The 72,089-nt window shown below is 43.5% G+C and overlaps 1 long non-coding RNA gene across 3 annotated transcripts; it reads right to left on the bottom strand.

The window, feature by feature from the left end:
* Window positions 1–12,123: 12,123 nt before the first annotated feature.
* On the bottom strand, window positions 12,124–64,906 carry LOC111538143. 3 transcript variants are annotated; one of them, XR_002730233.1, is made up of 4 exons: window positions 64,759–64,906; window positions 56,260–56,535; window positions 46,867–47,021; window positions 44,538–46,424 (listed from the first exon to the last, which is right to left on the bottom strand). It is a non-coding gene; the product is annotated as an uncharacterized LOC111538143 (long non-coding RNA). The 3 variants fall into 3 exon arrangements; XR_002730232.1 differs by lacking the exons at window positions 44,538–46,424; window positions 46,867–47,021 and adding an exon at window positions 12,124–13,143; XR_002730234.1 differs by lacking the exon at window positions 46,867–47,021 and having other exon boundaries at window positions 44,666–46,424.
* Window positions 64,907–72,089: the final 7,183 nt, after the last annotated feature.

Raw genomic sequence — 72,089 nt, 5'->3', positions numbered from 1 at the left:
TAAGCAAGTTATGAGCAATCGCTTCGCAGGGGACTTAACATATTTATCATTGCTGGTGGTTCTTTCCTTCTGACCTTATCTCTTTAGTATTAGAAAATCAGCTGAACAGAAGTGGGTAAAGAAATATAAAGTGCATAGTTTAGGAGATAAAAAGTAAGTGGCTTCTGGTTCTGGCAGTGAAAGTGTCAAAGCCACAGCACCCCCGGACTCTCCAGAGGAGCAGTGTTGTTTACAGTATGTGTTTAAAATAGTATTCCTGCTTAGCTGGGCCTCCTCTTGGGACAGTGTAATCTCAACAGTAACAGAAGATTAATTAAAACTGGTCTCACTGGTGAGGCTGGTGATTCGGGATGGAGCAGAGGGGTACACCCCTCATGGCCCCCACTCCACACAGGGAAGGGGCTAGGTCTGCTGAAAATAATTAGTGTGGCTCAAGGGCAGGCTGACACTTTTGCCTCATTTGTATGATTTTGATTAATACTTTAATTTCACTTCCTTTGAATGCAGGAGAGGTAAGAAATGAATAAGGAAGATAGAGCCTCCCAAAGCCAAAATCAATAAAGAATGAATCTCTTCCCAGTCCAATCGGGCAGGGCTACCATTTTTCACACCTGGTAGGGACCTCTGGATTTATGCCTGTGCTGTGGAAGATGGGGTATAGCAAGGGAAGACACAAAGACATGCCCTAGGGACAGAGAGGGAGCCGGCTTAGAGACAGCGGCTGCAGGAGGGACAGGAATTGGCTCCTTTATGCTGCAGAAAACATCATGAGCTCCCCTCTGACTCTCTGTCCTTTGGTCAAGCTCAACCCTCAACCTCTGTGGCACCTTCGGTGTTTAAAATTGCAATGTCTTGGGCATCAGCCTTTTCCCCTTTAGCCATCCTATACTGGCTCAAGGAGGAACTATACTGGCTTAAGGAGTGAGTGTGATCACCTCACTCTCCAGGTTCTAATACTACAAGAATGGACTTCCTGGGGCCCACGACCCTGTTTGGAAATTGTAGGCAAAAGTGTGGAGAGTCAGTTCAGAGTTCCCTTGTCCTGAAGAGTTTCCACTGCTCTAGTTGGTCCCTATCCCTTTTATAAAAAAGCCCAAGTTCCTCAGCATAACGTGCGAGGCTTTCCATGATCACACCTCCCTCTGCCTCAGTGGTCCTCTTCTATCCTCCCTTACTGATAATATGTGGGATTGTCATAAGTTGCACAACAGCCTGCTTCCAGAGTGCTCTGCTAGAGCCCAGGGCTGTCCCTCTGTGCGTGGAAGCCCCTGCTTGGACCCAGATCCAGCTTTCCCTAATAGCCCCCAGTCCTGCTAAGTCTTCCCCAGCCTGTGCCATCCTCTAGATACCCCACAGCACATGAAAGTGAGCTTCTTGGAGGCAAGTACATTGCCTTGCCTAAGTCTGTATTTTCACTCAGGACTAGGGTCTGGCAAGGTATTGGACTGAACTCAAGAATGAGCAGTGTGACCTTGGGCAAGATCTTTAGTCCATGGCTCTGAGCTTCGACATGGTAAGAATCAAATAAAGTATGTTAAAAAAAAAAAAAAAAAAAAAAAAGGAGAAATGCTCTAGAGCTGCACTGTTTACTAAGGTAGCCTCTAGCTACATAAGGCCATTTAAATTTAAATGAATTAAAAGTAAATAAACGTAAACATTAACTTTCTCAACCACAGTAGCCTCTGCCTCTCAGGTGCTGGGTACCACATGTGGCTGGTGGTTAATACACCCTGCAGTCTACGGTGTATTGTCTAGCTAATGTACTTGCATTGCATAGAACATTGCATTGGGCTTTTCCATTCTGGCAGAGACCTTGGTGGACAGCCCTGCTCTAGGAAGTCTCCAGATGGCTCCACTGCTAACATTCTGGAGTTATGGAAATCTGTAATTCTAGGGCTGTTTGTTCTCTATCCTGCTGATCCCAGGCCTTACTTCCAAAGTCACTGGGATTATAGGAACACCAGCTCTCCATTTGCAAGTGTGCTTCTGCCATGCACGATTTGTTGGCTCATTGGCAGTTTCACCAGGGCAGAAGGAAGAAAATGGACAAGATCTTAACCCCTTCCTTTGGGAAATTCAAGCACCTCCCCATGCTGTGCTAGGGGTCATTGGATGGGCGAACTGGGGACTCCCAAGTTCCATGTGGTGTAGGCACATCCAAGCGTGGGTACCCCAATGAATTAAACATACCTCCTAGACAAAGGTCCCAGCCTTAAAAGTGAGGGCTTGGAAATATTCAGGGACAGAACATTTCAGGGAAAGAGGGTAATCCTGAAAGAAAAGTTAGAGAATTTTTGAAACCAAATCAAGGTCGGGCTTTGGCAAGCCGAAAGAGCGTTTTCCAAGCACAAGTCAGTGGGGGAGGTTCTCGTCAAGGAGCTGAAGAGCCTTCTGTCAATGCCAGGCCGCCCCCAACTCACCCAAGACTTTAGGCATGCCACATTCTAGTGCTCTGGGCTGAAATGTCTCCCTTCTTTCACTAGAAGAATCAGCAAAATATCTGGGATCACTGGTTTCCAAGTGGTGAGCCTAAGGTTGTCGGCCTGTTTCCTTGCAGCAGCTCTTAGGATGGTGCAGTCAGGAAATTCACAGATGCAAGTGCAGTCAGGAAGTTCATAGTTCAGCGGATGCAGTCAGCTCCTTAAAGCACCTCATGAAGCAATAACTCAACATCGGACCCACACCAACCACTCAAGCCCTTTCTGGGTGACATAAGGGAATAGAGATCTTTGCGATCCAAAACCCATGGAGAAAAGGAGCCAGACATTTGGAAATATCCTGAACTCATTCCAGTGCTTGTTGCTGGTCTCTTTCCCATCTATCCACAGTGCTTGGGTGATGGAGGCCCAGCCAATTAGAAACGGATGAATAATAGCCCACAGCATTGTGGTTTGCATAGGTGTCATGCTGACACATCTCTTCCCAGACATCATCTCATTTTGATATTCTCATCAACATCTCCAGGTAGGCAAGGTGGAAATTGTTAGTGTGGCTGCATCACAGATGCAGAAGCTAGCACCATGCCAACTTTGCTCCACAAAAGAGGCAAAGCTGGGTCTCCACTCAGGGCCTGTAGCACATGCTAGTCTCACTGGGCAGCTTTGCCTTGGAATGGCCACCTTTGGGGGCTGGGAGAAAGATGAGTGCAGAAATCAAGAATTACTTCTGTAAAGCTGCATGTCATTCCAGAGAATGCCTGGGCTGGAGCATCTGTTTACCTTTGTCAACATATAGAAATGGACAACACAGAGGTGTTGAAAGAATTGGAAGATAAAACCAGTGTCTTTCCATTTTTATGTGAAGGAAGAACTTGGTCAAATTCACTTCCTGTGGACTCAAATTCCTCCTTTGCAGTTGGAGGAGAAGAATCCTCTCCCCAAAGACTTTTTTGAGAACAAAAGCAATGTACTGAAGCACATAGCAAACAGTAGATGCTCAATCAACATCCTTTTTTCTCTTGTTACTTTTTCCTTTTCTTACGCAGGCTTGCAGGGAGAGGCTAGAAAGAGGCAGATGGATGAACAAAGCTACTTGTTCTTGGTCATGGAGTAAGGATTGGAACACCAATGCTTTCAAGAGGTGCAAGACTAGCTCTTCCCAGACTGTGCCGGCCAATACAATGTTCTGCAGGCAGGAGGGAGGCACATGGGCTTTGCCTGTGAAAACCTACTCGTGTCAATGCTCAGGGCCTCAACAGAGGTCCCAGAAACTTTACCTTTTAGCTTTCTCACAGGCCTCACTCTTGTCTCTAGGAAAACTGCCTAATTCATCTTATGTTCTCCAACTGCCTCTTCAACCTATGCCTTCCTTTCCTGCACAGCCCTTCTACCAGGTTGGGGTGGAGGGTGGTGGGTGTCTCCTTGCATCCCAGAGGAGAGAAGATAGGGCCTTGTCCCCCATTGTTGTGTAGTGGGTGAGGCAGGACTTTTGCATAATTTAGCAAGAACTACGTGAACTCACTCTTCTTCTTTGCTGGCAGCCCCGCTCACCTCTCTACCTGTGTTTCTAAAGAGCGGTGATTAATCTCAGAGCTGGGATGAGCACAGAGCGCCAAGTGCCCCAGGATAGGGCAAGGCCTACAGTGAGCCATGCCCAGCCTCTCCTACTAAAGGAAAAACAAGAGCAGCTGCCAAGAAAATCTACCCTCAGATGAACAACTGACTTCCTGTTATGTAGCTCTTTTATCTTCTAGAAAGAAGCCCAGTGGAAGCTGGGAGGCATGGGTTCTAGCCCCAGCTCCTCTTAACATTGTGTGACCTCAGGCAAGGTGTCCCCCATCTCTGAGGCTCAGATAACTCAATGGCAAATGAGGCATAATCAGATTCTTGAATTTGCACCTGACCTATGGAAACTATTGGTGGTTTCTCAAAATCTAAAGCAAGCTTGACACATGCTCTTAAATTTTAAAGACATTGCCATCCTTTTTCAGAGCTACTTTTGTGGGACCAAATCCATACAACCATATGTGAACAAAGCCTGTGGTTTCAATGTTGAAATAGGCAACGTCCACATTATGGCTCATGCATTTCTGTTTTCCCATTGTTCTTCATCGTCATCTCTTCCCTGCCAATAAGAGTCATAGTAATTTCTATGTGTTGGGTTCTTCCAATGAGTCAAGTCCTGGTCAAGCACTGTACCTGCCATCTTACTTCATCCTCAGCAAATCCAAGAAGAGGATGAGAGGGCTGTTGGCCATTTATCAATGAGGGAACTGCAGTTCTGAGGAGGAAAAAAGCTACCCAAGCACACTCTCAGTAAATTTGGAGCCCAGAACTACAAGGACTAAAAGACCATAGTTAGTTGCTGTGCCCTCTGGAGCTCTTTTCTCCCCAGAGTGTCTAAGTCTAGGTCATCCTGGGTTGTTCTCTGGTCAGCTGGGCTCAGTGCAAGATGTCCCCAGCTCATAGCTAGACGTCCCAGCTCAAGGCTGCACAACACCAGTCCTCTTCTCTGTGCCCATTTGGCATCTCATCCGGACTCCAGTTCCTTACCAAGCTTCACACCATGGTGGGGTCTCTTGATGTCTGAGGCCATGAGTCCAACAGCAGGAGTTGCTCCTGGGAGCTGCTTCAGATGGGGACCTGGGAAAATCTCCCCCAAAGCCCTGGAAGGCACAGGAAAGGCTGAAGAAAGGGAGTAGAGAGAAGGACAAGGAAATGAGAGGGAAGACATTTTACAATGTATCTAAATGCAAGCATGAGCAACTCCATTTTAAGGTGAGACTCAAATGCATCCCAGAAGACATATTCATCTTGAGTTTTGGGATATAATGCCAACACAGAAGCAAACTAAGAGCCAACACTTGAAGTTGATGTCCTTAGTCTAGACAATTGTTAGGTCAATGGGCTTTTTGCCTCAGCCTCCCAAGTAGCTGGTATTACAGGCAGACACTACCATACCCGGCTATTTTTTGTATTTTTTTAGTAGAGGTGGTGTTCTACCACGTTGGCCAGTCTCCAGCTCCTGACTCTGTGATCCACCTGCCTCGGCCTCCCAAAGTGTTGAGATTACAAGCATGAGCCACCGTGCCCAACCAATGAGCATATTAAAAACAATCCTTGTATCTGAGTGTATTATCCAAAAAATGATTTAGCTACTATATCCATCTCCTGGCAAATGCCAGGAGATTCATAGCATTCCTTAAAGGGCAGAGGGAGTGAATTGTCTACATGCAAATAAATAAGATTTTCAAGATTGTGCTCAGTATTACCTTATATTGTTAAAAATTGCAAAGGTTTTTCTGTACTATAAGAAAACAGGATGTATGCCAAAGACAGAGCATAAATTCAGACTCTTTGAGACTCCGGGGTGGATGGACAGATGCACTGGATGTAGACAGAACTGCCCTCAAAGTTTTACTTTCCTGCTTCTTCCTTCTGAGTCTCCTGAAAAGTCCCTTAAACTTGTCCAAGTTTCCCTATTTATAATACAAATCACTTTGAGGAATTCTTGAATTTTTATGAGGGTTCAATTGAATAATATATCTAAAGTGTCTGACTCAGAATCTGAAATGTAGAATCGCTTAATACAAGTCATCTTTTTTTTTTTTTTTTTTTGATACTGTGTCTTGCTCTGTCGCCAGGTCAGAGTGCAGTGGTGTGATCTTGGCTCACTACAACCTCTGCCTCCCCGGTTCAAGTGATTCTCCTCTCTCAGTCTCCTGAACTGGGACTACAGGCATGCGCCACCACGCCCAGCTAATTTTTGTATTTTCAGTAGAGACAGAGTTTCACCATGTTGGTGAGTATGGTTTCCATCTCTGACCTCGTGATTCGCCCGCCTCGGCCCCTACAAAGTACTGGGATTATAGGCATGAACCACTATGCCTGGCCAATACAAGTCATTTTCTATCCCCGCCTCTCCTTCCTCCACTCCTTCCTTCCTTCTGAGAGTCCAGCCTGCAAGGTCTAGAGAAGGCTTTAACCTCTGCTAGAATCCACAGGGGAGGGGACAAAAATGCAGTGGTGAGCAAACTCCATGCTGATTGGAAGGAGCAGTGCCACATGGAAGGAGTGCTGGGACCTCTAAGGGGAAGCTTAATTTCAGCTGGTGGGACTGCAGTCACCAGAAGCCACGCGTGTCTTCAGGATGTTCTGCGCAGTGTGACTAGGGCTGTGCCCCGGCTGCCTCTTCAAGCTCCAACTCCAAAGGCCTGGCTTGTGCCATCTTCCCTGAGCTGGAACAAAACTCCCATGGCCTTGGACTCCTCAGACTCCACATGCAGCCACCATCCAGCTGGCCTCCGCCCTGTCACTTGCTATTTCTGGCATTTCTATTTTATAAAAGCCTGTGAGCTGGCAGAGAGAGGACTGTCTCGTGTACCCTCTGTCCTAGCACCAGACACAACACTGGCTTGTTATTGCCATGTGGGTAGAAGCACAAACCACCTGGGCAACAGTGCCACATTTCAACCACTTTTCTCCTTCCAGGAGGTCCAAAGTCATATACTGTTGTCTTCACGGAGACAGACAAGTCATCACAGAGCTAACATCAGGCTCTGATATGGCCTAGGAGTTGCCGCAGCTCATTGGCTAAGTCGGCCACTAACAAGCCTGCAGCCACTGTCTCCATCACCCATGCACTGTTCAGCACTGGGTAACAGTCACTGAGTGAGACAATCACACAGAAATTAGGGTCTAGCTAGGAGGGCAGGGGTGCTAGACATTAAACAAACACACGCACACACTTACATTAAAGTCCAAAATCAGTGCGGCCATCTCTGTAAGTAGGACTAACAGGAGAGAGAAGATACATTTAGAAGGAGTTGTGAAGGGATGTGTTTCAGCCATATTGCAGCAATGGGCTTGGGGTAAGGATCTCTGGAAGGCTATTGCACCTGGAAGTCCATATCACTAGAATTCAGGGCTGGGTGCTGTGGCTCACTCTTGTAATCCAGCACTTTGGGAGGCCAAAGTGGCTGGATCACCTGAGGTCAGGAGTTTGAGACCAACCTGGCCAACACGGTGAAACCCCGTCTCTACTAAAAATAAAAAAGTTAGCCGAGTGTGTTGGCATGCACCAGTAATCCCAGCTACTCCAGAGGCTGAGGCAGAAGAATTGCTTGAACCCGGGAGACGGAGGTTGCAGTAAGCCAAGGTTGTGCCATCACACTCCAGCCTGGGCAAGAAGAGTGAAATTCTGTCTCAAAGGGGAAAAAAAAATTGAGCCACAGAATTTTCATAGAGGGAGCTTTTGGTTTTACATGAATTCATCCCTACATGGAAGGAGAGTAGGGAGGTCAGGAGAGGAGATTCTGCCCATCAGCCCACCAGAGGCCGTGCTGCTCAGCTCTGGCTTCTACTATTCTGAGTACAGGAAATGTTGAGTCAAAAATTTTAGCAGATATTTTTATTTTTCTCTCACACTGGATTCTGGGAGCTTGAACTGCCAGGACGTCAGTCAAGAGAAAGTGTCGGACACCCAAAATGACATGCAGACTTGCTAAAGCTCGTCTCACACACAGCTCTGCATCTATCCTTTTAGCCAGATTTCCTTATCTCAGGCTGAGTCAGAAATTAAAATATCGAGGCTGTGCTAAGAGAATGGGGTAGAGCAACCAAAGACTCTGGGACAAACCAGATAAGGACTCTGGGGAGTCGCTTGTGAAAAGTCACTTACCTTCCCTGAGCCTCAGTTTCTCATCTGGATTTGATGAGAAATTAAAATGGATTTGATAAAGCCAATCTCTTGGGTGATCGTGAGGACTAAATATGATGAAGTGCTTAAAAGCCCCTACTTAATTCAGGTATTGAAAGCATCCTGGCAATTTGTATGTATTTATAAATGGACCTAAACTTTGTACTTTTAATAGATTGGCTTCCAACATAAAGTCTGTGGGAATCAGCCTCTGAAATTAAACTCACTTTCTCATTGGAACTTTTAAGACCAGGATTTCGTCATTCATTCCCCCACCGTGCAGATGGAGAAGCAAGTCAGAGGTAAGCACGTGCCTCGGGCACATGTGGAATCACATTCAGAGTTGACGTGAACATTCTTGGCTCTCAGAGATGCCTCTAGAATCCCATATAAAAAAGCCTCTTGTTAACATAGAAAACTCATAAGCAAAGCTGTGAGTCAGCCAGGATATATCCTCAAGGTGGGCTCAAGTTCAACACACATGAAAGAGAAAGATATTTAGTTAGCTTTCTGAAATCCTTCTCATCTTAGGCCATTCCTCCACTGTAGAAGGCAACAAGATGCCTTGAAAAGAAAGTGATGTTAACCAGACTTACCTTCACATCCCCTGCTGAGACCTTTCAACCTCTATGGCCTCAGGCACAAGAATTTACTCTACTGCGCCTTCGTTTTCTCATCTCTGAAATGGGAATAATGGTAAGTCTTCTTTTAAGAGCCAAATTGGATAAGGTTTGTGGAGTGCTTAATTAATGTCATATCCATGTCCCAAGATGGCATTTATTTTCCCCCAGGCCATGTGATTTAAACCCAGAGCAGACCTCACTCTCTAGTGAAGCAGGACATCTAGAACTTTAATGTGCATAGAAGCCACATTGACGGCGGAGGTGGGGGCTTGTTTAAATGCAGATTCTGATTTAGCAGGTCTTGGGTAGATCCTCACATTCTACACATGTAGCAAGCTCTGAGGTAACATAGCTACTACCGGTCTAGGAATCTCACTTTGAGAAGCAAGACTGTGGTGGACTCCAGGAATGAAGAAAGATAGGACAAGTAAGTAAAGAGCTGTGGGTTTGGTTCATCTTCATCCTATACAAGCTCCATGCATGCACGGAAGCACAGACACATGTGCAGACTCATACATGCATGCTCACACGAACACACCCACATGCATGTCAAGGCACAGGCTTACACACATGCACACAGCAGGCCCTCACCTACAGATAAATACATATGCATATGTACACACCTCCCAAGTGCATACTCAACTACATGCAGGCTCACAGTCACATGTGTGCATGCAAGCACAAACATGCACCTGCAGACACATACATGTGTGTCCACACAAGCGTGCCTATGGGCACAGACTGCCGCCTACCCATCCTTCCTCTCAGTTCGGGGCTGTTTTTCAGCACAGAGTTTTCATGAATGGGCTCTACAGAGGAATTCCTACTTTCACCCTAGATGAGTCCTGCACTGATTCCATCCGCATCTCTCCGTCCCACCTCCTTATTTTACCTGAAGTGACAATGCTGAGCCTGTGACCCCAAAGGCCAATGTGTTTGCTCTGAGAGTGGAGCAGCCAAGAAAGGGACCTGCTGCTGGTTGAGAAGATCCACCCTTATTTCCACATTTCTCCTCTGGCTAAAAATGAGGACAGTGTTCCACAGTCTGCAGCTGGAGCTCTTCTTCTCTCTGTCACAGGGCATCCCTGCTCAGGGGCAGGGCTTCCCTTCTCTAGCCCTTCATTTTCACCTCTGTAGTAATAATAGGCGTTATTATAATAGAAGTTGTAGCTTATTGCTCATTTATCACCATGCTGAGTATTTTACATGTTAATATGAGTTCTTTTGATTCCTGACCCCATCCTTGTGAGAAGGCAATATTATTATTCCCATTTGCAAGTGAGGGAAGTGAGGCCCACAGACACTGGGGTAACCTTTCCAGGCTGCACAGCTTGGAGCAATGCTGGGAAGAGGGAGAGCTGATTCCGACCTTGCACGCTGACCTACCACACTCAGGCCTCAGACTAGATGATGAGTGGCACGATCACCTCTCGCTCTCCCTCCTCACCCTTTCCTCCATGTCTATTTCTGCAGTGTCATGTCTTTCTTTGTTTCTCCTTTTCTTTTCTTTGCCTTCATTTTATTCTCATCTTTTCCTTTCTTCTCCTTACTTCCTTCTTGCCTTTTCTTGCATGGTTCCTTGCTTGCTGCTATCCTCCTGTTTCTATCCACTTTGTCCTGGATGCCCTATGGCTGAGCAAAATGAACACCAACCTACTTAAAATGAATTTAGTGCTGAGAGCTCCATTGGCACAAGAAGGGGAATTCTGTAGAGTGGGGACATTTCTCAGTCTGTAAAATGACTGAGAACTTTCCAGGTGTCCACAGAGTTGACCCACTCAATCCTCAAATGCTCAGAGGACACAATTTCAGTGAACAGTACCTGCCACCATTGTGTGGGATTTCTACCTAGCACTGGCTGTATACTAAGGACCTTATGTGAACTTTATCCTCTGGGCCTCAAAACAGCCCTCATATGTGGATGTGACAGTGTTCATCCCCTAGATGATGACCCTGAGTCTCGGGGTGGGAGGAGATTGTACAAGGTGGTCCAGGGAAATATGAGCCAGAGGTGGAGCTGCCTGATTGACTCTGTTGCCTTACGTTGTTTTTCATCTTTTAAAGGAGACAAAAGGGAACAAAAATAAGAAATTACTTAGAAAATTTTGCTATGAGAAGCATAGATGGTCATAGTCAAGAAGGAGAACAAAAGCCTGTTTCAAAGATGAGGACCCTGAGCTCTGAGAGGGGAAAGAGTTTGATCAGTACTTGGAGGCCTCACCCAGGTTCCCACCACCACCAGGGACCCTCGTCATCACTACACAAACCTATGACATCTTCTCCAATGTAATGCCATCATGGGAAATGAGCTGCAAGTCAGTGTTCTTACCTATCTTTGACCATGTAACATGCGCACGTGCACGCGCACGCGCGCGCACACACACACACACATACACACACAATTTTCGATATTCTCATCAATATCTCCAGGTAAGCAAGGTGGAAATTGTTAGTGTGGCTGCATCACAGATGCAGAAGTTAGTACCATGCCAACCTTGCTCAGCAAAGGAGGCAAAGCTGGGTCTCCACTCAGGGCCTGCAGCACATGCTACTCTCACTGGGCAACACTACTTTGGAATGGCCACCTTTGGGGGCTGGGGGAAACATGAGTGCGTGAATCAAGAATTACTTCTGTAAAACTGCAGGCCATTTCAGAGAGTATCTTGACTGGAACACCCGTTTGCCATTGTCAACATATAGAAATGGACAACACAGAGGTGTTGAAAGAATAGTGCGACATGTTAGCTTGATCTTACTTCATTGCACCCTTCATGATGCTGCTATTTTAGTATGTCATCCTCTAGTTACCCAAAACTTCCCCCATTATCTTATTATTGCAGAACCCAGGGTCTGGTTTCATGCAGATCTCCCCATGTTACTCACTATAGAAAGATGATCAAACACAGAGTTTTTAGGGCACTGGTGTGACTTGGTTTCACGCCCCTGTCTTTTGTTATACCTTTATTAGCCAAGATAGATTTTTCAAGAACACAGTCAGGCATGTACACTGGGCCAAGGCATTGCTGCCAGAAGCTAGGCTCTTCCATGATGAAATGTTTATAAGGTGATAGCTCTGTACAGAGTTGTCTCCCTGAAATTCACATAAGTAGTGATAAAAACCACTGCAGTCTAGCCCTATTTATCTTTTGGCCTCATCTCTTCACTGCTCCTCACCATCTTTTCTCGAAAAAGTATGATTTTCCTTACAATTCCCTAATTGAGTCATGCTGGTTATAGACTTCCATGCCTTTACTCATCTGCTCATTCTGCCTAGAATGTCATCTTCTCATTTTCAAGACCAACCAACTCAAGGATCCCTCTGACAATGTCACATCCTTCATCACAGCCCACCTTTTTATTTTTCTTTTGAGACTCTGTCACCAGGCTAGAGTGGAGTGGCATGATCTCAGCTCACTGCAACCTTTGCCTCACAGGTTCAAACCATTCTCCTGCCTCAGTCTCCTGAGTACCTGGGACTACAGGCACATGCCAACACAGCCAGCTAATTTTTGTATTTTTAGCAGAGACGGGGTTTCACCATGCTGGCCAGGATGTTCTCGATCCCTTGACCTCGTGATCAGCCCACCTCAGTCTCCCAAAGTGCTGAGATTACAGACATGAGCCACTGTGCCAGGCCCATAGCCCACTTTTAACCCACAGGTGCTGATCTGCTGTCCTGTCCACTGCAGCACACGGACTTTTTTCTCAGCCCTTATCTCCCCCTATTACTGTGATTTTCTCCAACCTGTCTTCTGCATGTGCTCATGAATTCCTGGAGATGATGGAAAATCCCTGAATCCTGACACAAAGCCCAGGGCCTGACATGGAAAGGCGTCCTTGAAGTCTGGTTGAATAAAGGAGTGAATGAATGAATGAATGAATGAATGAATGAATGAATGAACAAAATTAGCTTGATGTAGTGAGGCCTGTTCCACAAAACCACAACGGAAGGGTTTTGGAGAAAGCCTCAGTCTGCAAGGATGTCTCGATCTTTATTAGTCCTGGCCATTGGTTGGACTTGAACCTCAGAGCCCACCACTCCTATCACCTCTTCCCCCTCTCTTCTGCTCTGCTTCAAATGGACCCAAAGATGAATTAACTCAGAGAAATTCCCAAGTCTCCTTTCTATCCACATCCAGGTTAACATTGCCAGAAAGTGTTTTGCCTACTGAGGACTTGCCCTTCCCAATATCATTCTTGATATGTGCTCACATTGACTCCGTATTGAGAGCACTACATTTTATTCAATGCAGCAGCATAGCACAGTGGGTACACACACAGGCTGCAGAGTCTGACTACAGTTGTTCAAATCCAGTTTGAACCACTTCTCAGCTGCGTGGCACCAAATGTGTTGTTCGACCTTGTGAAGGCTCAGCTTCTTTGTCTGGAAAATAAAAAACAAAAACGATGTAACCTCATAGGATTTTAGGAAAATCAGAGATAGTTCAGGGAATGTTCCATGCATAATGAATGTTCATTGTGGATGATTTGTTAGTTAGTTTGCTTGAATCATGATCATTACTGGGACTCCAGGCCTCATCAGGTCAACATCTAGCCCTGTGAGCCCTGAGCAGAGGACTCAGTCATGTTATGTGGGATTTCTGGCCTACAGAATACTGAGCTAATAAATGGTTGCTGTTTTGTGTTGCTACGTTTGTGGTGACTTGAGGGAGCTCTAGCAATCTGGAGTTGGAGATACTCTAGGCCTAGGCTGGAGGAGGCAGGGATGGGTTAAGGGAGGTGCACGCATTTGTTTGCTTTTGGTTACAATGACTGCAAAGACGGCCCCAGAGCTAGAGGTAAGGGTGGAGACCACTGAAGGAGGCCAGCTCTCAGGGAGAGAGGCATAAGGTTAGAGGTGTGGCAAACACTCCACAGGGAGATTCTCTACTCAAAACAAGCTCAGGGGGATCCCCGGAATGATTGTATTAATTAGGTTACCCTTCATGATCAGCAATTGAGTCTTGGAGAAGGAGCAGAACTAATATTTACTGTGTTCAGCCTGCTTGACAAAGGGATGTGTGTGTATTTATGTGCACATGTGCGTACACATGTTGGGGGAAGTGGTTGAAAGGGAGAGGGATGTATTAATGTTCTGTACTTACAGAATATAAATGAATAATAGAAATTTTAACCTCATGTCTGTATTGGTTTCTCATCCCACCTCTTAGAAATTATTTTTCTTTGGACCTAATATTTCCATCTGCAACGTGGAATACATGAATGCTAGTTTTAAGCTTAAGAGATAGATAAAACATCATTGGTCAAGAACACAATGTGAAGAAAACCTCCAGCAGACCCAAGACACAGAGCCACAGAGATTCAAAGGTTCCAATTGCATTGATTTCCACCTCCCCATTTTCCCCAGAGGTGGGGCTGTTACTGACTCCACTTCAGTTGTGTAAAATTCCCATTCAAGGCCCAATTATCCGAATGTACAGAATTCACAGAATCAAAATCCACTCACATCTGGCCAGCTGCATTCACTCATGTAGAATGATCATGGCTGTTAAAACATGACTCTGCAAGGGCACCTCTGTTTGCTGCATTACCTGTTTTCATCTCTAACTGAAGAATGGGAGGTGGGTTTGACCAAAGTTATTGGGATGGACAAAACGGACAGTGGGGAAGGGATACTAGAGCAAAGTCTGAAGATAAATATTTTTCCCAGGGTGATGAAGATGGGGAATAAAGAATGTTCAATGACAGGCTGGGTGCAGTGGCTCATGCCTGTAATCCCAGCACTTTGGGAGACCAAGGCAGGTGGATCACCAGAGGTCAGTAGTTCAAGACCAGCCTAGCCAACATGGTGAAACCCCATCTCTGCTAAAACTACAAAAATTAGTAGGGGGGTTGGCAAGCGCCTGTAATCCCAGCTACTTGGGAGGCTGAGGCAGGAGAATCACTCAAACCCAGGAGGCAGAGGTTGCAGTGAGCCAAGATTTTACCACTGCACTCCAGCCTGGGTGACAGAATGAGACTCTGTCTTAAAATAAAAAATAATAATAATAAAAAGAGTGTTCAATGAAAATGGGGACAGACAGTGAGTAGGACCATACTGCAGACATTTTAAAAACCTAAGAAAGGTACTTTGCTGGCTGGAATTAGCAGTGGGGTGCCACAAAAGTTATTGTTCAGAAAACAGATCAGAACAGAATGTTCAGTGGAGGAATTGGAATTGGTGTCCCTCCAGTGAGGCAGCCCTCCATGGAGGCTCCACCCCAGAAAATATCAGAGAGGAGCTCAGCCCTCTCACTCCTACTTCCAGAACAATGACAACACTTTCTGCATATGGCCCTAGGCCCAGCCCTGAGCCAGAAAAGAAGATGGAGAAGGGAACAGGGACAGGTTTCTGTCCTCACAATTGCCACACTTTAGTAGTTTTGGGAGCTGTGCCCATCTGCAGTTCCAGCTAAAGACTTGAACCTTGTAGTCCACAGTATCCTGGGTGCCCCTGACACCCATGCCTGTGAAGTTATGTGAGTTAATTCATGAAAACTTTTTGAATCAGGACCTGGTAAATAGTAACCTCTAAAACCTGGTATTAACATTGTTTTGTCCTTATCGTTACGATTTCCTGTCAACAAACTCTACCCCTATCTCTGAGATTTGTGTGAACCATCAACTGGCTCCCGAGGCCATCTAGCCAGCCAGTCCGGTGGTCTAATCACTCTGAAGAACGGGCTGCTGGAGATCACAATGCACTTCAGAGTATGTAAGTTTCTGATCAGCCCTGATACACAGAACACTGTCTCAGCCACTGTGGTCTACACCTGCTTGACTTTTATATATATATATATATAGAAATATGTATAAACACTATTATTATATATAATATATACGTAAAATCACTATTATATATAACATAATGACTATTATTTTATATAATATATATAATATATAATGACTTATATATAATTATTATATATTATATAAGTATATATAATGACTTTTGGTCTCGTACAGAAATAGAGGTTCACAAGTCTGAAATTTTTTTCTCCTTATTCAATGAGCCTTTTCCTGAACTCTGCATGGATTAGAAAAAAAAAACATCTCTCATCTGTCCTTTTATGCGGGACCAGGGAAACAAGATGCCTCATTTCATTAGCAAAAGCAACAATGATAGGGCCCCTCTGGACAACATTTTGGATCTTGTAAACTCTTCTGTACGTGCTCACAACAACCACATGAGGTTGGCATTGATAGTCCCACTTGCTGTTGGTGGAAGTGTGGCTCAGAGAGGCTGTGTGCCCTACTGGAAGTCACAGAGCTAGAAAGTGACCGGCAGGTGCCTACATTTATGTTGTCTAAATTTACAACCCATGCTATTTCAAATATTTCAAAGTGCTTCTAAAATTAGAAATTCCAGGTGACTTATAAATTTTGAGTTGGGGTATTTATAAATGTGGAGGAAAACAAGTCCCTGTCGCTGTGACATGTAATTGAAATCAACCATAACTTGGCTCAGAGATGGGGCTCTGTGCAGGTGGTAATCCAAGTTGCTCTGGAAGGTGAGAGCTGTTACTGCCATTCCTGATGTTAATAGTGGCCTGAGCTTATACACTGGAAGAGCCTCCATCAGAAAGAGAAGATGCTGGAGGCTTCAGCAGATGGGCTGTTTGCCTCTCACTGAAAAGAACAGCATCGTATCAGGGTCTGCTGGGGTTTTACAAAGCCCAGATAAAGAGTTGCCGCACAATCCATAGGAGAAAAATTAAGCAAACTCAAACCTTTCTTGGAGAGCAGAGCTTCCATATAAAGATTGCCACTTGGTTGCTTGTTGGCACCTCTCCGCGATGTCAGGTTTTCACCTGAAACCACCAGAGCCCGCCCCGCCCCTTATCTCTGCTCTGGCCCTGGTGGAGACTCCAAAGAACAAAATGCACATCGTCACGGTGCTTCCAGTCCATGGCCCCCTAAAAATAACTTCTCATTCTTTGAGTCTTGGGAAGAAGAAAAACACTTGGTTTGTGTGAGACATTCAGGTTGCGTTGTTCTTTGTGGTTGTGTTGTTGTTTTTTTCCTTGCTGAAAGGAGAAAGTTAACATTTGTTCCTCAAAACAAGTCTCTTCTCCATCTGGAATCAATGGGGGGCCCTTAGCGGATCACCCCTGAGGACTGGCTGATGTTTATAAGATCGTAATCCTGGGGGGGAAGGGCTGGCTTAGGAGGCTGGTAATGGGATAAGAGACCTCTCCTCTCCAGGGCACCAGCTGGAACCCAGCCCAGGCTCTTAATGACGGGAAGTCTCCAGCTAGCGGATCAGGAGACTCACTGTGAAATGAGCTGGCGGGCTGAGGCCAAGGTGGCTCTGGCTCCACCTCCCCCATCCCATTACCTTTCAGGTTCAATGTCAAGGATTTCCACATTATGTCGAGGAGGCCCTGGGTCTCAGGGTTGAGCCACCCATTACAGGGTTGGTGTGGCTGAAAGGCAGGAAAAATGGGAATGAGTTTCTTTACGGTTACAAGGGAACACATGTTGTTTGAGCACCTACTGTGTGCACCTGGCATTGTGCTAGAACAGAGGACATATTATTTCATTTCACCTTCACAGCAGCTCTGAAGCTGGTAATGTTGTCCTCACCGGGACAGATGAGGAAGCTGAGGAAAAGAGAGTTTCAGAAATGTGCCCAGGTTGCACAGGTAATATGCCTTTCTGATTCAAGAACCTATAGTCTTTCCACTGCAGACGGATGATACTGAGCTGCCTCCACTGCTGGAAGCTTCCTACCCATGGTAGACACACACACACATACACACACATACACACACGGCCTTCATCAACAGCAGCACTCAAATCATGCCATAAAAATTGCTCACAAGTCACAGAATCATTTTATGTTTATAGCTTATGCACAGATTAGCAACTTTTCTTTTCTGTAAAGAGATAGAAGCTGGTAAGTAGTTTCTTAGTTTCTGCTTTGCTGGCCACTTGGTCTCTGTCTTGACTACATACCTTTGTCACTGTGGCAGCAAAGCAGCTCTAGATAATACATGAACCTGGCTATGTTCCAAAAACCTTTACTTAAAAACACATTTGATGATGGGTTGGACTTGGCCCATAGGCCATCGTTTGCCAATGCCTGACTTAGAAGAACTATTCCTGCATTTAAATAAATCAGGAAAAGGCTTCTTGGAGGAGGTGCTATGTAAGGTAGGCCTCAAAGAACAGGTGGAATTTGGAATATGGAACTGAGGAAAGGGGTAGATGTTATGAGAAAGAGACCAGAATGGAAGAAGGCATAGAAAAAGCAGAGGAGACACCACTCAAGTGGAAGGACCAAGCTGGCTGAGGAAGTGCCTGAATGCCTGCTGGGGAAACACAACCCGATGGTCTATGATCCCCACTACTCTTGCAAACATTCCAAATCCTTTGTCTGAAAAAATGTTAGAACATGAGTCTCCGATGGTTTAAATTTGGTTTTAAAAATGGGGAAAAAAAAAAAAAGAATGTTATGGAAGCACAGGGGAGTATGTGCTTGTGGAACCAGGTGGTTGCAGTGGCCTGGATGTAAAGCTGAGGACAGAGGTCCATGGAGAGAAATACGAAGAGCAGAAGGCTGAAAAGTATACAAAGGTGAGGATTAGCTGACCTTAGTGAAAAATACACCTCTAGCTGTGGGCTTACTTAGCTTCTCTGAACTTGAGCTTTGTCCTGTAACATTGGGCCAACGATGTGCACCATACAATGATCTGCACGTGTGATGTAGGTGACAGGAGATAGCACATATGACACATGTAGTCCATGCTGGGGACATATGAGAACTGTATTAGACAGGGTTCTCTGGAGGCACAGAACTCATAGGATATATGTACATATGAAAGGGAGTTTATTAAAGAGAATTGACTCACAGAGATCACAAGGTGAAGTCCCACCATAGGTCGCCTGCTAGTTGAGGAGGAAGGAAGCCATTAGTAGCTCAATTCGAGTCCCCAAACCTCAAAAGTAGGGAAGCCGACAGTGCAGCCTTCAGTCTGTAGCCAAAGCCAAAGGCCCAAGAGCCCCTGGCAAACCACTGGTCTAGGTCCAAGAGTCCAAAAGCTGAAGAACTTGCAATCTGATGTTTGGGGACAGGAAGTATCCATCACAGGAGAAACATGAAGGCTGGAAAACTCAGCAAGACATCTAAGTCATCTCCCGTTTCTTCTGCCTGTTTTTACTTTATTTTATTTATTTATTTTTTTTGAGACGGAGTCTTGCTCTGTCACCCAAGCTGTAGTGCAATGGTGCAATCTCGGCTGACTACAAGCTCCATCTCCAGGGTTCAAACAATTCTCCCACCTCAGCCTCCTGAGTAGCTGGGATTACAGGCACCCACCATTATGCCTGGCTAACTTTTATATTTTTGTAGAGATGAGGTTTCACCATGTTAGCCAGGCTGGTCTTGAACTCCTGATCTCCCAAAGTCCTGGGATTACAGGCATGAGCCACCACACCCAACCATACCTGCTTTCTCTAGCCATGCTGGCAGCTGACTGGATGGTGCCACCCACATTGTGGGTGGGTCTTCCAGAGGGTGGGCCTGACTCAAATGTTCACCTCTTTTGGCAACACCCAGAAACACCCAGATATACCCAGAAACAATACTTTGCATACTTCAACCTAATCAAGTTGACACTTAATGTTAACCATCACAGAGACTATTTTAAAGGGCAGAAAGACTTTTTCTTGCCAAAGTCTGAGGAGTGTGCTTCTTGTACAACAGGTGCTGTGGAATAGCTCTCCTGATTCAAGGCCAGAACATTCTACCTTCAGCTAGGATATTTGGAGGTGGTGAGAGTTGGCATGAGGGCCTTTTGATTTTACCTGGGAAACCAGCAGGAAAAGTGGCTGTGTGTGTATACATCACTTGCTTGCTACGCACCAGCCCTGTCTTAAACATCTCAGGCTCTGCTCTTCCTCTCCACCTTTGCATGAACTCTTCTTAGTGTAACGAGAAACTTTTCCTTTCTTCCTCTTTTTGTAAACTTCCAAGGCCCAGGACAAAGTCTGCCTTCCTGGGGAAAAGTCTACTGGGTTTCACTCTGTCTACGTGGAAACTTTGATAAACTCCAAGTCTCTTAAGAGCAGGTTTTGTTATCTTTGTGACAATAGCCACCAACTCCATGTTTCAAGTATATTTGGTACAAATAATTGCACAGATCAGAGAACAAACAAAAGTGAAGATAAATTAGCCACTTTTTCTTCATTGCCTTGTATGTAATGCATCTTGCTAGGGGTTTTACGATATTGCCTACTCTTTACAACACCCAGCTTAGTAGGGATCATTTTCCTCATTGACAAGGCAGGAAGCTGAACTTCAAGGTGACAGAGCATCACGAATCTTGCCTTTACATTTGCCTTCTTTGGAACTCTAAGTCTTTAAGCAGACTGCCTTCTTTTACAGCACTTGAGTATGAAAACACACAAATAAACATGCTCATTGGCACTGTTCCTGGTACAGAGCTGTGCCCAGTTGGAGGGACCATTTTGAGCAGTGTCCTTGGAGTTCATTGTGTCAACCCTGACACATCAGGCACCTTAAATGCACATGAGAGCTAATAGACCTGGCAGAACTGAATTTCTCTTGCACTTGGGAATTCATATTCCCTGACAATAAGGGATCTAGAAATGGAGACATCTTCCAAACGCACATGTTTGAATGTGATGGGAACAATAGTGTCATCCTTGAACCAAGGGGCAGGCAGAGTGTTTGCTGGGAGTGTGTGGTTTTTATCCTGCATTTGAGTCATCATGAAGCAGTTCTTCACACAAGGAGCAAGATGTTGTTCACTGTGTATTCTGTTCAGCTGTGCAGTGAAGAGGAGAAAGACAGGTACTGGGCTGGGTGGCAGCAGTTGTATGGGGAGCCACTGAGTCTCTGTGATGAGACATTGCAATAGGCACAATCAAGGCACCCTAAAGATGCCCCACTTTAGTCCCCAGGACCCATGAATATGTCCCGTTATATGGATAAAGGGACTCTGCAGATGTAATAAAGTTAAAGACCTTGAAATGGGAAGATGATCCTAGTACAGCTGGGAGGACACTAAATATAGTCACAAGGGTCCTTAAAATCTATGAACCATTCCTGGCTGAGTTCTGAGTCAGAGGGAGAGAGGACCATGAAGAAGGGTCAGAGAGAAGCAATATTGCTGACTTTGAAGAAAGAGGAAGGGGCCTGTGAGCCAAGGGATGTGGGAGGCATCTGTGACCTTAAAAAGGGAAGGACACATTTTTCCACCTAGAGCTTCCAGAAAGGAATGCAACCTTCTGGAATCTTGATGTGAGCCCAGCGAGACCCATGTCTGATGTCTGTCCTACATAGCTGAAAGAAAATAAATTTGTATTGCTTTAAGCCACCCAGTTGGTGATAATTTATTACAACAATGAGAGAAGACTCTTACAAACATTTCTTCTGAAGCTTATCCTGCAATCAAACCAATATACACATAAACCAACACACATATAAAACAGTGCAAGATCTACCTTAGCCATGGTTACCTAGTGCCATATAGGATGTGACCCAAAATGCCCTTGACCTAGACAGAAACTTTCCAGAAGGGAGCAGTGAAAAGAGGCCATCCACAGGAAGAGACGTGAGCTGACCCTTTGTGGTTGGGTCTAGGGAACACCTATCCCTATTATGTCACAGGTTTATCCTGCCAGCACTGGATTGCAAAAGGCAGTATGGGATTAGGAAACACTCATGGAACTTATAGTCAGACAAGCCTGGGGTAAAGTTCTGCTTTATCCACTCACTATCTGCAAGGTCTCCCACAATCTTGCTCAGCTTAATTGGGTAATAACAGTATACAACTTCTGGTTGGTTTGAGAATTTCACAAGATAAGTAATCTGTCTATCTATGACCTAATCGTTGCCACTAGAATCTAGTAGATGCTCAATAAATTATACTATTTTTATTATTTTACCATTTCCCTTTAGATCATGGCTTCATTTTTCACCAAGTATGGAAAACAAGCCATTTAAGTACCTCTTATAAGTTTCGAGTGACAATTAGCAAGGCTTTCAAACCACAGTATTTCCTTTTTTGAATTTTTAAAAATATTTATTAAAATAACAGATGAATATAATTTTAAAACCAAATGATAATACAAAGATTAGGACATGAAATGCGAGTTTCCTCTTCAACCCAACCCATCTTCCAGATTCCTGCTTTGCAGAGGCAAGAGTATTATTGGTTTTTATAATATTTACTTACAATTTTCTAAACAATATCCTTATGAGACTGACATTTATTGTTTTTCTTTTTCAAATATTATTTACTTAATGCTGTGAGAGATGCTGATCTAACTCTCTTCAAATACACACACACACACACACACACACCTCCCATGTAGTTTTAATTTAATTTTTTGATAAGTCAGAAGTGTTTGGATAAGTCAAATATTGAATCACATAGTATACTGAGCCTCATAGTACACTACAATTACACATTCTTGATGGTGAAGCTATTTTTCCTGGAGTAAATTGCTATTTCTTATTTTTATTTGTTGTTTAATTTTCTAGATAGTTAATACTTATCCAGTTTTTTTTTTTTTTTTTTTTTTTTTTTTTTTGAGATGGAGTCTCGCTCTCTCTTCCAGTCTGGAATGCAGTAGCACAATCTCAGCTCACTTCAAGCTCTGTCTCCAGGAATCATTTCATTCTCCTGCCTCAGCCTCCCAAGTAGCTGGGACTACAGGCACCCACCACCATGCCCAGCTAATGTTTTGTATTTTTAGTAGAGACAGGGTTTCACCATGTTAGCCAGGATGGTCTTGATCTCCTGACCTCATGATCCTCACCACCTACCTCGGCCTCCCAAATGCTGGCATTACAGGCATGAGCCACCACACCAGGCTTATTTATCCAGTTTTTACCTTTAAAACTACTGTAAGACAACTCACAGTATAGACAAACACTAGTAATTTACTACTACTGGTTTGTTTGTTTTTTCTTCTAAAATACCCATCCTTGATTCCTCTGCCCTGCTCCAATTGGACTGATTGTTTCCTAGGGTGGCTGCTTAAATTTAAGCTTGGACTTCTTTTTACTCTCCTCTTGGGATTTCTTTTTTCCCCTTTTCTTTGTTTACTTCCCCTCTCATTAATTCTGTGTCTTCTTTATTACTGGCCTAATACCTTATTATATCAGAGAATATATTCTAGAAGCTTCCTAAGAAGGCAATACATACTTTGATTGCTTATGATTTTTAAAATATCTTTATTTTATTTTTACCTTGATTAGAGTTTCGATGGGGTATAATTTAAGGTTGAAATCATTCTCTCTCACAATAAGAAAAGCATTGTTTGCTTTCTAATTTCCAATGTCAGTCATTAGAAATCCAGTGGCCTAGAGTTTTCTTATTTGAATATTTACTTTTGTTCTATAAGTGTATAGGATGCTGTGTTTATTCTGAAGCCCCATGCTGATGTGCCTTGATGTGGATGGTTTCATATTAACTCTACTGGTCACTTTAAGAAGATGAAATATATTTGAAATGAAAACCTGTGTGTTTCATTTCTAAGAAAGTTTCTTGCATTATGTCTTGAAAAATTTTCTCCTTTCTTTCCCCTTCTGTTCTCTTTTCCTGCAACTGATATGGGCCAAACTTTTGATTTCTTAGATTTATCCATTGATTTTTATTACCCCATTTTCTATATTCTTGACTTTTTTGTTTGTTTTCCAAGGAGATTTTCCTAACTTCACCTCTTAATTCTCCTATTATAATTTTTTTTTTCTATTTTGCTTGTTAGAAATCAAGAGTTATTTATTGAACTCAGAATATTTTGTTATGGCACTCTAACATTTCTTGAATGTAATATTCTTTCTTATTTCCCTAAGGATAGGGAAATAATTATAATTATTTGCAGTTTTATTCTGGCCAGCACAGTCTCTATCTCCCTTTACTTTGTTTGTTTGTTTTAGTGACTATTTTATGCTCAGAGCTTTATTAAATGTCTGAAGATACTTGGTTGTCCATTCCTATTTGGGAGTGAGGAAGTAAACATCTAAATAGAATTTTGTTCATGGGTGGGACTTATCCACTGCTGAGCCTCATGGTTGCTTAAATGGAAGACCCTCAAGTATCAGTGCCTGTAGTCTTCTCTTCTAGTCTAGTCAGTTTCTCCCAAGAGGATGCCTAGATGCTATATGTGATGCCAGCGTTCTGGGAGTCCAGCAGCAGAGCAGGGCTGGAGGTCAATGTGCAGTGCCACAGAAAGGCAGCTAACCACCCTAATTGCTTTCTACAGCATGACCTCTGGTTTCAGCTGGGCCTGGCTTCTCTAAGTGAGAGACACTTTGATAGTAACCCTGCATAAGGGGGAAATCTCTGGAGGTTTGAATATCCCTTAAACAGAGGTGAAGCCAGGCCTCCTATTTTCCATTCCATCTTGCACCCTGGTTCTCAGAAATAACAGCTACCTCCAATTTTTGAGCCTTCTCCAGGTTCTTTGGCACCAATCCTCTTGCTTCTTACGAGAGACGCCTGTAGATAGTTAGACTGAAGCTTTTCAGCAAAGCTACTTCAATTACCATTTGTCAACTCATTTTACATCTTCCATAGCTTTGTGGTCATCTCTCACCTGGTGTTGTTTTCTCTGCTTCCAAAGAGCTTATGTTCTAGCAGGGAAGACATATGCAAACAAATAAAGTGCAGAATCATATAATGAGTTCACTAATAAAATTGTGAGTAAAGTGAATTACCATTAAAATAAATGGTAATTAACATTCTTTATAGGAGTCAAGGGTGGCTTCCTATTCTTTATAGGAGTCAAGGGTGGCTTCCAGGAGAATACAGTATCTATTAGGTTTTGAAGAGTGAATAGAAGTTTTCCAGATGAATAGATAGAGGAAGAACATCTAAGAGGGATGGCCAGCTTGGGAAAAAAATAAAACAGCAGAAGAATCTGGTTGAATAACTAGAAGTAGGAAGGCACGATGTGAAGCTGGGGGACAGGGGGAGACCTGGAGCCATCATGGGGCCAGGACATGAGGGATGGTTTGCCATGCTGAGAGGCTAACCTTATTTAGAGGTTGCAGGCAGCCATGAGAGGTTTTAGAGTAGGGGAATCATACAATCACAGCTACATTTTAGAATGACCATTTGTCTAGTGAATATGATATAATGAATGTTCGTATCTTGGGGTATCCTCCATGTGGTAAGGAGCTGTCGCACACAATGCAGACTGATATTTTAGGAAAAAACAAATAAACATCTCTGTGAATGCTTGGCCATAAAAGATAATCACTGAGGTTATTTTTTAAAGATCTCCAATTTTGAGGTTCCTGAGAGACTTTGAGAATTCATTCTGAGACAGACAACCTAATGGTTTTATTTTTGCCTTTTTTTTTTCCCAAGAAAAGACTCTCTTCTCAACAGTTTAGTTAGGGTACATGTATCATAATTGCCAGGCATGGCATCAAACCTCCTCAAGAGCCTGAAACACCAGTTGTATTTCCTTGGCATCAATCTACTGCAAAGAGGAGGAGACGGAGCATTGAGGTCCTAATATGGGCCAGCATGCACACTAGGCAATGTGCTTGTATTTTTTATTTTCTGGTCCTTTCAACCACCTGTGGGGAATCTCTTCAACCCTATTAAACAGATGAGGAGGCCAAGGTTTGCAAGGTGAGGTTACCTGCTTGGGTTCCATGACTGTCCAGTTGCCAAAGCAAATGGCAGAGAAATGTCTGGCTTCTTCCCTCCCACACCTTCTTACTATTCTATGCTCTGCCCTTGTTATTACAGCAGATTTCCTGAAGACGCATTGTCTGCTTGGCTACATCGATACTTGGAGCTGGGAACCCTACTTAACGTCACCATATGACAGCTGAGCAGCTGAGGAAAACTTCGTTCACATGGACATGTTATGACTTGATTAAGATCCTGCCATTCAACGATGATAGAGCTGGAATTTGAACCCAGAAAACTGGCCTGGAAAGTGCATGCTTCCCCACTGGACTAGGCACCATCTTCTCTCTTTCTTCCTTAAAAGTCCATGAGGGCATGTCATCACTTCAAGAGTCAAGTTCAAGCTGCCTAGCAAGCGCACAGAGCATTTCGTCTCCGGCCCCTGCTCCTTCTGTCTCCCTTTCCTACATCCTGCAAACCTGGCACCTTGCTTGCAAATCCAGGAATCCAGCACACTCTCTCCTTTTACAAACTTTGCTTATGCTGCGGCCCTTAGGGCACCCTGCTAACCCTCACTTTCCAAAATGCCTGGGCATCAGCAATTGATTGTTCCACACAGAAAGAAAGTCAGCTCCTCTAGGAAACCCACTGCAGCCCTTCTACCCCCTACAGGCGCTATCCAAGACAAAATACAGGCTCTCATTGGACCCTGCAGGGACCCAGTGTGTGCACCTCTTTTGAACTGAACATGCCCTTTCATAGTCACCTCTTTGATCACCATCTATCACCCCGTGTTAGAAGGTCAAGGACTGTCTGATCAACCTCTGCTTTTACCACTCCCAACACAGACTTTGGCACTTAGAAAGTACTTCAACATATTTGTAGACAGAAAGAAAGAGAGAAGAAAGAGGAAAAGCAAGAGGAGAAAAAAACAAAACATAAAACAAAAACGTGAGCTGCAGTTGTCTGACTAATCTAAGCCCTTTTCATATTCATGTTAACATTCATATAAATACTGGAATTCTCACTGCCAAACTCAAGTTTGCAAAGCTTTAGTCTTTCATAAAATTACATCATTTAAGAGGAAATCACCATACTTTTAAAAAGACAAGCCAGATATAATACTAAGAAGTGTATAACAGGCAAAATAATAATAATAATAACATTCAGAAATAAATGGCCACAAATGTAACATTCACCCTCACACACACATATGTGCGCCAAAAAAGAGTCTGCTTTCACTGGATCTATGGCAACTGAAATCATTAATTACAACCATTTCTAAATCTACGTTGATCAGAGTGGTAAAGTTTGTAAGATTAACCATGTTAATTGGTCTGTTATGTGAATTCTAAAAATAAGATAATAGTAATTTATATCAAGGGGAAAACAAAACACAGGTAGGAATACTCTTCTAACTACTGGAAAAAAACTTTTTTAGACTAATAAATCGAAAAAAAGAAAGTAAACCTCTCAAGTGGTTGAACCAGTGTATTGTGGTCTGTTAAGAGAAATATTTTCATTCTCTTTAGTGTCAAAAAAGGAAGACCTTTCTTTGTATTCATTGACCAATAACACCTTATCCTCTGGCCCTCAACCCCACCTCAGCTTCTGTTAACCATTATTCTCCTTTCTAACTCTATGTAATCAACTTCTGTAGATTCCAGACGCGTAAGATCATGCAATTATTTGTCTTTCTGTGCCTGGTTTATTTCACATAACATAATGCCCTCTAGTTCCATCCATGTTGCTGCAAATGGCAGAATCTCATTCTTTTTCATGGCTGAATAGTATTCCATTGTGCATATGTACCGTATTTTCTTGATGCATTCATTTATTTTTAAAAAGTCAAGAAACAAAGGAAGGCATTTGTAATGGAGGAAGGATTCTCTCCAAAATTTGTTATGTTGAAAAACATTTGCAGGCTTATGACATGAGGACTATTCTCCTCCTTGAAAGGTTGGCTATTTGCTACAGGAACAAAAGCATACTAGGGTAGTTTGGTCTGACATGGATCTTCCCCTTTAAAGTCAAGCTGGAGGAAGCAAGTTGAAATCAAGGTGGATAGGATGAGCAGTACAAAGAAACCTGTTCCACAAACTGAGAAACAAAACATCATCTACATATAAGTTTTCTACCACTTACTGATGTTGCCTTGCAGGTTAGGCCTTTTCACCTTGTAGTCTTAAGACTCTCACCATTGAGTACCTCCCTTGCTTAACTTGCCCTCCAACTATGATTGGCTACTGATCCTCTACTGGCTCCTTTACAAACTCTTTCCTTGAGGGGAAATAGAAAATCCAGGCAGGGTTTCAAGTTTATGTAAATTCCTGCTGGGAAAACCTTACATTTGATGCTTCTTGTTCCATGAAAAAGTGTTTGAAGTAGACTCCAGGTACTACACATTCAAAATTAAATAATTTTTTTTTAAGTCTGACTTTTCTTTGCATGGAAGAAGGGGAAGGAGACCATTGCCGGAGGCTGATTTCGTGTCCCAATGTCTAACATTATAAGAAACTTTATAGTTTTGATAGACTTAATCCCTACCACAGGAATGTATAAAATGGCAGAGTTCAACTGCCAGCAAAAACCAGGACCACAGTAGGAAAGTCATCAGCTTTCAAGGAGCTACCTGCCAGATCCTGTCTGGCAAAAACCCCAGCTAATGAAAAATTGTACAATATCCCAATGTATCAAGCTGGACTTGGCTTTGCACTGGGTCTATATGAGGTCTGGAGTGACCATCACTTCTAAGCACACAGCTTATCATGGCCAAGAAGCTCGATGTCCTTCAGAAGGGATGCGTATGAAGATAAGCTTTCCCAGAAATCCATTTGTGTTTTTGCAAATCCCCTGTGGGTTCTTACTGGTTCTTCTGGCTATCTATGTGTGTGTGAGTGTATATGTCAGTACCTTCTCTTGCTAACATTTCTTTAACGGATTATGACAACTCACAGATCTTTCTTTGTCTTTCGTTAGTTGCTGCCGTTCAGACCGATTTTTGTCTTGCATATGATTTTAATACAGCGCTTGTAATATGATTACATTAACTGTTGAGCAATATCGTCTCAGCAGAACCAAACCACAGTGTTCTTTTTTTAACTACACTGAAAATGCCTTAGCTCTAGCCACAGTGTTAATTCTTTATTGTCGCCATTAAAGTACATTGGGCAAGTGGATCGTGTTTGAAGACATGTATGTAAATATATATTTGGAAGATTGGCTGAAATGGCTCAGGAGAAAGATGTGAAGGGGATAAATGAGACACATTTTTCTTGGAGTTGAAGAAAAGGTCTCCTTCCTCGCTTTAAAGATTCTGGCAATGTTTTGGAAATGTGCTCTCTTTCCAGTTTGGCCTTTGGTAGTATGAGCAGAAGTGGTTTCTTTTTACTAGTTCTTCAGAAAGGGAAATCCAATCCAGGATATCCAGGAGTTGCGGCCAGTGAAATGAGGGAAAGAACCTCTTCCACTGTGGTCTGTGTGAAGAAATACCTCTCTTTATGATTCCTAAGGTAAAATTATGATTACCATCAGAAAAAGAAGAAGAGGAGAAAAAAGAGGAAGAAAAAGGATACGTTGAGAAGGAGGACAAGAAAGAGCAGTAGCAAGAAGAAGGGAAAGAGAGGAAGAAGATTTGACTTGATTACATTCATATAGTACTTCTATGAGTGTTTCAGTCCCCTTAGGCAGCCATAATAAATTACCATGAACTAGGTGGCTTGTAAACAACAGAAATTTGTTTCTTACAGTTCTGGAGGCTGGGAAGTCCAAGATCAAGGCACCAGCAGACTTGGCAAGTGATGAGGGCCTGCCCTCTGGTTCACAGATGATACCATCTCCACATGTCCTTGCATGGTTGAAGGGACAAGGCAGCTCTTGGGTCTCTTCTGTAAGGACACTAACCTCATTCATGAAGATGAAGTCCTCATGACCTAATCACCTCCACCTCCTAATATGGTCACTTCGGGGATCAGAATTTCAATGTTTGAGTTTAGGAGGGACATAAACACTCAGTCTATAGCAATGAGTTCTAGAACTATGTACATCTGTCCCAATCATTATATCTGCTTCCTTGTTTTCAGAACAGTTTGATGTCAGAACTTCTATCTGTCTTAATAAAGCAAAAAAAAGTTCTACAATTCTGCTAACCACAGGATAAAAACTGTACCCCTTACACTGCCTCTTGACATGGAAATATTCTAAGAATTGTTTTCTTCGGACCACATAGCTAGAATTTTTCTTTTGACCCAGAGAATGTAGTGATGTTTTCACTTAGAGAAAATGTGTGTGTGTGTGTGTGCGCGCGCGCGCGCTCGCACACATAGAAGGAGTTCTCTGCCAGAGGAGACAAACACATTCTAATTTATCTTCTGGTTCCTGCTTGTAATTCTTTTTAATGATTTATTTATTTTTATTTTTTCTGTTCATAGGCTATGGTTACAACTGCCTATTTTTAAACTAATTTATTGAGATATAACTAATACACAAAAAACTGCACATATTTAATGTACACAATTTAATGAGTTCGGACAAATGCATATACCCTCGAAACCATCACTACAGTCAAAGTAGTTATCATATCCATTGTGATTCTTTTTAGAAGACACAGAAGCCACCCCAAATTTCTGGTCTGTCCCCAAACACTCAAACCCAAATGGCTGAGAGTTGTTTATTTTTTATTGTTATTTCTTCTTAACATATTATGAGTATACCATATGTGAATATATACTTTTTCTGTGAATTTTTGTGTCAGGTTCATGTCTGATGCTTTTTTCTTGACTTAGAGACTACAGATCCGATATGGACAACAAACGATGACCCCATCCTTATATCTCTGGAGTAGCTGCTAATGATTTCAATGATTAAACAAATGTATTCCATAAATCTGCTTGCAGCAAAAATTCCATTACTTCCTATGTCTCCATCTTCTCATCCTTCGATTCCAAGGCAGAAGGGTCTTCTGCTATCTGCTGATGTGCCTGCAAAAGGTCATCTGGAAATAGTCTCTTTCTTTCCCCGCTATGGAGGATGTGGCCTGTTTCCAGCAAGGGACACATTCCTGAACACTCCTACTAACGATTTCTCTTGGCAGTGACACTTGCTAGCCCTATCCAAGGGGTCTTTAGATCTCAGAATGTCAAGAACAGCCTATGCTGACGACAGGCAAGGTGTTGCTGCCCACAGTCCTGAGTCAGGGCTGACTAAAGAGACCCATCCTTTTGAAGTGCCTTGGGAGGTAAATCATTTTAAAAAGCTGAACCTACTTACTTGGCAATGCCTGCTCAAACTTAACAAAAGGGTCAAGAATACTTCCCTTTAAAGATCCAAACTATAACAGGGACATTCAGAAATCATATTTTATTTGAGAACACATGAAAACTAAGAGCAGAGGGGCAGTGATGTGCGAGTAATGTTTACCAACTGGCTCCTGGTGAAACACCGCTGTGAGCTGTGGCATTAGCCTCTGTCTGTGGTGTAAATTCCTTCTGCCATGGCCAATGCCAAACTGCCAGCATGACATCTCTGAATCTGGCATTAGAAAGAGGTGCCTGCAGTTAGTTGGTCCTCTCAAGCCAGGACTAGCCAGTCGTAGCCAGGACTAGCACAGCCGTGCTATAGACTGTGAAAGTGGAGGGAGCAAGCACAGAACTTGGGAACAGGAGATGTGGGTTGGATTTTCCAGATATGATCTTTCCCAGCTTAGATAAGTTACTTTGGATCCTCTGTGAGTGTGTCTAAAACATACCAGAATGAGCACTTCATAGCAGGGTTTTGATGAGGATCAAATGAGAAAACAGATGGGGTCATTTTCTCCAGCAAGAGCAACTTTGTCTTCACCACCAACTAACATGACAGGGGAATGTACTGCACCATGAGCTTTTCAGCCTCATGCAGAGGATGGATTTCATTTCATCCTGTCACATCTTCCAATGTGGGTGGTGTCATTTCTATCTCACAGAAAGAAAAACTGGGTCTTAGAGTGGTGAATAACCTCTCCTCCTCATGCCAGTGAAAGATACCAGCTCAAGTCAGCCTGTCTGCAAAGCATACTCATTTCAACCTCGTGAGATCCTTAGTGGTTTTAGCTTTTAAACTGGAAAAAATATTCAATATAGACAGGGGAAGATCCCCTTGAATCCTGAAATTGTCACACACCTCCTCAAGAGAGGGAGGTGGCTAACACCCCCCAATGCTATGCCATCTGAATGACATCTTTTTTCTCCTCCCATCAATTAAAAAGTGCTAGGTTGTATGCAAGAGACGTTGAGTCATAACCTGCATTCTTTGAACACAGGGTCAGTTGCTTTCAGGGAAGTACAAAGAATGGCTAGCCATATCATTAAGTGATTTATGTTTTACTCCTCAGGGAGGTCACGTTCAGAGGTCACAAATATGAAGTTACAGAATCCTGGCTTCTCCCCCCATCTCTTCTACTTACATGCCAGATGGCCTTGGTTGAGTCACTTCTCTTCTGAGTATCAGAAAAGCCTCATCTATAAGCCAAAGGTATTCATAAATTCTTCATTCACTCATTGTGTCTCTGTGTGTATGTGTGTCTCTGTGTGTGTGTGTGTGTGTGAGAGAGAGAGAGAGAGAGAGAAAGAGACAGAGAGAGAGAGAGAGAGGCAGGAGAGAGAGAGAGACAGAGAAATGATTCATATAATGATTGTAAGCTCCTTGAGAACAAAGCTTTTCTTTAATAGGCTCAAATCTTCAGGATTTATCAGCATTACTACTGTCCCTATTTGATGAATGAGCAAGTCAAGTACTTGGAACAAAAATTGTCACCCAGACAATTAGTAGGTGACTGTTACATTTAATCTGGTTCCAACAATCCTGTAAAATCACCCTTAGACTTTTGGAAAGTGACAGCTGTAGTTTTACAATTTCCAAATTGAGACTAGACATACGTATATTTTTTAACATGAGTTTACTTTCAATGTAAACAACCTTTCCAAAGCAGCAACAACAAACACCCAATAAATTGGGAATAAACAATACACTGCAAATTGCATCCCCAATAATCTATCATGCATATATCTCCTACGGATAATGCAACATCACAATAACCCTTTGGTTTAACTGGGCTTGTGAGCAGTAGCATATGCATCAAAATGGCCCCATTGACATTGTTTTGCACCCAAGGAATCGAATTAATGCCTACTAGCATACTAAGCACTATGTGGTCCTCTCTCCTTTGGAAGTGCACATGTGTTGCTATTAGCATTAACAGGAGTCAGGCCTAGGCTTTGAGGAGTGTGAACACCCCCCCTGGGGTGCAGTAGAGAGGCCAGGCAATATTCTGCTGATTTCAATGGGACTGTGTGTTCTTTGAAAAGCCCTGTAATGGTTCCAGAGGATATCTCTCCAGGTCTGGCTGCAATGTTAATAGATGTGTCTAGTAATAACAGCCTAATTATATGTGTGAGCATATAATATTGACATACACAGTATATCTTCCCCATCTTTGCCTCCAAACCACAGGGATGCCCTCTGCTAGGAACAATAGGAGCGTCTCCGTTATCAGATGACCTCGCCCCACGTTAGCGGTGCTCATAAATACTAATCTGGCCAATTCCATCTCCTTTGGCGCCAGAAGGGCAGTTTAATTCTAGATGCTTCAACCCTCGTTCTCAGAGAGCAGAGTATTAAGCAGTGCTGATATGACTATCAGATCTAATACATTTTGCACCATCATTCCCTAGAATGGATTAAAGTGCTGGTCTCTCTCATCACAAGGCAAAGCAGGGAATGAAATCATTACATCATGCTGGCATCCCCAGGAAGAGGAAACAAACAATGATGTGGATTTGCCTCCTTCTCCACAGGGCAGATGGTCTGTGTCCAGCAGGCCTACCTTGCGAAGAGCCCAAGGAACGCCCCTGCCCTGCCACCTGCATGATGCAAATCAACTTCTTAGACAAGCCCCCATTCATTGTCAGGCTGGAAACCCAGCCTTCCCAAGGCCTGGAGCCTGGAAGCTGAGCAGCACTAAGCAATTATCTGTTTTGAAGGAATACACTGATTTGACATTCTTAAGGAGTCACAGACGTCTGATTTCATAATATAATTTGTAGAAGTAAAAAAGGCAAGTTAAACATTTGCTTACACATATCATGTTTACATGTGTTCAAAGAACTTTCCAAAACTTTGCAGTCTCATCCAACTGCATCTTTTTTAAGCTCGCTTCGCTCTCGTAGGTTTGCAAACAAATTCCACAGCACATTCAACCGCAAATTGATTTACTTTTGGGGAAACTCCTTGAGTTTCACGACTTTCTTCTTGCTGTTTAACGTACACACAGATGCAAAAAAGAAAAAACAATCTCCTCACACAGGAACACAAATCTGGCATCCGGAGGAGTCGATTTTTTCATTTATTCTCAAAGTGAAGGGAAAGCAGTAATGGAAATGATCCAGATTACCGAGGAGTGTGCAAATGACTTCTTGGGCCCCGCTGGCAGTGTGACTGACAGCCGAATCCTGGGGCAGAGCAGATGAGGGGGAGAGGAGCATCTTCACATGAAGGAAGACCATGTTTCATTTATGACCTAACCTGGATGTTTGTCTTCCCATCACTCCCTGGACAGCACTGCCACCCTCTCTGCATTCAAGTCCAGGAGGCAACTTCAACTACCTGTCTCTCTTACCCTTCACCGGATCGGTCCCCAGGTGCCACTGACGGTGACTCTTCCATGTCTCTTGAGTGCTCTCCCCTTGCCCAGCCTCATCCAGGCCGCTCCATCACTGAGCACTTGGGCTCCGACAGCAGCTTCTCTGTGATCTTACCGCCCCCTGCCTCCTGCCATTCCATCTCTTGTTCCCCATTGCTGCCAGATAGAATTCTAACTTCAACATCTGATCCATGGGCCATCTCTTTGGCATGACTTTGAAGGTCTTTCATGGTCAAGCCGCTGCTTTCTTTCTCAGCGTCCTCTCCATGAGCGTCACACTACATGCCCCAGCCAAGTTCTACATGTGTTTGTTCTGCCCACCCTCCACGGCTTTGGCACATGCTATTCTCTTGACCAGGGATATCCTGTTGTCATTTTTCCACCTGGAAAACACCTACTTGGTCTTCAAAACCAGCTCTGATTCCATTCCTGGAAACCATCCCTGAGTCCTCAAGAGGGGGTTAGGACTTATTTCCCTATGTTTTTAGCATCCTACACTTCGTACCATAGCAACTGACACTTTATGTGATTGTTTGCCTGTTTAATTAGTGTCTGTCTCATTCAAATTGAATTGTCAAGAGAGCTGGGCTGTGTCATGGGTATGCAAAACTATCTCCTTTAGAACCATGTTTTTGTTACTCCTCTCTATACAACATCAAACACAGTTCACAGGATGTGTTAGATACTGCATAGGGATTTTCAAATAAACGAATGGACACAGAAATTACTGAATTAGATCATGAAAATGGACAGATGTGTAACCACTCAAAAGGCTCTGGGTCACACTATTCTACCTGCTGGAGGCCCCTCACAAAGTGATCTAAACTTACTGCCAAGGAGTTAGATCACAGAATGCTGCAGACTCCATGAGTGGTGAGAGGGGAAATTCCAGTTGTCTTCCTAAAGCAGCCTCATTGCATTGGTCCCTCATCCTCAGACTTTATCTTTCATTTCCGCCTAGGCAGACAACCCTCTGCCACTGCACCTGGTGGCCTCACCCTGAAGATGCTGGAGGGATCCCTCAGAGGAAGTGAGTGTGTCATGAGAATGCTAACTCCTGGAAGGGGCTGGAGGGCCCAAGAAAAGGAGGGCAGGCTGCCCTTTCTTCCAGCAGAGCTGTCCAAGAGCTTACCTGGCCAAGGACCTCAGTGTACTGAGCTGACTTCTCCTTGGCTGCAGTTTCAGAACATTCACCTGCCTTCCATTCTGTTCCATGAGACGGGGAGCAACCTCTCCAACCCACTGTCTCCAGGTGTGCATCTCATTACTTGCAGGGCATCTCCAGCAGCCTAGTGGCGATGTCAATGATGAAACTTCCAAGGAAAGGGCTTTACCGAATGCAACATCAACAGCATGGCGTTAGGAAGGCCGGCGTTTACCAACAAACGCGTCTTCCAATCTGCCTGACTTCTGTCCCTGAATAAAGGAGCATATGTCCAGCCTGGTGTCTTCCAAGGTTTTCAGTTTTGCTTTTGTTTTGTGGGTTTTCAAGAAGTTTATAAATAATCCAGTGTCTGGGCCATAAAGGGTGACTCCAAAAGATCTCATTTGTGTGCGACCTTGTTGGCGCCCGGCAGCTCCAGGCAGCCCTCCTCTGAAGCCAGAGCTCTGCTATTAGGGCTTGGAAACCCACAGCATTAATAGGAACCAGGCAGGGAAAGTGAAGTTGAGACCAGGAATGTGTCCGGAGGCTTCCAGCTCTGCTCAGCTGTGTGAGGCCTGGGCAAGTCATGCATCGCGGCAGCTCAGCCTGGGGCGCTCCAGGCAGGGGGGTTGGCAAGGGGGTGGGGCTCAGGCTTTCTGGGTGTGTTTGTCCAAGTGGCTGACTGCCAGAACCCCCTCCCTGCTCTGGTTCCTGGGAGTTAACCTGGTGTTGAAACCCTAGACCTTCGTGTGCCTCAGCCAGAATCTGGCCACGGACTGGAGGTCTTCGATCTGTTTTTCAGACCCATGCTTGCAGGTCCTGCTGTGCTGGGGGAGTGGGTCTGAATGGGGTGGAGCAGACTCTGGGCAAATGCTTCCTGAACTGGTCTGTGTTACCATGCAGTGTGCTAAGGGCTGCAGACCTCCAGGCATGACTCATGGACCAGAAGGAAGCAGGCATGGATGCTGACCTCCAGGGTGGTCACCCAACTGAACCACCCACAGAAAGTTAATTGGATGCCATCAGTCTGCTGTGGTAACTTAGAGAGCCTCAGAAGAGCAAAGGAACAGAGAGGATGGATTTTAGCAAGACTGTGGCCCTAATGTTCCCTCACTGGCTCCAACTTTTGCTAAGAGGCATGAGATAGCATCAGGCTCCACTCTGCTCCATGCTACATCCCACATGCATGCCACCTTGGAGCTGCCACATCCCAAGGGGTTCAAGGTCCCTCCCATTGGGAAGCACAGTGTCCAGGCTCTCTTCCATCCATGCAGTGATTACTGCTGATTGTGGCGCCACCTTTGGAAAGCTGTGTTTCCCCAGCCAATGACACTGCTCTGGTCAAGGGATGTCAAGGTGGGCAGGGTAGGAGTGGAGGTCAAGAAGGAAACCCCCGTGATGTCCGAATCATAACTAGCTCTCAGGAGCTGAGGGGAGTGGAGGCTGAGCATGGCAGGGGTCTTCAGGGCCTGGCAATGCATTTGACACTAAATACATGATAAACGGACGGTTGACCAGTAGTTCACTTTTCTACTTTTCTATTTGTGTCTTTTACTTTGTTTTTACAATGCTGGCATGATTCCTAAGGCAGGACTGTCAAGTGAACTTCTGATAACATTCACAGTGTCTGCCACTGTGAATATTAGGCAGTTTCTGTGTGTGTGCTCAAGTCAAGAGTGGCTATAGTTAACAATAATATATTATTATAGCTTCAGATAGCTAGAAGAAGGATATTGAATCTTCCCAAGAAGTGATGAATGTTTGAGATGATGGATATGCTAATTATCCTGATCTGATCACCACACATTATATATATCAAAATATCACTGATGTACCACAAAAATATCTATAATTGTTATGTATCAATTAAAAATTAAATAGTGGATATATATAATCCTTAAATCATAAAAGATAATTTAGACAATTTGGCAAACACAGAATGGATAAGAAAATAGAAATCATACATGATTGCATCACCCAGAAGTAAAAACTGTTAACATCTTGCTGTACTTCATTTTTCCAGCACATATTATTTTACACATTTGAGATCACACTGAATAAACAATTTTGCATCCTGCTTTCTCCAATTAATTTGTATTGTAAGTAGTATTTCCCCTTCCTAGGGAAGGTAATTTTGTTTTAGGTTAGGTTTGATTTTGTCTAATCAAGATAAATTTTTATTTTATTTGATAGAGTGGCAGAGAACAGAATTCCTGAGATAACTTTATGGACTTCAACTGTTGATATTTGCTTATTCCCTGGATTTCTACAGCCTACTGGTAGTTTGCATCAAAAAGAATAAAATCATCTGCCACCATGCCCAAAATACTGGGCAACTCTGTGAAAGAAAATAAACTACCCTAAGCTAAGAGATAGCTGAATTCCCCCTTACAAAAGAGCTATGTAGCACTCAGAGAGACAACGGAGTCCAATGTCACAAAGCCACTAAAGCCAGCTCAGAGACTGAAGCAGGACAGAGTTTCTTCAAGATACGGCTCCTGACAACTCAGTGGCTAGGCTGCCTGGATGATTTACTTTTATTTTGGATTCTGCTTTTGATTAGCAATTTTACTATTACATTTATTGATTTACTCCAGGAGTGGATATCCACAGGTAAGAGATAATATTATCCAACTTTAAGTAAGCATGGTGTTTCCTAGCCAAATTAAAGGCATTCAGACCAGACCTGAATGAAAAGTTTAGTGAGATTTCAATTGATCAGTCCAAAAGGAGACAGGCATATTTTCCCCCTTTTTAGTTGAATAGGTGTGAGTTTTGGAATATGAGTATAAGAGGTGGGAAATAGTGGGATAAGAAGCAAACTGAATCCTACAACAGCATCTGACTTTTATTTTATTGGGCAGGGATAAATTTTTAAAAATGCTGGGTTGAGCATTCAATTTACCAATTTGTATATATGCCCATAATTATGGAGATACTCAATGGTTCATTTTATCCGTGAGTTCCTCCTTTGCGTAACATACCATGCCAGATGAAGCAATTCTCAAATCCAAAGACAAGTTATGTCTCAGACCTGCATCCAGGAGCTCTGTAGCCATGAATCAGGGGAAAAAATGGGAGAAACTGCTATAATGTTAATAGATGTTACAAAGCAGAAGTGACTATAAGTGATATAGTCACTTCTACAGCTAAAGCAGAACTATAAAAGGCAGAGGACCCTTATTTCTATGTGGACATCAGAATAAAACCTCATCTATCCTAAAGAATGGTGTTTAGATCAAAGAATGTTAGAGACAGGCATGGGTTTTGGAATTGTTTCTTAGCTGGGTGGCCTTGGACAAAGCCTTTCCTCTCTCAGCTCCTCCATGTTATCATCTGTACAGTGGGACCAGTGTTGGCTCCCAGTCTCTGTGCCTGGTGAGGCTGTTGTGAGAAATCAATGTCATCATGGACAAAAGCACTCTGCATTGTACTTGCATACATTAGGTACTCACTGAAGAGCAATTGTAGGGAGGATAAAGTTATTATCATTCGCTATAATCAATAAAGGTTTCTATTTGGTACTAACACATCTGATTCTAACCTAGGACTAGCTTTGGTGACTTCTCCCATAGGTGGCTATCCCAGTCCAGGTGGGGTGCCTGAAAAGGAGAAAACAAAGTCATACCTGCTTATGGAATACCTACTATGTGCCAGTGTAAATGCATTTCCTCTAACTCAACAACCCTTTGGATAATGACTGGGGTTTGAAGGAATGACCTGCCCCAGCTGACACACAAGGCAGGGGACACGCTGTGCACACCTCTCCATGCTCATCCTTTCTCTCACGGGACTGGAGAGGATTCCAGGGGATGACATGAGCCAGGATCAGATGCTTCACGTATCTATCCTATCATTACTTTATTCTTGCCTTTAAAGGTTACTGGACTCCTATGAGTCAGGACCTACGGTGGGTGCTGGGGTATTGAACTGGATGGACCCTTCCTTTCTTATTTCAAAGGATTTCATATTCAGAGAGGTGAAGGCCACATGGAAAGTAAATGCAGCGAGTATAATAAAGACTAAGAGAACAGTGCTGAATATGCAACCTCCCCTCCCCTTTCCCCTTTCCCTCCCTCTCCACCCTAAACACTTATTTTTCCTTCTTGTCTGGATTGTCTCTAATATCTCTGTTTGAACAAAGTCTTGAACTTCCATATCCACTTTGACCTGGGAAACAGCTTCTCTTTATGACTGACTGAGGCCCTTCTGCTGGGGGCCTTTCTTCTCTCTGACATTCTAACGAGGACCTATGTAGCCCATTACTTGATGTGCAAGTGCCACTTTGATCCTGTAGTTGTTTCTTATCTTAATCTTGGCTTATATTTATGGGTCTACCTCTAGCTGAAGATCTACAAGCTCACAATTTTCACTTTCCTCAGCACCGTCCTCACAGCAGGCACACAGTAGGTGCACAGTAGGTACACAGTAGGTGCACAGTAGGCAGTTAGCAGAAATACTATGATTTGCCTTCTGAGAGTAGAACAGGATGGAGACACACATAACCACAGAGAGACAGGGCTGGTGTGAAGTATTTCCTCCAGTCACAATGTGGAGTTCTTGAACAGCCTGTTTCCCTCGAGGGAGCATGGAAACTTGATGGACAATGGAATCAGATCCAAGACAGCCTCCAGGACTTTTGGTGAACCTTATTCAGTCAAGAAATGTGAGAGAGGCAAGAGAAAGGTATCAGTGTAGTAAAAACAGAATGTCTATTAGTGGGACCTTTCTATAATAGTAGATCAGCACAGGGAGCTGGGACAGTGCTGCCAAAACTGAGCCAGTCAGAAAGTTAGTTGCAATCTCCTCTGTCTAGATGGTCAAAATGATTAGACTTTCTTTGCTGATGTGGAATGATTGAAGGCAGATCCACATTGCCAGTTGTTGATTGATGTGTGCGTTTTGTCAATTCACTCACTGCATGAGGTTTCATGTCCACTCAGTTTGGCTTCTTAGGAAACCTTTGAGTGCCAATCTCAAGCAAAGGACCAGACAAGATTCTATGCCAGTGAAACTGTCCCTTAAATCAAGTCAAGCAGTGAAACTGCTTCTACCAGTCATGACTCATGACTTGGGCTTTTGTCTTTCTTTCTTTCTTTCTTTCTTTCTTTCTTTCTTTCTTCCTTCCTTCCTTCCTTCCTTCCTTCCTTCCTTCCTTCCTTCCTTCCTTTCTTTCTTTCTTTCTTTCTTTCTTTCTTTCTTTCTTTCTTTCTTCTTTCTTTCTTCTTTCCTTTTTTTTTTTTGAGATGGAGTCTCGCTCTGTTGCCTAGGCTGAAGTGCAATGGCGCAATCTCGGCTCACTGCAACCTCTGCCTCCAGGGTTCAAGCAATTCTCTTGCCTCCATCTCCCAAGTAGCTGGGACTACAGGCATGTGCTGCCATGCCCACCTAATTTGTTGTATTTTAGTAGAGACGGGGTTCCACTATGTTGTCCAGGCTGGTTGCGAACTCCTGAGCTCAGGCAATTTGCCTGCCTCGGCCTCCCAAGGTGTTTTTATTTCTTTTGTGTTTACTTTTGGGGTTGTTTGTTTCTTTGTGTGCTTTTGTTGAATTCAGACTTAATATTGTCATCCTCTCGGCATTGACTCTTTTGAAAGGTAAGATTTGCAGACTTCTTCGTCAGCTTTAGGCTCTAGGGAGCACAGAGTTGCTGTGCCAGTGAAGAGCCTCTGTGGGTTCTGCTTAGGCTCCAGCTAGAAGAAGCCTAGGTTATTTTTGCTGCTTGCTGACTATGGTGGCCCTTTTGAAGTGTGAGATTGAATATATGCCCACATCTGGTGGAAGGTGTCTATATGTTCCCCTTGAGATGATCCTCTTGGCAAAAATAAGCCAAGATGAAGGAATGGTTTTGTGCCCATTTCTTCAGCCAACTCTACTTACATGTTTATCGTGTGTCAGGGATGATAGGAAGGACTAATGAAGAATAGATTTATAGGGAAGAGCCTCTGTCCTCGAGATCCTTGAGGCTGGCTGGTCAACATGAGGATGACCATGCAAGAGGCACCTTCTGTGGGTGTGAAGTGGTCCAAACTAGAACCTGACTGAGCCTAAGTGGGATGTAGTAGTTATGAACTCTGACTTTGAGGTCAGACAGAAAATGGGTCCCAACCTCAGCTCTGCCCTATTTTAACTAGGTGTCCTTGGACTTAGTTTTGCTATGCAAATATTTCTGGGTTTGAATTTTCTTTTCTGCTATAAAATGTAAGATCAGGTAAAGTCTGAAAATCACTTAGCTCACAGCCCAGCACATAATTCCTGCTGAACACATGTGAGCTTTGTCATTACCATCACTATTATTGTTGTTATTACTATCATCATCATCCTCATCGTCATCTATATTTACTGAATGAGAGAAGCCATCACAATAAAAGAGATGATCAAAAAAGATTTGGAAAGACTGCCAGGGTTTGCCAAGGTACCTGAAGCCAGGAACTCCTCCCAGAGAAAAGAAAGAGTTTGTGCAAAGACTCAGAACTTTGAGCATGAGCTGGGCTATTTTCTGGGATTAGCAATAGTAAAAATGACTGGATTTCTTGATTTTTTCTGGGTAAAAGGTGTTGGTGTACGAGTCTTTTGAGGACCTAAGGCATAAAATAATAGACGGTGGTCAAACCATAAGAAGTCTTGAATGGTATGCTATGAAGTATTATTATTACTCTGGAAATAAGTAGAAGTTATGGACAACATTGGATCAAAGTTTAGCATGGCTGCCGGAATGAAATCTGGGTTAGAGGGGAGCTTGGAGACACGTATGTCTAGAGAGTTCAGGAAGGATAAGGTACTCAACGAAGCGGGCTAGCACTAAAAGCAGCCAGTAAAAGGAAATATAAGAAAGTTGACTAAGGTTTTCCTCCAAGGGCTGTAAGATGGACTTTACCCCCTCATACACCTGAAAAAGCCTTTGCCTTCTTTAGTTCATGAAACAAATTTGCAAGAAATTATATAACTGCAGGACTGAGTCTCAGCTGACTGCAGATTTAAAATGGCAAATTCTCTTTTCTGATGTCTCAGTTTGTTGGCCATGAGTGGACTGAATCCCATACAGCCAGGAGAATCTGCTTCCAAGGTTTACTCGCCCCTAGCAAATGACATATGCAAGTCCAGATCTCTTAGAAGATCTGAAATAATTATTTGGAGAAAAGAAAGAAAAGAAAAGGAAAGGAAAGGAAAGGAAAGGAAAGGAAAGGAAAGGAAAGGAAAAAAAATGTATGATTTCTTCCTTGAGTACTAAGTTTCCTGGTTCTATTTAAAAGAGATTATAATTTAAAAATGTACGCCCCCATCTTTTCAGGAAGATTTCTACTGTATAATGTGACAGACTCCTGAAACATTGCTTTTAGTTTATTCAGAGCTGGTGCTAAGAATATGAAGATGAACCAAATGTTGTTCTTGCCCTTGGGGAGCCTGGTGTCCAGTACAGGGCACAGACATGGAAGTGATAGATTGAAGGTTTTGTGGTGACAGGAGTGGGCACAGAGAGGAGATGCATCCTTGTCTGCCTGGGAGAATGAAACAGAGCTTTGCAGGAGGATGAAGACAAGCCGTCTATGTCACAGTGGTGGAGATGCATTTGCCATATGGTGACCATATTTTCTGAATCAAAAATCGAGATGCATGATCTGACACAGGGTTTGACGATGGGACAGAATTTTTGAAATCAAGGCTGTCCGAGGAAACCCAGGACATATGGCCGCCATAACCAATCATTACTGTGCACACAGGGGGCATGGTTTGATTCACAAACAACCAAAGCCAGAATTCAGGCAGACAATTTATGTCAATGCTTGACTCCATATGTGGCAAACTATATTTTCTGACCCTATCTATTGGCCTGGCCATGGCTGGACACTTATTCATTCAGAGCAATCCTAAACAAAGTTGGGCATGCTGGAATGTAGCAGACTTTAGAAACTACCTGGTCCAAACTGCACCTTACCACGCCAGTGGAGAAACTGAGGCTCAGAAAGGGGAAGTGACACCCTCAAAGCCATACAGAACAGAGCTGGGTCTGGGTGCTTTTCCTTCCCTTCACCAGGGCTGGATTTGAGGGACACATCAGAAAAGCCCATGAATTGAGAGAAAACCCGACATGCCAGCCTTGGTGTCACTAAGGCCACAGTCAGCAGATTCACTCCTGACTGAACCAAAGTGTCATATTTGATGGCCTTGAGCTCAGATCTCTCCAGAATATTGATGAGGCTGCCAAGCTGAATGTGAGAATGCCAGGCTGTTTAAGACGCAAAGGAGGTTGTTGTAACACGATTTGTCAATGCCAAAGAGTTCCAAGGACTCTGAGTCTTCAACATTATATTCTACTGATCTTTCTCCATTGGCGGTGAAGCTATAATGAAAAGAGAAAGCTCATAGAAATAGAGTGAGGTATTCACGTATGCACTTTCGGGAGAGAGAGCCGAGTCCCAGCTGGACAAGTGGAAGATCAAAAGTCCTCCTGCCTTTCCCCAAGATGGCACTGGAGAGGGAACCCACCTGACAGCTACACCCATTGATCTTGAATCTCTGGTCGTTCTGACTTGGGAAGAGGCTGAGCTCCAGATGTACATGCTGCCAAGAAACACTTGGTGCCTTCACAGCCAAAAAAAATGTAACACGCCTGCCCAGCATGTGAGAAGGGCAAAAAAAGAGAAGTGGTTTTTCCTCTGGGGCTGACAAAAACCAGCCCAGAACTCTGAGATTAAAATGCATGACAGGCTTTCTCTCCCTGATGCGGGTCTGGACTGGAGAAATAATTTAGAAGAACTGATGGAATGACCTGTGCTTGGCATGCATGCCTTTTCCTCTGGAATTCCGGCATAGTCCCACCTCTGGGATCCAGAGCTGGTTGTGGGTATGTGGTCCAAGCTGGGGATCACTCATGTGTTTTCCTTCCTTTCCTCTCCTCTCCTTTCTCTTCCTTTTCTAGTCTTTATTTTTCTCTACTTGTCTCATTTGTTGTCTTTTGTCTTTCTTCTCTTTTGTCTTCTTTTCTCTTCTCTTCCATTTCTTCCCATCCCTTCTCTTTTCTTTCCTGCCTTCTCTTCTCTCTTTTCTTTTCCTTGTATTTCTCCCCATCTGGGATAACATATTGCTTTGTGCCCAGATGGTGTTGGGATCTGAGATGCTCTCCCAGCTTACTAATCGTTCTTAGCCATCCATTCATATTTTCATCCATCCACCTGTCCTACCCATCACCATCTCCTGCCATCCTCCCAACCAAGCATTTATCTATCCTTCTCTTCAATTCACATCATCAACAGGCATTTCCTGAATCACCTGTAAGCACCAGGGACCCAATAATACCCTATGGCAACAGAAATAAATATGACTTCGACCTGGAATTTGAGAAGTCACCCAGTCTAGGAGGCAAACTTATAATTATTATTCAGTAAATGTTTGATAAGGGCACAGCCTTCAGTCCATCAGTCTATTCTGTGCAGTTTTTTTTTTTTTTTTTTTTTTTTTTGTATTGTTAGAGATAAGGCCTCGTTTTGTTGCCTCAGCTACAGTGCAGTGGCACTATGATAGCTCACTGCAGCCTTGAATCTGGGCTCAGGGGATCCTTCCTCCTTAGCCTCCCAAGCAGCTGGGACTGCAGGCATGTGCCACCATGCCCAACTAATTTTTAAAAAACTTTTGTAGAGAAGGGTCTCACTATGTTGCCCTGAATGGTCTCAAACTCCTGGGCTCAAGTGAACCTCCTGCCTTAGTATCCCAAATGCACTGAGATTACAGGCCTAAGCCACTACACCCAGCCTCTGTGTACTCTTTAGGTGAATAGGAGTTAGTCCTCTGAAGGGGAAAGAAAACCCCAACTCTCGAAGGAGCACATAGGAGGTGCACATAGGGTGACGACGAATTGTCCTGAATTGCCTGGAACTGAGGGGATTCCTGGGATGCAGAACTTTCAGTTTTAAAGCCAATACAGTCTTAGACAAACCAAGATGAATTGGTCACATTGTGTATGCATTGGTCTGTGTGGCAGGCATAATAACAGCCACCCAAAGATGTCCAAATTCTAATTTCTGGAATTCTCAAGTATGTCGCCTTATAGGCCAGGAGGGACTTTGCAGATGTGATTAAGTAAAGGATTTCAAAATGGGAAGATTATTCTGGACTACAAGTGTCCTTATAAGTGAATGAAAGAAGGGGGTGCGAGTCAGAAAAGGAGACATGCTATGGTAGCAGAGGTTAGAGTGATGCAGTTGCTAGAAGTGCCCCACAGCCAAAGCAAACAGGTGACCTCCAGGAGCTGGAGAAGGCATGGAACAGATTCTCCCCCAGGGCCTCCCAAAGGAACACAGCCCTTCTGAAGTCTTGATTTTAGATCCATGAGACCCATTTTGGGCTCTGACCTCCAGAACTTTAAGACAACAAATGTGTGTTGTTTTAGGCCACTAAGTTTATGGTAACTTGTTACAGCAGCAATAGCAGACTAATACACTCTGCTTTCCAAAAAATCCCCTAAAGACTTGGATGCAGGTTGCCTTGCTGTCTTTCCATTGCCCCAGGGCAGATTCTGGTTTCTCCCAAAATACCATTCCTTTATTAATGAAGGAGGCAGTGTGGGAAGTATTGAGAGCACATTGAAACACAACCATTTACTTATCATCCTGCTTAAGTTAGAGCATTAGAGTGGGAATCCAGATGCTTCAGCTGCATGTCTGGCTCGGCCTTTCCTTGCTCTGTCAGCTTGGTCTACCTCCCTGGAATCTCTGGTTCTTACTTATCTCTAAAATGAACTAAATAGTACAGAATTATCATCTCAAATGTATGAACTTTGGTAACGTTCTTAAGTGATCATGCATTCGTAATGTGTTTGTGACTGAGTCCAGAGCATATGCATTTTTTGGAGGGTGACATCACACCCAAGAGAATTAAAATGGATTCTTAGAGGAGGGGTTCCTACTGTTTCTATGTTTTAGAAACAGGTGTACAGATGATACATAACTGAATACACAGTATACCCGTGGTATGGAAGATTCATGGGGTGGTGACTAGGAAAATGTGTCCAACACGTCTCCTTTCGGGTGTGCTAATGGCAAAGAAAAAGGCTGAGAATCATTTGTCTAGTGATTGCACTACCTGTTGCTATTTGATAACGTGTGTTCAAGGGCATGGAAAAGATGATGAAGCAGAGGAATCTCAGGAACTTTCTGGAGTTAGATGAATATAAATCCAATTCTTCACATGGTTGTAGATCTGTGCCACTCTGAGATCAGTCTCTTTATCTATAACAGAAGATAGAACTCTCCTTAGGTGGTTGTTGTTATTTCATTAGATAAGACAGAGAAAGGTACAGATATACAGGCAAATACAAATTGGCACAGGGCCTGGCCTTCAATGATGTGTCTCCCCTTTTCTTCCTCATCTTTTTGCTCCTTACAAAATGTCATTGTGGAATCATTTCTTCACTGCCCACTCCTTACTGTTGTGCCCCCTACCTGACACATACTTTTGCTTGTAAATTGAATCAACATATGGAAACACCTAGCTTTATTTCATTCCCTGATTAGTGGAGTGCCACACATGTGTGTTTGATTACTCTGGAGCCCAGGGAGCACACAGCACTGGAATAGTTTGACCCCTTTGGCCAGGGAGAAAAATTAGGCCCAAGGGGTGGGCTGGCCAAGCTGCCTCTGTGCTGCAACGTGGTCACAGGGTTTCTCACACCTTTCATAAGGCCACAGTCCAAATGCAGGAGAAGCTGAGGGTTTAGCATGGAGGTCATTCCACTGGGTCAGCTTGTGTCATGACCAGTTTGTCATCAGAGACAGCGCCGGTGCTTTCAGAGACAGACTTTGTGCTTACCATCCCATCTTCCCACACTACGGAGTAAGAGAAGAAAAGAATAGTGTTCTATGGCCTGTTGCTGTTAGGATAAGGATTCCATGTCATGCTGTAGTGTTCTTTTAATGAACACCCACGGGGAGGAAAAATAAACCTCCAGGCTCAATAGAGGGGACAGAAAGGCTTCTTAAGGACATTTTCCCCTTTTAATCTGGCGAGCATCATGCACTGGAATTCATCATGTTTCCTTCTGCGCTTGGGCTGCCAGGAAACTCAGAGCCAAATTTGTATTATATTCCTAACATCTGTACAAAGCCTTTCTGATATTTTTTATGTTTTTATGTTTGATTTGTTCTTTGTAACTTTATCTTTTCAGTTGTTCCTGGTTCATTCCCAGAACCCTAGTGGGCTGATGTGCTCTCTGGGTAACATACACCAGTGAGTATTCCCAGAAGATGACTATTGCTATTCTCCCCGCTTCCCCCAGTTCTGAACCCACTAAGGATTCATAGTCCCACCTTTTTTCACCAAACATTAATGTCACACTTACATTGTGATCCAGAAGTCATGACCCACAAGGGACCACTTGGACCTTGCTTCTTATTTGATACCTAACTCCAGGAATTGCCTCTTTAAAGGCACTGGGTGAAAAATGATGGACCAGGCTCAAGGAAAGAAAACCCAGTCAAAGTTCAGGTAAAAAAATATGTTTTGACCACTTAATCTAGGTATTGTGGAAATCAAGATGCATAGACTGTCATTCTGGAGCCCACAGTCTCACCAGGGTGACACGCAGGGAACAGTTAGTGTAGCACAGTCCCCTAAGTGCTGTGGCAGAACAGGTGCAATGGAGCACTGGAAACAGGAGGGAGATCAATGTTGCAGATCCCAGGGAATCAGGCAATACTTCCTAGAGGAAGTGGCATTTGAGCTTAATTGTAAAAGGCAGGCAGTTGAAAACTCATGTCCACATAGAAAACTGCACACAAACATTCATAGAAGATTTTATTGATAATTGCTAAAACTTAGAGGCAATCAAGATGTTCTTCAATAGGTAAAGGAATGAACAAACTGTGGTATATCTGTGCCATGGAATATTATTCAGCAATAATATTGATATGGAGAAAACTTACATGCATATTATTAAGTAAAAGGAGGTTAAAAATCTATATACATTCTGATTCTAATCATAAGATATTCTGGAAAAGGCTAAAATATTGAGAAAGTAAAAAAAAAGATAATGGTTCTTAGGGGTTTGTTGGCAAGGAGGAAGGAATAGAAAAAGAGAGAGAGAGCGTGAAAGAGAGAGGGAAGATAGGTGTGCAGAGTGCAAAGGTGGTCAGTAAGAAAGGACATTCCAGTTGGTGGCAATAATAGAAGCCAAGGCATAATACTGTGAAAATGCAGAACCTGATTCAATCAGGACAGATCAGGCTGTGTTGCAGAAGCTAAAATACAAGAGAGGAATAAGGGGGATGAGGCCAGGAGCAAGTGGACCAGAGCACAGAAGCCTGAATTTTGTCCTTGTGACAATGGGTAATGTTTAAAATAACTTAAGCACAAACATGCGATGGCCACATTTATTGGTCACTGCCACCAAGAAGCTGTGGACTTAAACCTGCAGCTTTGCCTACTTCCCCTGCTCCTCTTCCAAACCCAGTCAATGGAGATTAACACGATCAAGTACACTTTTTAATGTCTAGTCTGTGAATATAGTTCATCAATGGTGCCCAGGAATGATGGGGCAGCCTGGAGCCAGACTGTATGACAGTCAATAAAGAAAGACCAAAAGTATAGCTCAGTGAAAACAGAAGCATTTACTGGACAAAGTGTAGAAAACTGCACATTCTCTCATTCTCTCTCTCTCTCTCTTTTTCTCTCTCTCTCTCCCTCCCCCCACCCCCACCTTCTTTCTCTCTCCTACCCTCTCACTCTTCTTCCTGCCTCCCCATAACAATGTTTTAGGTTTGGTTTATCATTCCCATGCATTGACAAAACTGAGGCTGATTGCCATGAAGCAATTTTGCCTAATGTCAGAAGAAAGTAAGTCCAGGTCATTGGGCCCCAAATCCAATGCTTTCTATTTGAACTGCTTTCTAATTTGCTAATCACCTCTGTTCATCAAATCTGAACTCTTTCAGCTTCTGCCAAAGAGGTCATTTATTGGCACACTGAATCCCACTGTGGAGAGGGCTAGAACAGGTGCGCCCTGGCCATCAGGTCACTACAATTATTATATATAGACTTCTGACTTCTGCATCCATGATCTCACAGCAGCATCAATTATTGTTACCCATATGTGTTATTAATAGCTTCCTAAGGCTGATATAACAAAGTACCAAAGCAGAGTGGTTTAGCAAAATAGAAACCTGCCCTCTCATAGTATGAAGGCAGAACTCGGAAATCAAGGTGTCAGCAGGGTTACTTCCTTTGGGGACTGTGAGGGAGAATCCCAGCCATGCCTCCCTCCTGGCTTTGGGTGTCTGCCGGCAATCCTTGGTATCCTTGGCTTGCAGCTGCCGCATTCCCGGTTCGGCCTCCATCCTCACATGGCCTTCTCTTTTGGGGTCTTGTTGGGGTCCGCGTGTTTCCTGAACAAAGGAATGAACACACAAGACAACACAAGACAAGACAAACATGGCGGCCGCTCCGAACGACACGCTCTGCTTTATTTTATACCTTCGTTTGTGGAATGTTAGCAAGTCGCCAGACACATTGTTGTTTCTCTCATCTTTCCCTGACTTTCTGAATGTCCAAGATGTTTACATATAAACAAGCCCCCAGGGTCTGCTATTTGCAACTGAGGCCAGTCTTGTAGGCTCCTTTGTCCTCCCTGTTTGCAGAGGAGGAATGCCCAGCTTCGTTTGCAAGAGCGGGACTATGATGTTAATGGGGGAATGGCCTGCTCAGTTGTAAAAGCAGATAGTCCTCTACAGGGTCTCTTCTATGTCTGCGTATGTGCAATCTCCCTTTCTTTTCTCATAGAAAGGACACCAGTTGTTGGGCTTAGGGTCCCCTTCTAAATCCAGATAACCACAATTACTTCTGCAAAGACCCTATTTCCAAATAAAGTCACATTAACAGGCGTGGAGATCAGGACTTGACCATATCTCTTCGGGAGACATACTTTAACCTGCTACTGCATAGACGAGCAAGAGGAGTTTTCACGAGGTTCAGTGACTCATCCCAGCACACAGCTAGGAAGTAAGGGAACATTAAGACAGAAGACCAGCTCCTTCTACCACAAATCCAGGCCCCTCCTGTCTCTAGCTATCAAGGTCATTATCTTTGAATGAAACCCTTGGTTTACAGACGTACATTTCAGAGCCAAGGAGAATCAAGGATGAGTTCCTTGGAACTTGGAAAAAGAAACACCTTTCTTATTCTATAGTGTGTTTATTATATCTTGCTGTATAACAAACTCCCAAAGACTTTTTGGTTTAAAACAACAAACATGTTTTATCCCCCAGGTTTTGTGGGTCAGCAATTCCAGGTTGCTTAGCTGGGACATCTGCAACCAGGTTACCCCCAGGCTACCATCAAGGTATCAGCTAAACCTGCAGCCATCCCAAGGCTTGACCAGGAAAGGGTCGGCTTCCAGGCCCACTCATGGGGCAGCTGGAGGGCTTGGTTCTTCCTGGGCTATTAGTCTGAGGGTCTCAGTTCCTTGCTTGTTATTGGGTAGAGACTGTCCTCAGTTTCTGGTCACCCGAGGCCTCCACAGAGCAGCTGGCTCACTCAGCCAGAGAAGGGATGGAAGAACAAAAGCATGTCACCATCTACTGTCACCTAATCTGGGACCTGACATCTCAATCATTAAGCCACCAAGCCTGTCCCACACTCAAGAGGAAGAGATTACACAAGGGTGTAAATACCAAGAAGCAGGGATCACTGGACATCACCTTAGAGATGGTCACCAGACAGAGCCACAAAAGTAGACCCTCCTTGTCTATGGACGGAGTGATAGGAAGATGTGAGGAACAGAGCCAGGGCAATCATTTCGCTGCAGTGCAAGTAGAGCTGGGGATTTTGAGGAAGGCATGGCACGGAGACTGAGGACAGGGCCCACACCAAGGGATACAGAAAGAACAGTCTTAGAAGAACCAGGTCCTTGATGACATGAGTAAGTCTCTTGTTCAGCCTCCCCTGCAGCCAGAAACCTGTGAAATGTTCAGATATAACATGAGATAATAAATGTCAGGGACAGAAAGTCCTAACAGAGGCATGACCCCACATATAAATATGGCCAAGGTAGTGAAAATAACCTCCTGAGGTTGTTTGCCTCTGGATACAAGCCGTGTTTATCATTCATCATCATTTGCTCACATGTGATTCATATCGGTACTGTGAGCTGGCCTGGGGTGACCATCCACAAGCTCAGGGCTGGGTTTCTGGCTGCATCCATATTTCCTTCATATGGAAGAACACCTCATATGTTATCAAGAGCCCCGAAGTCAAGAAGCTGATGAGGTTAAGGTCTGTCTACACCTGAGCACACAGCCAAAACCCCCAAATCCCAGGGACTATTCATTTCACTGTGTTCGCAGGTGGGTTTTTAACAAAATTAGTAATGAGATCTTGCCTCCAAATCCCTTTTCCCTGGTGAATTCACTGGGGGAAAATCAGCTGGTCTGGGGGGAGGCTGCGTGGCCTGTTTTTTTCAACTGATGTTGAAATTCTACCATCTCCCAGCTCTGCCCTTCCACCCGCACCCACCCACACAGAGACAACTACCCATTAACCTGTCTTTTCCCATTTCACTGAAGAATTTGCGAGCACAGGCTCAGCACCCACCCTCTCTCTCTGACTTCCTCAGACTCCATACAGCACTTATAGAAAGTCAAAGTGTAATTGTGGAGATGTATTTGTGCTCTGGCCTTTTCAACATTTTGAGAATCACACACTGTGGGCTCCCCCCAGCCCTGCCCTTCTCCCTCTCCCTCTCCCATAAACAATGTCTGATCTATAGCCTTTGAGGTAGGTTTCTGATGGGAATTGCAGGTGATGGAGCCACCTTCTGCTTCAGGGACCTCCCCCATTCCCGGGTGGACACCGCCTCCCCCACAACCTGCTCTGCTTCATGCATAGAGGGAAGCAATAACTATTCCCTGGAGATGCTGTATCTGATTCATAAGGAATAAAAGGGATTTGGGGGGAAGATAATAGGAAGGATTTTGTTTTGTTTTGTTTTTTCTCTTTTCACATTTTATTTCTAGAAGTTGAACGACTAGTTATCAATGTTCTGTTTTATTTATCTACTTTCAAAATTTAATGAATACTTCTGGCTGTAATTACCTAATTTTTATACTTCAAATGACTGGACACCTGTAGTTTGGAGCACATTGTATTCCAGTGTGATGACTTATGGTATCAAGTGCTGCGTACATATGGATTAATCAATAAGCAAATTCAATTCTTATGAGGTGCAGTTCATTGTTTAAATTGAAGAGGCATTGACAACAGGAGGGAGAGGGTTTAGTGCTACTCTCTTAGGATGAGAATCTACCATGAATATGTTTACTTCTCCTGTTGTTCCTTTATTATCCAGGGAAGTGGCTTAATCTTTTCCAAGTGTGGCCATTGTAAGCAGGCTTGCCTATCCTATTTAGATGCATTTCTTTATTTGCGACACAGTGTATGAGTAACCTGAAGAGGGGGTGTCAGTGCCCCCTCAAACCATTCAATTCTATAAAATGCCCAGGAGGTAAACATTGGAGGACTCCACTTCTAATAGGTGTGGAAAATACAATTCTACCCTCTCTAGATGTGGGTCCTGATAAGGCTAGAAAGCTCAGCTTTTAAAGTCATTGGTACTCTTTGGTATAATGACAACCACCGTTGGACTAAGTACCAATTTTAGGGCATGTGTCTGAGGCACTATGCCAGGTACATCACATACAAATTCCAATCTCACAGCAGAGTGTGAACTGGTATCTCCATTCTACAGATAAGGAGGTTCGAGGTGTGATAGACCGTATCACATGTGAAAGTTATGTAGTTAAATCAGAAATATCTCATATCTAAGCATTTTTTTCTGCCCACTCTATCACATTAATTTATTGTTTTTTCTCCTTTTATTTCTTTCCTTCTGGAGTACTCACACTAACCCTTCTCACATTCTGTTAGAAGCAAGGCTCATTAGAATAAGAAAGGCAATTGCCTGAACCTCACCATCTTTTGCTGGAGCTTACGGAGAGGCAGTCACGGACCTCTTGAGACCAGGAGGCCCAGGTACAGGTGATAAGAGCTCAGCTGAGACCAGAAAGGGCAGAAGGTGAGGACTAATGGACTCCCACCACCCGCCCACTGGAACCCTGGGGGCCTGGAGGCTAGGAATTGTGAGCCAGACTAAAAGAGCATTTTCGATTATCCCAGGAGAGAGGTGTTTAGACAGGACAATTAGGTCATTTAAAGTGACCATGTTTTGTGTTAGAACCAAGGGAATTCCTAGTTCAGCCTGCCCTGGCTTTCTTAACCTCACTGGGTAAAGACATTGATGAGGGAAGAGAGGAGTCTCTCCACAGCCTGGTGGCTCACAAGGTGTCATCTGAGACCTCTGTGGAAGGTCTACAATCAGGGGAGGCTTGTGGGCAAGGTGCACAGAGCAGGTAAGGATTCCTGGAATGCAAAACTGATGAGCGTTTTCATAATGTTAAATAGGGAAAGAAGAGGAGGGTCACAAGGTAAGACATTGTAAGCCACAGGATGTGTAAAGGCTGCTTTGATGAGGGAAGTTTGGACCACTCTGGGTGACCCACCTGAGTGAGAAGGAGAGCTGTTGGGGTGGGGCTGGTGGAGAAAACATCACCTTGCTAAGGCCATAAAGATGGCCAGGAGTTAGCAGGGAAGAGGCACGGGGAGGGCTTTCTTGGAAAAGGGGCCGTAAGTATTGGTATAGTGACAGTTTTATATTTAAATTTAAAGAATGTCTTGATGGATTTTCAAGGTGAGCTTTTTAGGCCTTTCCACCTTCCAATGTCCCCTGTTCCCCATTTTCCCTACAGATCAAATGACCAAATTCAAGCTGCTGTGGCATTTGACTTTCAAAGCCCAATAAATTTCATTCCTTGTTAATCTGTTTATTCATCTCTTAGAAATACTCTTTCCACTCCCACCCCAGTTTCACCTGGAGGTCCCATGCAGGAGTGCCTTCTCTCTGCTATGCTCTCTGACTGCTGTGACCCCTGTGCACCCAGATGGGGCCACAGTCACTCCAGGAAGTCTCCTGTGCTGGTCCCACATCTTTCTCTTCCTCTTTCAGCCTTCTCTGGATGCTAACAAAGCTGTTGATAGCTGTTGATGGTTTGGCTATGTCCCCACCCAAATCTCATCTTGAATTATAGTTCCCATAACTCCCACATATTGTGTCATGGGAGGGACCTGGTCAGAGGTAATTGAATCATGGGGGCAGTTACCCCCATGCTGTTCTCATGATAGTGATTCTCACAAGATCTGATGGTTTTTAAGGGGCTTTCCCCCCACTTCACTCATACTTCTCCTTGCTGCCACTATGTGAAGACGGACGTGTTTGCTTCTCCTATTAACATGATTGTAAGTTTCCTGAGTCTTCCCTAGCCCTGCAGAACTATGAGTCCATTAGACGTCTTTTCTTTATAAATCACCCAGTCTCAGGTATGTCCTTACAGCAGCATGAGAATGGACTAATATGGCTGTGTTCTGAGTCCGATTTTATCTGTTTTATGGGAGTGTGATAGCCCCAGCTGGGCTGCGTACTCTTGGAGCACAATGCTCTTGCTGTAGAATTCCTCAAATTCCCCAACAGACCCTAGACACCATGGATCTTTCCATAACACTCTACAATTAAGGGCTGGTTCCCAATGACTGACTCTTGAAAAATGCTAGAGTTTCTTCCATTAACAAAATGAAACAAACAATACCACTTAAACTTGACCATAATGTGTTTGAAATCTCATCTTCTCTTAACCAAATGTCTTCTCCTTTTTTAGTTGAACAACTTAAATTAATTAGAAATTTATTATACAAGTTATAAGCCTCAGGTATTAGACCTTCCTTTTTTTGATTACTGGTGGCAGTCTGATTTGTTTATATAGTGCTTCAGAATTGACAGAAATCTTCTGGAGCCATTATCACTTTTTCCTACTCAAAGGACTGAAAGAGTATTTTCTATCCATTTGAGAGATGAAGAAGCTAAGCCATGAGCGAATGAGCAAGAGTGAGCCCAATAAGCTGCAGAAGAGGAAAGGGATCCAAGTCTACTTGACAGAAAATTTTCTGCTCATTTTAAAGCACCTTTTCTTCTTTTTGTTTTTGAGACAGAGTCTGACTCTTTCACCAAAGCTGGAGTGCAGTGGTGCAATCTTGGCTCGCTGCAACCTCCACCTCCCGGGTTCAAGCGATTCTCCTGCCTTAGCCTCCCGAGTAGCTGGGATTACAGGCATGTGCCACCATCCCTGGCTAATTTTTGTATTTTTAGTAGAGAAGGGGTTTTGCCATGTTGGGCTGGTCTCAAACCCCTGACCTCAGGTGATCTGCCCGCCTTGGCCTCCGAAAGTGCTAAGATTGCAAGCATGAGCCACTGCACCCAGAATGGCCCTTGTCTTATAAATTCTAAAAAGCAGATACTACTGCATTTACCTAAGACCATTGACAGGGAGTCTGAAAACTCATAGACATTCATTGGAGTGCAGTGAGAGGTGAGAAAGTGTGTTGTTTTGGTGGAGTGAGTCTCAGATGCATTTCTCATTCTTTCTCTTCATGTAATCCCAGCACTGTGGGAGGCCGAGGTGGACGGATCATCTGAGGTCAGGAGTTCGAGACCAACCTAACTAACACAGACAAACCCCATCTCTACTAAAAATACAAAAATTAGCTGTATGTGGTGGTACGTTCCTGTAGTCCTGGGTACTCGGGAGGCTGAGGTAGGAGAATCGCTTGAACCAGGGAGACGAAGGTTGCAGTGAGCCGAGATTGCACCTCTGCACTCCAGCCTGTGCAACATAGTGAGACTCACCTGAAAAAAGGAAGAAGAAGAAGAAGAAGCAGAAGAGGAGGAGGAGGAGGAGGGAGAAGAAAAATTGTATTGGAAAATATTGTGTTTCCTTTCAAATTCAGATTAAGGGTGAGCAGTTTAGGAAGGAAAAGGAATGGAGCAGAAACTTCGGTAATATTTTAAATCAAAGGGATTGGCTATAAAATGTGGAGACCAAAATAACTACTGAGAACACAATGCTTTCACATAAAATAAAAACTTGGGGAGAAGACTCCAGATAAGAAAGACTAACAGTTGACACTTACGTTTCAGTGTTATTTACCAGCAGGAAAGGACGATTTTGAGTGATTGAGCGGAATGTGCTGAGCTGGAGGTGAGTTTAATATGGCTGCAAAGCTCGGTACTGTCCTGCTCATTGTGCCTTCCGGGAGAGGGAGAACGACTGTGAGTTGCTGACCCCAAAGGTAATCTTTTCTTGCTTTGTAGTTCTGAGGAGACTGCACCTGGATGAAGTTGTAGAAATTTGGGCTGTGTGGTATGAGATGTATGCATGCAGACTAAAAGGCATTCAGCCAAGGGATCTAAAAATAATTAAAAGAAGAGTGAGATTACCTCTCATGGATGGACACAAAGACCAACTGTATGCATTTACCCTAAATGACAACAGAAGGAAACCAGAAAGATAATTGAAGGATTGTGAAGATCAAAGGGCTAGAGGATTTGCTCTCTCAGGCACAAGGGTCTAGAATTGCAAAAAAAAAACAAAACAAAACAAAAAAAAAACCCCAAAAACATAGGGGAATTACTTCCCTTGGAAGAACTCAGATTTGGAGGAGGGGTGGTTCAAAATCTACTCTCATAAACTGTCAGAAGTACATTGGGAAGACAGGAACTATGTGCAATCAATGAAAGAATAGTTTAGCGGATCTGCTAGGATAGTTCATCATTGCCTACTATGGCAATGTGACATCAAATAGGAAGCCCCAGTTGTGTTGCTCCATTACGTGTGCATTTGACAAGCAGAGCCTTGGGCATAGAACAGGACCCCTACGTTTCTTACAGCTATGATAGAATGTAGAGTATCTCTTTGAAACAATCCCCTACATAAGCCTCAAAAGAAACAAGTACAATTCAGAAGATGTGAACTCAGGGATATCCAAGAAAAGAGGATGAAAAATCAGACTGATGGGGAAAGAGACTGGTATACCATTTTTTGAAGCCAAGTACTGCTAAATTAATCCTGTAGTTGACCTCAGTAAAAAGGAGGACATTAATAATCTGCCCCAAAATACATATTTCAGTGTACTTGATGGAAGGTAAAGACTTAGAGAGAGAAAAGCCCTTTGCAAAGACTAAGAATAATTCAATATGGCTGCAAGGCTCAGAGGTGCAACGTACAGAGACTACAAGCTATTTAGAAACCAGATCAAAATCTCTATGGTTCATGCAGAGGTTTCTGAGAATTACCCCAAGTCAGCAAGGGGGACCACTGGGAAATCACACATATAAAAATGGCACAATAAAGTTCGTGTTTTGATCATACTGTAAAGATCTGTAAAGATTGTCCTGGCCCTGAAATAGTGAATAGACAGGAAGAGTGAAATAATAGAGGTAGGAGATAAATTAGGAGTTTGTTGTAGAAGTCCAGAAAAAAAGATAATGAGGCCTAGACTGAGAGAATGGTGGAAAACGGTAGTGGGTTGGAGAGATTGAAAAAAAAAAAAAAAGAAAACTATTGAAAAGATAGAATCCATAGGCCTTGTTTCTTAATGAGATAGGTGGGTCAGTGTTGAGGAAGGACAGGTAAAGACATCTAGATTTCTCAGCTGGGCATCAAGTATGTGGTAATGCCATGATTCAGGGGACACTGACAATGGAGTAAAGATTTGGGGAGGAAGATGTTATAGGGAAGCTAAAGTAAAGTGAACTTGAACATACTTGTTTTTGTTTGTTTGTTTGTTTGTTTGTTTGTTTGTTTGTTTGTTTGTTTTGAGATGGAGTCTTGCTCCGTCACCCAGACTGGAGTGTAGTGGCAAGATCTCAGCTCACTGCAACCTCCACCTCCTGGGTTCAAGCCATTCTCCTGCCTCAGCCTCCCGAGTAGCTGGGATTACAAACACCTGCCACCACACCCAGCTAATTTTTGTATTTTCAGTAAAGATGGGGTTTCACCATGTTGGCCAGGCTGGTCTTGAACTCCTCTACCTCAAGTGATCCACCTGCCTAGGCCTCCCAAAGTGCTGGGATTACAGGTGTGAGCCACCATGCCCAGCCAAAGATATTAGTTTGAAGGCTCTGTGATATATCCAAGTCTCAAGACAGACATCACATATATGAATGCAAAGGTCTGGGGTCTGTGGAGAATCAGGGCTGGGAATGCAGCTCCAGAGTCATCACCATGAGTGGTTAATGCAGTCTGGGAAGCAGAGAGAGCCCAGGAGATAATGTAAATGAGATAATATGAAATTATTTATAATATTTTAAATGGTCTATGGTAAACCTTGAGGAACATCAACATCTAATGACTAGTAGAGAAAGACAATCCTGGAAAGGTTAATAAAAAGAACACTGAAAGAGGCAAAAAAAGAAACCCAGATCTAGGGGCCATTAAGGAAGTCCCAGGCAGGACCCAGGAATATTCTTCAGGATAATGGCATGGGTCAGGGCACAAGTACTAAGACTCTATTATGGGTTCAGCTTTTTTGATACAGATATGAGTAAGAGTAACATGCCTGGTCTAAGTGCCCAAAGAAGCCAGGAGGATTTAGAAAAAGAAACACTAAGATTATGTCTTGAAGGCTGAACACGAATTTTCTGGGAAAGGAGAAGTCATGCCAAGCATGAGGACCTGAATATACAAAGTCCAAGTCAGGGCCCAACATGACATGGTTGAAGAACAAGAAGCAATTCCATGTTGCAGGTTCAGTGGGTTTGTGGTGGAAAGGTGCCTGGGAGGATATGGGCACATGGGGATTTGGAGTGGAATGGAAGATTGTGCTAAGAAGCTTGAGTCTTGTCTTACCAAATGTGTGGACCCTTAGAGCTTTACAAGAAGATAAGGAGCATGTTTCGTCCTGGTTCAGAAGATGTCTTTAGTAGTGATAGCCCTAGAGACTAAAGAACTGTGTGGAGAGGAGACATATTTAGGAAATAGACTGGGTATGCTTTGGATATTAATGCAGGGAATTCAGGGGTGGGTATTCTGGGGCTTGTCTTGAGCAAGAGGGAGGACGATTCTGTTTTTCCAGGAAGAAAAGAGGAGGACAGTTTTAGAGTCCAGCAAGGGATAGTTGAGTTACAATAAACCTAGTCCTGATCATTGTCGCCTATTATTTCCATAAAAAACAAAAACAAAACCAGAAGCGGTGGGCAGCGGCATTGGCTAGTGTCAGGAATTTGAGAGGAAATGAAGATCTAACCAAATCTTGGCGATGAATTCTTTTTGACTTTCTGGAGCTGAATCAGAGACCATGATCATAGACCATGGCACAACCTCTGATAGCATCCTGTCTTTCAGAGTCTTTGGTAGGGAGGGCAGCGGCCTTCTGCTGAACATCTCCTCTGTTCTAAGACCTTAACCTACATGATCTAATCAACGCTAATGCCAACACTATGAAGTCACCCTTAGGAAGCTTGCCTTTCCCTGGCTCAGACTTTAAAAGTGGTCGAGTTCAATTTCTAGCCCAGCTGATTCTGATTCCCAAGGGACTTTTTCCTTCTTTATATCCACATTCCCTTTATCCATTGATCACACTGTCTGGCATTATCTGGCATCACCCTGGTGAAACAGTTGGCTGACCTTACTACTCCTGACTCCTTAGCTTGCTGAATTGCTATGGACCAAAAGTGAGACTCAAAGTGAATTAGGTGGGGCAAAAGGAATCAGGATTTGCATTATCAGTCTGGTGATTCTTGTTGACATTGCTGAAAACCCCATCAGGTGAAGGGCAGAGGAGTCTGTGTCTAATTACGTTTTATTTTCATCAATGAATAAGTGCTTCTTTTTCTAGAAGCCCCCATTAAAAGCCAGTGAAAAAGGATCAGTTGGGACAGAGTCCCCAGACACTCATCACTTCCCATCCCCCATACACATTCAGTGCTTCCTAAGTGAAACATGGCATGTGATATTCTTCTCTCAATTCTCCAGTTGACAAGGCAGTCAAGTCCCTGGAAGGGACAGCCTCCTTTTCACTGCTGTGATGGAAAGAGATGAATAAATGAACTAGAAACTATGGACCATCAAAGAAGCTGTCATGACTTAATGATGACTGAACCATTTCTCAGATGAAGAAAATGAGGCATAAGAGTTAAAAGTTAATGCGTTAAAGATCACATCTCAGTCTTCGTCTCCATAGAAGTATATGTATATTTCTGGGTAACTGTTTACACATTCCTCTCCTCCATGTGCTGTGAACAATTGGCAGAAAAGGTCTGTCTTCCAACTTTGGATCCCAACGCTTCATAGTGTTGGCACATATAGACTGACTACGAGCTCACAGCTACACGTGCTGCTGAATGAGAAGCTATTGTTTGTCAGGCATTTTACTGGTCCTGGCATTTGAGTAATGATGTTAATCACTTTTATCTAGTTCCATCTCCAATTTCATGTTGCATTTGTTGTTCATTTTAATCCTCTCTTCCTTGTGAAGAAGACAGTATTATTGTCACCATTTTTGCAAGTGTCGTAACTAGCAACCTAAGAGTTTAAAATCTGCCTTAGTTCACGAGACTCCTAAGTGGTAGATGAGAACTTGAACCCCAAACTTCAGATTCTGAATCTTAAATGGATGTGCAGAGCTACTGAGATGAATAGGACCCCATCTCCACCCTCAGGAAGATTTTAGTCTCAGAGAAGTGGTCTCAGAAAATAAACTGAGGGATGTGCACTCCACTCTTTTGTTGACTGGGGTCTGCCCGTGGGTCCAGTCTATGGGTTTACACTTCTGAATGGGAGCAAGGTCCTGCTTGGGGGAGGAAAAGCAAATAGACAGGCCTGAGAAGTGGTTCAGTCATCGTCAATGTCATGACTGCTTCTTTGATGGTCCACAGTTTCTAGCTTGTTTATTCATCTCTTTTCATCACTGTACTAAAATTGAGTCTGTCAACTCCAACCAGAGAGGGTTCAGGAGATCTGTGCACAGTATTCTGTCCTGGCCATGACCCCACCAGGGAGCAGGCAGGAATTAAGTGATGAAAAGTGCTGGTATGAAATATTGCCATAATTGCTTTCTGGAAAACAACAAGCTTAATTCCCAGTAAAACAGCATCAGAATTTTCCAGGGCCTCTGATGGGGAAAATAAAATGCCCTTCCTAGAAATTTCTCATGCTCTGTGGTTTCTATGAGATGATGAAGACTCTGTAGAGGATAATGTGGTGATAAGATTTTGGAATCTATGCTCATTGCCCTGTTTCATCAAATGTATGCGGGACTCTTATTAAACAGACAAAAAACTCCAAAGCCCAGGCTGATACATATTTTAAAAATCTCTATGAGAATGAAAAATGACCCTAGAGTCACTCAGCTTGAGTTCCATCCTGTCCTTTAATAGCTAGGAATCGCTGAGTACGTTACTTAAGGTAGAAAGCTCTGATTCTGTTGTTTGTAAAAATGAGACTAATACTAGAATTTTCCTGATAGATCTGTCAGTACCTTTTAATAAGTTATTCCAGATTAAACACTTAGTCTTGTGCCTGGTACAATACATGTTGGCAATGATCTTAACACTTTTACTGTTTCTCTTCTTCTCTAAGCTGATATGTTGAGACTGAGCTGTTTTACTTCAATGACCCTTTCTTCTGTGCCGTCACTTCCTTTCTGAATTCACTGAATTATTCTAGGTACAGAATGTTCTCACAAGGTAGTTTTGTGGACCCACAAAGCCCTATGATGGCTCCAGAGTCATGTCTAGTGCTGGATAAATGTCTATGGCCCTGAACTTTGAGGGGAGAAGATTGGTGAGTGGAGTCAATACGTGTTGAACTGTACAGCAAGAAGACTCAACTCCCTTTTTGTGATCATTGAAATCATTTCAATTCATTTCCTTCTTGGTTGGACAGAAACATGTTTTCAGTAGTGAGTAAATCTTGAGGGAATCCACTGACCTGAACACTCATATAATGCATGAAGTTAATGGACAAAAAATGATATTCATCTTCAGTTAATAATAGCATTTTCTCCTGCAGCACCTAAACTTAGGGGTGGTGAGGGATACTATTGGTGCCGCCACTGTGCCACCAACAGATACATGACCTTTATTGTATCTAACTATAATTAGATCTATGGTGAAATAAAATAAAAACCAACACAAGTTTTGACACTAAGATAATAAATTATAAATTATGGAAGTCTACGCCACCAAGGATCTTGTAAACAACAGGCTGGTCTCTTAGCAACAGACCAAGGAGAGCAGGTTGTTGATAGGAACGGAGCAGTGATTACTGCAGTTTTGCAGTGATTACTACCAAAGACCAGGAACTACATTTCAACACCTGCCCAAGGCCCCATCTCTGCCCAGCCCTTCTTTGTCCAGTTGCCAGTGCCCCTTTCCCAGTGACCCAGGTGATCAGACCCCATGGAGGAGACAAAAAAGATGTGGATTGAAGGATATAGATGGGCTGAGGATACCCTGTGGGAACATGAGGGAATTAGAGAGGGGGCAGGAGAAACAAATACATTCTTATTCTATATTGTTTGAAATTAGGGCTCTAAACAGGGGACTCCGCTTTTCCCTGCCCCCAACTCCCTTTGGTTTTAAAAATCTCACTGAGAGTGGTTGTTATGAAGGAATTTAGACAAGACTTTGACAAGGTGCCAAAATGGTTTATTTTAAAATGTTGTTCCCGAAAGCACCGGAATATTAAGTTGGAGCAAATGTTGCTTGGAATAGCGAAGGGGTTGTGGTCACACAGACTTGGAAGAAGGGTGATGGGGATTAAGGTGCTTGTGACCTGGAATTAACAAAGGCAGGTGGACCGAAGGACTCAGTCACCAGGAAGCCTTTTTTTACAAATACATGGGTAAGAGAGTGCGTGTGAGTGTGGGTGAGTGTGTGTCAGTGTTTCTCAACTGTGGGGCATTTTCGGAGTTGGGGTGCAGAGGGAGGTTTTCTTTCATTAATTAGATGTTTACCTCCAGCATCATCCCTCAGTGGTTTACACAATCATCTGCCCACATGTTAGGAGTGAGATTCAAGAAAGCCTCTTGGAGTGAAATTTTCCTGGAAATATCCTGATTCTTAGCAGCACACGCCCTCTCCCTCTTTCTGTGATAGAAACAGCCAATTCTGCATTATTCCAAACCACAAAGCAAGCGACATGCCATCCCAACTTAGGATCTGAAGGAAATATCAGCCCCCTAATTGTACAGGGGCCACACAGCCTGCATCTCGCTTCATCGTCCTGACTGCACGCATTTTATTGTTTCATAATAAAAGTGGCCGGCTAAATTATGACTACTTGTGATTTATTTGGCATGTCATTTTAGACTTTTCATATGTATAAATTTGCCATTTGGAAAGAAGGAGAAAATTCACTGCTATTCCCCAAGGCCTCGTTTTTGGGGGGCTCCTCTAATATCATGAACAGAGACTTTGTGACTTCCAAAGTGATTAGCTCCTATCCAGAAGTTTTGGAACATATCTGTGTTCACAAGCAGTCTGCCGGGGTGAAATTCTATCTGGAATAGTGTCCTAACCCCATCGGAGAGAGGCTCTGAATTTGTAAGACACCTGTTAAGGACCCCTGGGTATGAGCCCCCCACAAACATGTCTGCGGCACCCACAGCTATGCTGCAATGAAGGCCCCATTGCTCCATTGCACAGATGAAGTTGCAAAGGCCCAGCAATGTCAGCCAACTTCCCCAAGCTTAACGCCGGGGCCTGCTCCCACTCCAGGACGAAGTGGCTTCAAAGTCCATACGTTCCCCACCATGGTGGCCTGCCCTGGGGAAGGTCACTGCCAAGAAGGCTCCAGGGCCCTCTTGCAGCTGCTGCCTCTTCTTCTTTTAATTACGAAAGAAATGAATCATCATGAAAAATCAACAATTCACAAGATATAAAGTTAAAAGGCAAAGTCCCCCTTCATCCTCTCTCTCAGCCCCTCAAGTGCATTAGAAGATCCTTTTAGAGTTGAATTTTCACTCTGCAGGAGGGCGTTCTGTATACAAAGAATATGACCCTTTCTTCCTCTTTAATTTGCTTATAGCTGGTACATTTTGAGAAAATAAAAAGTGACCCATGCTTTTGATGTTTTTTATTTTCCCTTATTTTTGTCAACATATCGTGGAGAATGCTGAGTTCTTGGAATTGTTTTCCCCTTTTTCCCTCTGAGAGCAAATCACCAAGATGTGCTTTTCCAGAGCCTAACATCCTTGAATTCACAAAAGTTCCAGTCTGGAGTCATGACGTGGAACGGAAGCAGTTCTAGTCAGTTCTGATCTTGGCAACATGAATTCTCCCCTTTCCCCAGGGAGACTCAGAAACCTGCATTTTCACAAGATTCCCCAAGTGACATGTGTGCACGACAGGGTTTGAGAAACCCCGTGCTGGACTCAGCTGCTTCAGAGAGAAGACGCAGAACAATTGCCAAGCTATCAAGGAAAGCTCAGACTGACAGCAGAGAACTCAATAGAAATGCCCCATCCGACTGTTGTCACTCAGGCCCTAACTACTGCAACAGAGTGGAGAACTGTTTCTCCCCTGAAAAGACTGGATTTCGACTAAATGAAGGCAAAACTCTAGGGACAATTTCCCATCCAGTAGCTCGAAGCCGTACCCGGTCACCAAATTGGCCCAGCTGGTCCTACCTGCATTTGGTAAGAGCTGGGGATTGGGACCAAGCAGTAAGCAAGACCGAGCTGGTTTCCTCTCCGGTTTCCTCCGGGGTGGCTGGGTCCCAGGTCCTGCCCCCGCCTCGCCCTGTGCAAGCTCGGTGCAGTGCAGCCCCTCCGGCTCTCGCCCCAGAATGCAGTGCGCAGGCTGGCAGCAGTTCAGCTGAGGACTAAACGCTTGGCTCAAGTTCAACACGGCTGCCAAGATTTGGCAACCAGAGAGTTGCAGGGAAGCAGCAGGCTGCTAAACCCTTTCACATTTTTAATTAGATCCACACACCCATGTCTTTGAGCTATCATAAATATACAGATGACATAGAGAGTATTATTCGGGGTTAAAAAAAAAAAAAAAAGGAAGCAAACTCTACTAAGGTACAGCTTACCTTATTGAAATAATTTCCCTATCACTAGTGTGAGGGCTGAGGAGGAAAAACAGAAGGTAGTGGTATTTGCTTAAGTAGAACCACGTCTGACAAGGGAATCTACCCAGGATCTGGAAAACAGGTCTCGGCTGCCTTGCTGTCATCCTGGGCTTCGAGAATCTCACCAGAAGAGGGCATTCTTGGCGCCGGCTCAGCCCTGTGCAGCCCGGAACTGGCAGGGAGCCGTGCTGGAGGAGTCATCCCTCAGGCCACTCCCACCTCCCATTCTTCGGGATAGCTTTAACATCGCCACGGAGCAGCGAGGTTGCCTCCTTCGCCCTACATGCAGCAGCTTTTATAATCCGTGTTGCTTTACTATTTTTCTCGTTTTATTTCCTTCCCTGGATTGTTTTTCGGTATCTTCCCCTGGAAAACAATTGACGACGCTTCTAAATTTTTCTAAGTCCTGTGCCACAATATGCTCAGCTTCTTTCCCTCAGAACCAGCCTTTCGCCTGCACTCAGTCCCTGGGCAATTCTCCCTCTGGGGAGGAAAGAAGATTCAACTCTTGATTCAAATACTACCGGGTTTCACTCTGGTTTCGCCGTGTGGCTTTGGACATAGGATTTCAAAGCCTTCACGTTGGTTCCTTCATCTGAAAGATCCGAAAGCAGTTCTGGCCTCACAGAGTGGCTCTGGGGTTTAAATCGTATGTACAAGGCTCATAACACAGTCAGCACCTAATACTTAATATTTGATAGAACATGTGCCTTGTAGATAGTCAGCTAACAAACAACGCCACAAAAACAACAGTGTTAGTTCTTAGTCTTTTTCTTCCCTGACCTGCTTCTCCTCTTGTTTGTGACAAAGACCACCCATGCTTCTCAGACAACTAACCCTAGTCTGATCAACTTGCCGTAAGATGAGAGTGAGCCCATGCATTGGTGTGCATGCCTTTAATTTTAAAGTCATGTTAAAAAGGAAATGAAACACTTGAAATACAGGAAAGAAGTGCCTCTGGTTGTCCCATCCTAGAGCACAAAGTTTATAAATAGAACCATCACACACATCAAACATGAGCTGTGCTAAGACATCAAACACACACACACACACGCACACACATGTTTGTGTCCTTGGCTTATGGTGAGCTTTTTGTACACCTTCCAGTTGCCCCTGCAGAAAACCAGAGCTTGTAGTGGACACTTGGCAGCATTTGGTCTTTTCCCCATCCTTCCTTCATTTATTTTTTTTTTTTTTTCACATATGACTTGAAAATAGAGCATGTTTTACTGTGGCAAAATTCCCTCTGTACTTGACCTGCAAACAGGACAGTCAGGCTAACTGGGATGACCTGGTCCAATGAAATGGGCTGGAGACAATTCTACTCCCAATATGCATCTTTCAGCAGATTGAGAGGGTGAGGACAAACAGGTTGGTGGGCCTTGACATCCTCATCTTTTCCTGTAGTCCCTTTTGCTCCCTGAGACCTCACTTTCTTCCTCAACCCACAGGCACAGGGAATTTCCTTTCACTAGAAGAAGAAATGATACAAGCTTCTTATGCATGTGCACACACACACACACCTATTCGTGCTCACAGACACTGAAACAGGACCCTTACACCAGGACTGTTCCACCTGGAATAGAGAGAGCAGCGATGGCTCCCACAGCCATGAAGTCCCAGGTTGAGTCCCACTTGCCTCTGTGGTCCTGATCAGGCTCCGACAGGGAGTGCACTGCTGCTCATGATGAGTTATTTATACGGGAGGAAGCAGCAAATTTCTATGAGAGTAAAATAAGGTATAATCCGTGTCATGCTTTCCTGGAGCAAAAAGGGTCATGCTGAAGCCAGTCCCATTCTCTGAGCTATTGCGGGCTGCCCCTATATGTCCTTCCCACAGATGCATTGGAGGAAACGGGCCCTGTGACACCCTGACCCTTTCTGCACCTTATGTAGGGTAAAGGAGGTGGACTGGGAATGAATACATGCACTTCATGTATTTAAGGGCCATTCTCTGATAGTGCTCTGAGACTTCCTGGGAAATATTACTAACTCAGGACTGACAGGTATTAGTCTGCTTGAGCTGCTATAACAGAATACCACAGACTGGGTGACTTAAATCCCAGAAATGTATGTTCTCAGTGTTCTGGAGGCTGACAAGTCCAAGATCATTTCTGGCTGGCTTGGTTTCTACTGAGGGCTCACCTCTTGTCTTGTGGACAGCCACATGGCCCTCCCTTGGTGTGTGTGCCTGGGGAAATAGCATTCTGGTGTCTCTAATAAAGACCCTCATTCTGTCATATCAGGACTCTACTTTTATGACCTCAGTCAATCTTACTTCCTTCGTGCCCCCATCTCCAAATAGGGCCATACTGGGGTTTAGAGCTTCAGTATATATATTTGGAGGGATAGAAATTGTCAATCCATAATAAAAGCATTTTCGTACTTTTGTGCATTTTGTACTTTTGGAAGGAGATGGAATCAGATGGAAATTCTACTCACTCCACCACTCCCTAGCTGTGTGGCCTTGTATAAATCTACTAACCACTCTGAGCCTTATTTTCCACTTTTGAGAAATGGGGGTAAAAAATGCTTTCCCTAGAGTGTGATTGTGAATAATAGGTTAGGTAACGTACACACAGTGCCTGGCCAAGGGAGGCACTCAAAAAATGCGACAGCCATAGTAGTAGTTGATACCTTTATTTATTATTTGATATTATTATTTGTTAAACCACCCAGACCGTGTTGCCTGAAACACCGGCTTAGAGCTTTGCATCACAAACGTTCTCTGTGCTGCTGTTTGCATCTCTTTATCACCAATACTGACATGAGTCAATGAAGCTCATAAGGAGTGTGACCATCTATAATAATATCTTCCATGGGGTCCAGAGGAAACAAACATGCTCGCTTCCAGAGAAGTGACTATAAACATTCATATCACTTTACGTTTAGGACATTTTGCAATAGTTGTTGATACCATTATGCATTTAACATAGTCATGACAATTAGATTTGGAACTCTTGGTTAAAGCAAAAGACCTGCAAGAAAACATAAATGTAGCTACATTACACTTGGGGAGTCTAAAGTTGAGGGAGCCAAGGATTGGAATTATGCAGTTTCAAAGGCCATACCCTGAGCTTCACGATCTTGCCTGAGTCACCAATTGCAGCAATACTGCTGTATAACAAATCATCCCAGCTCAAATGCTTGAAACACTAAGTATTTCTTCTCATGCTCATTGGTTTCTAGATTTACTGTGGTTCTGTTGAGCTAGACTTGGCTCAGCTGATCAGCTCTGCTGCAGGTTGCATGTCTCCTGAGTATGGTTTTAAGCTATAGATTGGGTTCTCATCCACTCGATGTGTGTTTGTTCTGGGATCCTAGCTTAAGAGGTGACAGCTACTTCAGGCACATTATAGACTAAATGCAGAGAAAAGCAAGCACTCTAAGGTCTCTGATTACATCATGTCCACAGGCACTCCAATGGTTAGGTCAAGCCACATGGCCAAGCCCAACCTCAGGAAGTAGGGAAGGAAATTCTGCATGGCAGTATTGGGGAAGAGGGGAATGAAGTTTAGCTGAAAAATAATCCAAACTATTGAGTACCCTGCAAACAACAGCATACAGAAAACTAGAATAGCAGCAACCACTATACCTCCTTTATCAGCAGAATGCTAATTTCCTTTAAGGCATTTCTAGTGGTTGACAGCCAGCATCCATTCTGACTGGTCAAGTGTCCGTTTTGCTTGGTGGTGCCCTAAACTTAATGGCTTTAAAATATCTTGACTATCACCCTGGATTGTCAGTATCTACAATGATACCAGCAAACACCAACTTTCTAAGGCCAGCAACACCAGCACCAATGAACTTCCATTCAGAACTCCCAAAATTCTCAGGACAGGGTCCTAACACTGCTGAAATTGTGATGTGGATACAGGTTTCAGGGTGAAGGAGCTAGGAGTTTAAATAATATCTCTGATGTTTCCCAAAAGTGTGACCCTAGGCAATGACGTGGCCTCCCGAATCTCAGGTCTTTAGTGGGGATGCTTGTGGTGCTGCTGTGAACAGTAAACTACTGGATGCATGGAAATCAGCCAACACAGGGCCGATAATTTACAGTATGCACTCACTAAATGGTTACTCTCTTCTTGCTTTACCATTAGCTTGAATCTTATGGAATTGGCAGAAATAACCAAGGGCTGGCAATTTCATACAGTTCAACCTAACGGATAGTAAAACCCTTATGGGCAAATATAAAATTTTGTTTAAGTCTATTCCTTGCAATCCTGGGTCATTCCTCATCTGTGGAAATGAAAGCCAAGTATGGGAAATACCCAATGAAAATATGGCCAAATGTCAAATGATGGAGCAGAAGAGACACCTCCTGTGTTAGTATCACTCCAGTGATGAAGATGGAATGGTGGAGTTGTGAGGAGATATAGACAGATAGAGTATAGAAAAGTGAATCTACTGTTTATCTGCTTGCCTTCCACCAAGGTGGGAAGTGTCAAGTAAGAGCAATGGTATAAGGAAGGGTGGGTGTTCTGCAGAGGTGCAAGGGGCTGAGAGGCCACAGGAGAAAAATCTGTGCCCGTTTTTTGATGTACAGAGAAGATCCTGTAATTTGGAATTAAGCAGATATGGGGGCTTTAATGCCAGCTCTTTCAAAAACATATATAAAATCTTGGGCAAGTCACTAATTTTTCTGAACTTTTCACCTATGAAAATGACATAGTTCTCACAGGAACATTGCAGGCCTCATAGCGATGGTCTAGCTATCAGTATCTAACAGAGCTTGTTTTCTGGCAGGGGGTGGGGGACTCTCAGCCATCTTGGTGATATATCACTATCCTATTTTTTTTTCCAGGCTGGTCTTGAAGTTGGGGCTAAATAAATGCAGAGCAACACAATTCTAGGGTGTCTAGGTCTTCTTAGTGCAGACTTTAAAACTGTACCAAAGGAATTTGCCAAGAAACTCACTGGCATTTCCTGAGCAAGCTATTTTCATTTCCCCCACCAGTGCTATAGCAGCCAGAAACTTTGCTGCAGTCCTGCCCTCTGGACACCATCTAAAAGCACAAGCAAGCCATAGACATGGGCAGTGACTGAGTATCCAAGGAAGACAGTCATATATACAATAATGACTGAAATTAATTTGTCTTATCCCTTCTAGGCCAAGGGATAAAACAAGAGGAAAGCTGTGGGAAAGAAAAAAAAATAACAAGGGAAAACCATAAACGAACTTCAGGATCAAAAATAGATCCTCCCTAACATTGGTATAAAACAGTAATATTATCAATTGTCTTCACCTTTAGCCAGAATAAAGCATTTAACAACTTTATTGAGTTTCTACTCTGTGCCAGGCACTAAACCAGCCACAGAAGCCAACATTGAAATAAGCAAGATGCCTGCATCCCAAAAGCTTCATTCTTTTTGCCCAAACAGAGGGGAAGGAAAATCGGTTCTATGGAGGTCTTGTTTCCCTCCGTGGAATGAGGGTCAATGATGGGAAATACCGAGTGAAAATACACCCAAAGCATCCTGCCATCGAGATGTCTGTTAAATGAACAGTAATTAGTAACACCACGTTCTTTATGCTCCTTCTACATGCTCAGTGTTGTCCTAGAAAATGCAGGGAGTAGGAACAAAATATAAAGTCTTGCTGCTCCTCTCCAGAATTTAAAATCTAGCTCAAGAGACTGGATTACCATGTGTGCAGAAATTACAAAGAAGACAATAAAATATTGACTTTATTTATTTTCATTGTAAACAGAGTTCATCTCCTTGGACTTCCTTTTGGGAAAGGATTTAACGAGCTCACATGCAATATGTTTAAATGGCTAATGGCCAGGAATAGAAGTCCAATACCATAAACAGGAGAGCATGTAGCCTCAGCTAACCACCAGGTTTTTCGTACTTACTCTATCTGAGCCCCAATTTGCTCTTGAGTTCCCTGGCAGCCAAAGCAAAGGAAAAATATGGTCAATTGCAAATGTTTGCTTTTATATTTGTTTTGTTTTTAAGAAACAGGACACAAAACAAATCCTCTGGGAGATCTAGTTAGCATCATGGATAAAGTCCAAAACACTAGCTTTTAGAATAAATACTCACCTAGTTTCATATGATTGTTTTCCATAATGACTCTCAATAAAACTCAAAGATGTAACAAAACATTACTTCCAAGTAGGTGATTTGGCAAGGGGCTACATAAAATGGTCCAAGTCTATAGCTTTCCAGGGACCTAACTTGATAAAATACCTTAACTCAGCATAGCAACTTATATGAGTGGATAAATAACATGTGCCTCCCGCAGTCTTCTTTATCATTTCTCTAAAGATGAGTTTTGGTAAAAGTTGGAAAATAGAAGATCTGAGATTATGCTTTCTTGCAGGCACCTAGATAAAAGGCAAGCTGTGTTGCTAACTGATGGAAAACCTACACAGTTTGTAAAACAACCAAGTTGATGGTATATATAAAAGTACATTATAGAAAAATTGAATGGGCAATCAGTCCATTAATGAATCCAATGACTATCCATAGACCACCATCTTAGTCATTCAAATATCTGAGGCATAGGCAGTGGTATTCAGTAGGTACTCAGTAAATGCTTTTGAATTGAATTCCTAGGAAATGAGAAGCTTAGGTGGCAAAACCCTGGAGGACTTCACCCATCCTTGAAGATGTCTAGTGACTATCAGCATTCCAGCATCACTTCTGCCATTTTTGGCCTTTGTGAGCCAGAGCAGGTGGTGGCCCTACGATTTGCCAAGGCTAGTTGACCCCAAAGGATTGTGCAAAAGCTCCTACTATATCCTGTCAAAGAAACTAAAATGATCATGTCCTTGGGGCAATTACTGTCTTTTGAGCATCAAGTATGATTCTATAATTCGTGTGTACTTAGCTCAAGTTCTGTCTGACACAAGCTGTTTTGCCAGGCCCACTGCC

This window comes from Piliocolobus tephrosceles, chromosome 6, assembly GCF_002776525.5.
Source record: "Piliocolobus tephrosceles isolate RC106 chromosome 6, ASM277652v3, whole genome shotgun sequence".
Taxonomy (NCBI): Eukaryota; Metazoa; Chordata; class Mammalia; order Primates; family Cercopithecidae; genus Piliocolobus; species Piliocolobus tephrosceles.
Note: the sequence above shows the minus strand (reverse complement) of the source record. Positions and strands in the feature narration are given on the sequence as shown.